We start from the raw sequence: 72089 nt of genomic DNA, 5'->3' as shown, positions 1-72089 counted from the left end.
AACGTATGCCACCAAGATTTTTGATTTTGAATGAAGAAAACTTGTAATAGCAGCAATTTCTTGAATGTTATCACCTGTGAGTAGAATGTCGTCGACATAGACTGCTAATATTGAGATTTGAGCACCATTCTTCTTAAAAAATAAAGAGTAGTCGTTTAAAGAGGCAGAATATCCTTTGTAACTCAAAGCCCCAGCAAGCCGAGCATACCATTGCCGGGAAGCTTGCTTTAAACCATACAATGACCTTCTTAGAAGGCAAACATGGTTAGGTGTGGGTGGAATGAGACCTGATGGAAACTTCATAAAGACCTCTTCTTCTAAGTTCCCATGTAAAAAGGCATTGTTCACATCCAATTGTGAAACATGCCATCCTTTTTTAATAGCAACTGCCAACAAACATCGGATTGTGGTCATTTTCACCACTGGTGAAAACGTTTCGTTGTAATCAACACCATGTTTTTGAATGTCCCCCCTGACCACTAATCGTGCTTTAAGCCTTTCAACAGAACCATCTGAATTTTGCTTCACTTTGTAAACCCATTTGCATGGTAATGCCTTCTTTCCTGATGGCAAATCAACTACATCCCAAGTGTGGTTTAGTTGAAGAGCTTCAATTTTCTTGTCCATGGCTGCTTTCCATCCAGGATGAGCAGCAGCTTCTAAATAATTTTTAGGCTCAGATAATGAAGATAAGGAGTTTAGAAACTGTTGGTTAGAGACAGTTAAGGTGGAGAGTGAGTGACTAGGAAGAAGAGGAGGAAAAGCAAAACAAGAAGTGGTAAGATTAGTGAAAAACACATTGTTGCAAACAAAATCATCCAAATAGCTAGGCCTATGTACAATTCTTCCTGATTTTATGGTAGAACTGGGATTGGGATGGTTAGATGGGTGTAAAATAGATGAACTGGGAATATCAGGAATACTCAAACTTGGTGAATTAGGTGTAGGAAATGGTGAGGGTGAACTAGGAGGTGAGGGTGAATTAGGTGTAGGTAAAGGAGATGATTTGGATGGTGGAAGATTTGAGGAAACAGTGTTGTGTGGAGTGTTGAAATAATCTTCTAAATGTGGAGAAAATGAAGAAAACAGATTAGTGGTGGAAGAATGAGAAGTAGAAGAAGCAAAGGTAAATATATCCACATGAAAATGAACATCCCTAGAAACAAAAACTCTCTTAGTTTTTAAGTCCAAAACCTTGTACCCCTTTTGATTTTGAGGATAGCCCAAAAATACACACTCTATTGCTCTAGGTTCAAACTTTCCTCTTCCTTGAGATAGTGTGGAAGCATAACACAAGCAACCAAAAATTCTTAGAGATTGATAAGAAGGCTTTCTGTTAAACAACATTTCATGTGGGGTTTTTCCTTTCAAAACTCTTGAAGGCAGCATATTGATTAGGTGTGTAGCTGTAAGTATACACTCTCCCCAATAGGATATAAGGACTTTTGATTGAAAAAATAATGCCCTAGCAATTTCCAAAAGGTATCTATGCTTCCTTTCCACAACCCCATTTTGTTGTGGGGTAGCAACACAACTTATTTGGTGTAGGATACCCTGTTCAGTTAGGTATGATGCCTCTTGTGAACCTGATCCCAACTCTAGTGCATTGTCTGATCTAATGCATTTCACTTTCCTGTTGAACTGCCTTTCTATCATGGCAAGATAACTTTTCAAAACTGGAAAAGCATTGCACTTAGTGCTAAGTAAGAATGTCCAAGTGCACCTACTAAAGTAATCTATAATAGTGAGGAAATACTTATATCCATTATAAGTAGCTTGTTTGTAAGGTCCCCAAGTGTCAATGTGAATGAGATCAAATAATCCTTTAGTTTTGATTGTACTAATAGGAAAAGGTGTCCTAGTTTGTCTAGCTTTAGGACATACATCACATACACAATCAGTGAAAGAGGAAGACTTAATAAAACTCAAATATTTCATTGTTGATAGTGGCAAATGCCCAAGTCTGATGTGCCAAAGGCTTACATCTGAAATAACATTAGCAAGAACAGGAAAGGAAACTGAATTGGAAACAAACTGAGAATCACTTCCTTTTGAAACTGAAACTACATTTTCTTTAGAGCAAATATTTAACTTAGAAATTGAAGGATGCAGTAAGTACAATCCTTCTTTGACATCACCAAAGCTTCTATTCTCCTCAGAAAAAGGTCCTGCAAAATACATGCACTAGGAGTGAATAAAAGGTTGCAATTGATTTGTTGACATAATCTATTGACAGAAAGCAGATTATACTTAAAAGAAGGAACATGAAGAACATTTTTTAAAATGAGAATAGGCAAGATTGGAACACTTCCTACATGAGTAACAATCAACTTAAAAGAATTTGGTAGACTAATACTTAGAGGGACAGGTAGAGGAGTTAAACTAGAAAAATAGGTGGAATCAAAGCACATGTGCTCTGATGCACCTGAATCAATGATCCAAGTGTTGGAATTAAAAACTGATAGACAAACTCCTGAATACTTAAGGTGTTATATCCCGCATTTTGTACGTTCGGATAATTCATGATAATGGTGCGAAGTTAAGGGTGAGGCTATATTTCGATCTTGTTAATATGCAAGTTGTTTATGAATATTATTTATAAATATTATTGGCATGGAAATATTGAGAAAGGCAAAGGGTAAAAAGGGAAATTCGCAAGACGACTCATAGAAATACGGAGGAAGGCTAAGGGCAAATTTGGAATTTGGAATTTTTTTTTCATGAATTGCAAGACAAAAAAAAAATGGGCTTGGAAATTAAAGGGGGCCACTTGGGCCGTCCATAATAAATGGGCCAAAGCCCATATGGGGACAAAATAAATAAGTCCAAAAAGATGACTTATTAGTCATCTTATTCATTTCACTCCTAGAAATTTCAAGAAACATGAAGAACAAAAGAGAAGGAGAAAAACACCAAAGGCCATTCGGCCATACTTGGAAAAAGAAGAACCTTGAGAAAAAAATTTCAAAAAATTATTTTCCTACTAATTAGAAGGTCCCTAGCAAAGTGAAGTACTTGTTGGAGCAAGAGAAACATCTATTCTTGCAATTTCACAACCCTAGCTAAGTGAGGAGTTGAAGGAAAAGGTAAGATTTAATCTTCATTTATATGTTATGGATGGTTTTGTATGTTGTAGTGTGTAGAAAGGGATGAAATTCATGAAAATATGTGTGTTGGGGTATGGCCGAATGGGATTGTGTTGAGTAGAAAATACGAATTGATTTTACTTAGTAGTTTGATTGTTGTTGTTGTGAATTCCATAATAAAAATGAAAGTTTGATGGCTTAAAATGAAGTTGTAATCGTTTGTGGATTATGGAAGAAGTTAATGTGATATTAGTATGGTTTCTTGTGATTACAAGAATGAATGATATTGCTAAAGTATAGATTGTTGATGTAGTCTATGAATTTGGAAGAAAGGAAATGTGTTGTAATTGTTCTTGTTGAATTTGGAAGAATTCGGGTAGTGTATGTGTTGGTTGGGCCGTTTGAAATGTTGTGCGGGTTGTTGGAGTGTTCTTGAATATTGTTGAATGGTTTCAGATTAGTATTTGAATATGTGAACAATTATGAATTGAATATAAAGGAAATGTTATTGAATTATGTAAAGGAGCTACTAATGTTGGAATGTATTTTGAATAAATTGTTGAAGTTGGAAGATATGATTGTTGGTATTGTTATTGATAATTTGGCCGAGTTGCATTCTCGGGTTTGTTGTTGTTAAATTGGCCGAGTTAGATTCTCGGGGATGTTGTATTTACAGGGGAAATGCTGCCGAAATTTCGGTAGAATATAAGTGAATTCATTTGGAAGACTAAGGCAAGTGAATGTCAATGAATCTAATGATTATGTAAATTCTTTTGTATGTAGACTAGCAAGTTTGGACAAACAAGCATAGCTAGTTGGTCGTGGGACAGGTATGTAAGGCTTACCCTTTCTTTCCTTTGGCATGTCCTAGAGCTAAGTAAGGTATGACATGACACGCACCTTGGGGTAACTCTACTCTTTGATTCCAAGCTTGGTTATGATGCTTATTTTCTTATGTCATGAGCATGTTTCGTATGGTAGAGTCTATTGTATGATTAATAAATGAATAAGCTACTTCATATGGTTTTGATATGTAGCCATGACTCCGAAGCTCTGTTTGATGTGCTTCCGAGGTTGCTTATGATTCTGATTCACTTCTGATATAAGTATGTCTAATATGATTGAGTTTACTATATGATTGAATGATGAGATGAGTATAAAAAGTTTTGTTTCTGAAAGAGTTCTGTAAGTTTTAATGTCCCTAACTTTCGTAAAAGATATTGGATTTGCTTGAAACGTTCGTAAAAGTTCTGTGGTAAAAATGTCCGTAACTTTCACATACTAACTCCGATTGACTTGAAACATGTTTATGATCCTTCAAAGGTTGGTATGCGTACATATATATCAAGTTTTGATTTATGTGCATATGGTTTCGCACTGCTCTGTTCGTGCAAGTCTCAGTATGTCCTCCACTGCGTCCCGGGCCAGGGTATGTTCTCGTGCGTATTTCTCTGCATTGTTCACCGCGTCCCTCTCACTTGCGGGCCGGGGCATGTTATGTATATGATATGATGACATTATGATGTGATGACGGGGTGGTGGCCAGGATGGCACATGATTTATTCACCGCGTCCCGCAAAAGAGGGCCGGGGCACGTTACATGCATACATGGTACATGATGTGGACATATATGATTCTACTTACCGCGTCCCTCACCGAGGGCTGGGGCACGTTATATGTATACATGATATATGATTCACCGTGTCCCTCACCGAGGGCCGGGGCACGTTATATGTTCATGTGATATATGATCTACCGCGCCCCTCACGGGAGGGCTGGGGCACGTTATATGCATATATGATACATGACATTGACCTACATGATACATGATTCACTGCGTCCTTCACGGGAGGGCCGGGGCACGTTATATGCTTACATGATATATGATTTATCGCGTCCCTCACGGGAGGGCCGGGGCACGTTATATACAGATATGATATATGACTCTGTTATGCATGATTTGTGTTTGGAAAGTATGCATTTTGGCATTCGGTACCTTCTGTACTTCTTCTGGCATAAGATATCGGCATACATGATCTGTGTCTGGCAATCAAACATTCTGATATTCTGGATCTGCACCATTTCTGACATATGACCTCTGCATACACGATTTATGATTGGAAAATAAGCGCTTTGGTAATCTGGATAATGTACTCACTCTTGTACTGCTTGCTTCGGATATGGTTCTGTTTTCTGTGTTTCATGCTTTACATACTCAATACATATTCCGTACTGACCCCCTTTCTTCGGGGGCTGCGTTTCATGCCGCGCAGGTACACCCAGATGAGTTGAAGCTAGTATAGAAGATGATTCAGCGAAGTCGGCAGGCTCCACCTGTTCCTGAAGTGCTGCCTAGTCAGAGTATATGTGCTATGATGTTTGTTCGAAGTTAGAGACTTTGCAGACAGAGTCGTGGGTATAGTATGTCAGTTTTGTAAGCGGCTCCATCAGCCGATATGTCGTTCTGTATTATGTGATAAACTCTATATGATTACAGATTTTGTCTGATTTGAAAACATCGATAAAAAGGAAGATTTTGAAAGCTTTCTATGTATTTCACTTTTACTTGATTTCAGAGTCCGAAGAAATTATGTGTGTAATAAGAGTCTGTGGGTTCGCTCGGCTCCGGATATGGGGTCGGGTGCCCATCACACCCTAGGGATATTAGGGTGTGACATAAGGATTGTACCAGCTATAGCATGAGGATCAGGGGCAGTAGAACTTGATTGCCCTATTTGTGAGTTTGATTGTCCCATTTGCATTTGCATCTGTTGAAACATGTGAGCAATTTTTGATCTCCGTTCCTTGCTTAGATGTTGGAAAGATAGATTTGCATCTGTGGTCTGATGTGTTCCCTTTTGTTCCTGTAAGTCATCACACCCAAGTGCTGCATTTCCCTTAATGGGAGTTTGATAATTTTTTCCTTTGGTGAACTCAAAATCCTCAGGGTACCCATGTAGTTTATGGCAATAATCAATCACATGCCCTATCCTTAAGCAATGAGTACAACTCACATTAGGATTGAATTTGCTCTTCCTCACTTTAGGTCTAGACTGACTGTTTCCAAACCTTTGAGGATAATTTCCAGTATTCCCAAATCTTTGAAAATTATTTCCTCCTTTGTAGGATGAGTTACCTGATCTGTATGTATTTCCAGGTTTGTAATTGTTCTTTCCCTGATTTGTGACCATGAAAGAAGTGGAATCTGAGAACACATGGGTATTAGCATAGATCTCCCTTTGGTTTTCATCCTGGAGTAGTAAGGAATAAGCATGATCCATGCTAGGTAAAGGGTTTATCATTAAAATATTCCCTCTAGCATGTGCATAAACATCATTCAACCCCATTAAAAATTGAATCAGCCTCTGGCCCTCCATAGATTTGGTTAGTTTTCCTTTTCCTTCACATGTGCAGTTACAGGTGCACACTATATTAGAATTTAGAGAGTCTAATTCATCCCACAATCTTTTGAGATTAGTAAAGTAGCTTGAGATGTCTGCATTTCCTTGTACCAAACTGCTTAGTTCCTTTTGTAGATGGTAAAGTTTAGCCCCATTTGATTTACCAAATCTACTTTGTAAACTATCCCACAATTCCTTTGCAGTTTTGGAATAGATCACATTGTCCTTGATTTCTTTTGATAGGGAGTTTAGTAGCCAGGCAGTGACCATGTCATTGCAACATGACCACTGTAAATATTCATTTGATTCCAGATCTGGCTCTTTACATCACCCATTGATGAAACCCAATTTTCTCTTTGCAGATAAAACTATTAGAACTGATCTTCTCCAGCCTGGGAAACCTCTGCCATCAAATACTGCATTGATAAGGTTCATCCCAGGTGAATCTGAAGGATGAAGATGATATGGGTGATTCATGTCAATGGTGACAGCATTTTCTCCTTCTTTGGATGCTGCAGGGGTGATGCCTGTTTCAGCCATCTTAGCTGAGGCCAGAAAATGATGTGAATATGCAAGATTGGATCGAGCTTTCACTGCTCTGATACCATGAAAGAACTTGAAAAGATTGATGAAATTTTCTGTGTATTATTCATTAGGCATTGCTCTTATTTTATACAAAACTGTACATCCAAATAAAATAAAGAAACAGATGGAAAAATGTATGTACTATGTACACTTGTCCTATTTCTATTTATCCAACATATCAAAATGTGTAACCAACTAATATTCCATTTATGCTCATCATTTGTGTAAAGCTGTCCAGAACTGTCCAAAATAAACAGCTGTAGCATTAATCCAATGTTTGATATTTCATCCATCAATATTGAGTTGGAGGGTCAAGATGCTTCCACGTGTCTGTGTTGATTGTTGTCATTTTCAGTCAAAGTAAATTTGTCTGAACTAAACACTTTTACTTTGCCTCTTTCTTGGTCACTTTTACTTTGCCTTTTTCTTGGTCATCTGCTTCTTTATTTTTATTGCCTCTTTCTTCTCTTTCTTCCTTGCTTTAATCGACATAGCCATGGCAGATGTTGTTGATGCAGAATCAACATCCTTTTCTTCAATAGGTTTTTCTTTACTTGTATGGGTTTTGTTCAACATTGTACAGTTTCCCTTGGTAAATAAAATTGTTAATTACCCAAAAAAAAAAAAAACTTCTTGTATATGGCCAATTTGGCCATATTTATGAGTGAGAATATATTAACTTATCAAGTTTTTCTTTTTTCTCTAAGGTGGATAATGCTAAGACGTCCCCAGTTGTGTGGTTCATGGAGTTAACAGTGTCTAGTTCTGCCTTGGCCAGTTTGTCCAACATCTTTGTCTATTGATTAACGTTTATTTAGACTATCCATGGGCTTGAGGAATTTAAGCTGAACCAGAGACAATACTGTTCACGTATGCATGAGCGTTTTACGTTGAAGAATCGGATGTGTTCTTAAAGAAGGAAGTCAGCTTCAACTTCACGCCACAATAAGCATACTAATTAGATGAAGCCATGAAAGGAAAGGGTTGCTTAACGCATATAGTGTTGACGAGAAAAGAACAAAAATGGTCCCTTAACTATGAGAGTAGGTTCGAAGTAGTCCCTTAACTATGAGAGTAGGTTCGAAGTAATCCCTTAACTATGCACTTAACGGTTTTGGTCCTTTAAGTTTGCCACAAGTTAATAAAAATGGTCCCTTAACTATGAGGTTGGTTAAAAATAGTCCGTTAAGTATGCACTTAACAATTTTGGTCCTTAAGTTCGCCAAAAGTTAACACATTTAGTCTCCGACAAAATATTCATCAAACTCTGTTTGTTAGATTTGACTAGAACTATGAGAAAAAAAAAGTTAGTGAGAACTCACATTTAGAGGTACACATTATTAAAGAAAGTGTCAAATACCTCGGGACAAAACCTAGGAAAAACCCACAGACTTGATAAAGTCAAAAAATAGTGTCTCTGAATACAAAGACCGACAGACTCTGTCAATTAAAACCGAGGGAGTCCATCGGCTAAATAAAATACAGTAGACTCGTTTTTACTGAAAACCCGGTATAAAAATAAATCTTTCCATTGTAGTGATCCTTTTTTAAAAATAGTTTCCGCTCACTTTTCCTCGAAAATAAGAGACGGAAGTCGTCGGTTTTCGTAAAAACAATTAAAATTTAAAAAATAGTGTCCCTCGATTTTATCCATTGGTTTTCGTCCATCATTTTTTCGTTTGTTTTTAGTAGTGACAATTTTTGTAGTTTCTGTTGTTTCTAATTTATTTCTAAAGTCTGGTGTATTTTACTTAGCCGATGGACTCCCTGAGTTTTAATCGATAGAGTCCGTCGGTGTTTTTGTTCTGAGACAATATTTTTTGACATTATCAAGTTTGTTGGTTTTTTTTCCTATAACGGACTAACGTTCGTCTGTTTTGTCCGAGTTATTTGGCCTTTTCTTTAATAATTTGTACATCTAAATATGAGTTCTCGCTAACCTTTTTTTTCCATAGTTCTAGTCAAATCTAACAAACCAGGTTCGATGAATATTTTGTCGGAGACTAAAAGTATTAACTTTTGGCGAACTTAAAGGAGACTATCTTTAACCAACCCTCACAGTTAAGGGACTATTTTTGTTAACTTATGACAAATTTAAAGGACCAAAACTATTAAGTGCATATTTAAGGGACTATTTTGAACCTACTCTCCTAGTTAAGGGATCATTTATGTCCTTTTCTATAGTGACAGTAAACAGGCAATATAACTTTTGTCAAGTCTCTCCCTCTAAACACCAACTTTGAATTTATCTCCTTTTGTTTTTGTTGAAGGAAAATTGGTTAGCCAACATGAATATTACTAAATGTAATATTGACAAACAACATGGAAACTTGCTGGGACCACCATTAATAGAAGGGAAAAGGGTCAAATTTACCCTCCAAGTATGTTTATAGTTTAAATTTGTCCTCCGTCAAAGTTTGAGATCAAATTTGCCCTCCAAGTATGGCTTATAGTTTAAATTTGCGTCAAAGTTTGGGATCAACTTCTCAGTCGATTTTTTTTTATGTTGTGGAGTCCAAATCAGACTTCCATCCATATAAGGGCAAATTTGATCCCAAATTTCGACTGAGAGGGCAAATTTGATCCCAAAATTTGACGCAAATTTAAACTATAAGCCATACTTGGAGGGCAAATTTGATCCCAAACTTTGACGGAGGGCAAATTTAAACTATAAGTCATACTTGGAGGGCAAATTTGATCCCAAACTTTGACGGAGAGGGCAAATTTAATCCTAAACTTTAACGGAGGGCAAATTTAAACTATAAACCATAGTTGGAGGGTAAATTTGACCCTTTTCCTTAACAGAATAGACTGAATATGCTAAGGGGTACTTCACAGCAAATTACATCGGTAAAAAAGTTTCCCAGAGAGCCCACCATAAAGGAGTCACACTGACTACATGAACTAGTACATGGAGGAAATTTTACACCTACTTAGATGGATTTAAAAGCAGCGGCCATAAACACTTGAAGAAAATGAGCGAAGCCATCTTAATGAAAAGGCAAGTTCAAATAAAAAGAACATTGCTCTGGATTTTATACAGGTCAAAGACTTCGAACTAATCATCAACAGTTCCTTCAGTAAACTAAGCGTCTGAAAGAATAATTTCATATGCAAATCACAATTGGTCAAAACAAGATACAAGTAAAATCAGTAATGTTTTGCCTTTTACTATATATGAAGTCTGAAAGTAACAGCGCAGGACTAGGATGGTATTTTTCTGACTTCAAAAAATTGTATAACACTTCTTTTAGAACCGAGAAATCCCCCAGGCCAGTACAACATGTACCTTCAGTAAAGGATCACGAGTCATTTATTGCAAAAGCATTCTCCTTAGAGACCTTAGCACCACAATCTACTGCATCACTCACCCTACCGCTTTCCAAATTCACAGCATGTATTCTAGATGACTTTGAGACTTCATGAACCTGCTATAGAGGCACTTAATAAGAAATCACCTCAAAGTGAAAGTTCACAAATAACCAATCTGAAAGTAACACCACAATCCTTTAGTGAAGTTAGTTATTTCTGAACTTTCACTTTGAGATGATTTCTGATTAAGTACCTCTATAGCAGGTTCATGACGTCTCAAAGTCATCTAGAATACATGCTGTGAATTTGGAAAGCGGTAGGGTGAGTGATGCAGTAGATTGTGGTGCTAAGGTCTCTAAGGAGAATGCTTTTGCAACAAATGACTCGTGAATCCTTTACTGAAGGTACATGCTGTACTGGCTTGGTGGATAACTATACAACTGTAGCTGTCCCTTGGTGGGCAATGTTCCCTTCATCACTGGCTCGCTTCACATTCTATTAACTGAAAAATAACAAAAAACAATGTAAGTATAGATTTATAAAATTACCTCCCTCCTATTCCTGATGCAACAATCCTGGTCAGTAGCAAGAACAATATGAACTCAAAACACACATTGATTAGTGACAGCAACGAGAAGGTGAAAATCCTGAAACCCATTCAAGAAGTAACACTGAATTTGTAAGAAAAACAAGAACAAAAAGCCCAAAATCTTCAGAGAAAAAGAAATCATAAAGAAGCTAGCCTTAAAACAAGCAAACTGAAAGTTGCCACAAGAAAAAAGGAATTGACACAAACCATTTCAAGGAAACACAGAAACAAGTAAATTTCAGTTGATAAAAGAAAAATAAAAAGAAACAAAATCAACTCACCAGTGTCAAAGACATGAACTTTGTTGGTATGTCTGTTGTCTATGCCATAACCACCAGAAACATAGAGAAGCCTACCACCTTGTACAGCGTTACAGGTGTGGCCCCACCTTTTTCCAGGCCCACCACTTCCATGTACAGCCACCTTTTCCCATCTCATCATGCTTAACAACAACTCTTCAAACAGCACTAATCTAATCTAATCAAAAACCAAGATTCTTAACTGGGGCAAGAAAATAAAATGTTGCGGGGGTGTTTTCGGGGGTGGGGGGTGGGGGGAGAGGAGAAGTAGAGTGTTTGTTATGCTATGCTAAGATTTTGATTAAGGTTCTTTGGGTTTATGGCGTTTTTATAATGCCTCACGGCTAAGAATTGAGATTATTGTAATTTGTACAGGCAGTGACAGGTAAGAAAGAGAAACGGTTCATTACAAATAAAAATTGTCACTGTATCCGGATGCTGCACACGAAGTGGAAATTGTACTGATTTCACAGACATTTGGGGCTATTGTGTAATAAAGATATCTATGAGAGCCTGGATCAAATAGTACTTGGATGAGAACCATAATGTATTCTTTTATTTTATTTAGGGGTGTTAAAAAGCACTCTAGACCCGCAAGGGTGGCTCAGTTGGTTGAGCAGACGATTACCTAAACGGGGTATCTCAGGTTCGACACTCTCTACAGAAGACAGTTTACCTTGTACGCATTCGAAGAGTGGCGACTGCGGATTCCTTTGTCAACAAAAATAACACTCTAGACGGGATTAAACAAATAATAAATAAACAAAGTAACAATAAATCGTCGTTTATATTTTGCTTAGTTCAAGATTTGATTAAGCAACTGTCATAACGAACTCTTAAGGTCAAGTTTAGGATATGTTGCTTCTCGCGCCATAAATATTGTGTTTATAATCTCTACATTTAAATGTCGTGACGTAAGCTAATCAATATTTTATTTAGTTTAAGATATGGTTAAGCAATGGTCATAACGAACTTTTAAAGTCAAGTTTAGAATAAATTACTTCTCACAAATAATTTTTTGTTCATAATTTCTACATTTAAATGTCGTGACGTAAGGCAACCAATATTTTGTTTAGTTCCAAATATGGTTAAACAATTGTCATAACAAACTTTTATAGTCAGGTTTAGGATAAATTACTTTTCGCGCTAATTTTTTTTTCATAATCTCTACAAATCAATATCTTCTTTAGTTCAAATTAAAGTTAAGCAATGGTAGTAACGAACTTTTATAGGTTTAGGATAAATTACTTCTAACACAATAAATATTTTATTTATAATCTCTACATTTAGATGTCGTGACGTAAGCTAATCAATATTTTCTTAGTTCAAGATATGGTTAAGCAACTGTCATAACGAATCCGTCAAGTCATGTTTACTGTATGGGGTAAACCCCGGATTCAACAATTGGTCGAATCAGAAGACGAAATGTGGAAAATGGAGACGATCAGACGTGATTCAACAAGGGCTGCACCGGTTTTGACACCCGAACGCGTCCGGTGTGGTTGATCTTATCCATTGAGAACCCAGAAGTACGACACCAGCCCCTCTACATAAGACCAGGAACAAGACAATAGTCGGTCAAGATAGGTCTAGTTTGCAGCCACCTCCGCAGAACTGGGGAACTTTGGGATCCACTTCGATGGTTCCCCCAATATGCACGAAGATATAGTAACGTGCAGATAAGGATCACAGGGAGAAGTATACAACTCCGAGAACGTTACCTATGGTTAGGTTATAAAAACATCAATTATACTAGTTCTTTTTAAAATTTTATGCTACATGGGGGAAAGGGGAAAGAGAAAAGGGAAGTATTGAGGGGCCAACTTGTTACGAAGATAAGGGATTATAATTTCAAAATAAAATATGAAATTATTTTATTTTACGATTAGTAATTTTTTATTTTGATATAAGCAATTCTGATAGAATAACAAAAGAACATTAGTTAAAGCTTTTTTCTAAAATCATTTTTAAGATAGAATAACAAAAGAACATTATTTAAAGCTTTTTTCTAAAATCATTTTAAGAAAGTCAAAGATAAAATTTAAAGAAAATATAACAAAAGCTTTTCTCCTAAAGTTTATTCAAATTTATTTAATTTAAATCAGATACATATTTTATGTTATCTTGTTTTTAGTCAAAAAATATTTATCATTAAAAATATATCTACTAAATAATCTTGTCATTGTTTAACCTCTTTATTATAATCTAATCCGGAATAACTTACTTGCAAATAAAAACAACCCCGGAAAGGTTTGAAAGAGGTTGTCAATAAATAAAGCCTTACTTGTCATAATGGGTTGTGTGATGAAGTAAAGACAATTGTTTCTGGTTAAGGAGTAACAAAAGTGAAGGAGGCAAATAGCAATTAATGGAAAGAGCTCTTTTTTCAGAAAGTTAATTAAAAGATGACGCCTCTGTTGTTTGCATACAAGACAGAATTCGATCTGCTCTATTGTGCTAACAAATGACCAACTGACAAAAGTCCTACTGGTCATAATGGGTTGTCCATTAGGACGAACTCATTTGAGATATGTCTAAATTCTGCAACACGGTTAATAGAATCCACCCCCCCCCCCCCCCCCCCGGTATACGAAATAGTGTAAAAGAAGTGCTTCGAACCATTGCTAGTTGACTAGGACATGTTCTAAAAAAGTATGCTATCAAATCATTTATTAAGTAGGCGTTTGGCCATGCGATGTGAAATCATGATTTCATATTTTGATTTCAAATCACTGTTTGTTTATGCAATTTGCACAAAATTTCAACTTCAACTTCAACTTCAACTTCAACTTCAACTTCATATCATGGTTTCAAATCCCAAATTCTCCAAAAAGTTTGGGATTCCAAATCATGATTTTAAACTTTTTAATGTAAAACTTGATTCAAAAGTTTATATTTTGTAAAAAGAGATCCATAAGTTGGTAGATATATTTATCAACCATTTATATAAAATATTAAAGGATTTGCAAGTAGATAGAATATTAAGAGATTGTTCATACCATGTGGGAGGATTACATTAAAGAGTAGTTATACTACAACTCATGTTCAATTTTCTTTTTTATTGAACTAAAGCTCGATCAATTGATGTTGTATTTTTTAGAAAGACGTTCTAGTAGCGTAATAATTTTTTTATGTACTATGATTTGCTCATTTGGTAAGATTGTATAACAATTGGAAAACTTTTGATGGTTTTCACAACTTGTTGGGCAATGAGAAAAAATACAACTTAAGAAATCCAAATTGCATGTTCAAACAAAACTTCAACTTCAAATCATCATGATATCAAATTATTGATTTCATATCATGATTTCAAATCAATTTCTTATCATGATTTCAAATCATGTCCAAACGGTTCCTAAGTAATTAAAAATACATCTATTGATAAATATTAGTAGTACTATTTAGTAATCTGAGAAAGTAGTATGGAATTAACTTGTTATCACATATTATCACTGATAGTGTAAAAGAATCTTTAAATTGTCCGTGCATATAACTTAAATTCTTAAACTACCAATGTATATTTCTAAACTCGCTAAGTGCAATTCCAAGGCATAACGATACAAGGATTCCCATAACTCACTCAAAAACTCTTTAGCATCTATCGATCAGTGTTTTAAAAGGCGTGGATGTAAGGCAAGGCGTTCTCCATATGCCTCGGCGAGCCGTAAGCTCCATCGGTATTTAATTTTTAGTATTTTATAAATTAATAAATAAATATATAAACAAAAAATAGATTAAAATTATAAAAAAAACAAGAAATAAAAAAAATCAGTATTATCTATTATTAACATGTGCACGAACCATTGAAGGAATCTTGAAAAAGTGAATGACATAAAGATGAATTACACCAATAACACGACTATGATAAAACATAATTAGAGTTGTAAAAATAAAACTCTATCCTAATAATTCGAAGATAAAAATAACAATAATATAAAGTTATTGTTTTAAAACCTAAAACTAGATAACAAATTAATACTCATCATAATACAAATATCCATAATAGAGTCTTCAAAAATATTACGTAAACTAGATACCAAAAGAAATTCTAAAACTAAAAACTATCTTAAAGAAGATAAATTGAAGAATGCTAAAAAAATCTTGAAGAAAATAAAGCATACAACAACAACAACAACAACAACCCAGTGAAATCCCACAACGTGGGGTCTGGGGAGGGTAGAGTGTACGCAGACCTTACTCCTACCAAGGTAGGATGGCTGTTTCCGAGAGACCCTCGACTCAATAAAAACATAAAAAAAAGTCAGATACGACTAAGAGATTCAAAGCGATATGGAAATGAAGTAACGCAAGCGACACAGATAACATAGAATTTGAAGAAAAAAAAGCATAAGGAAGGAAAATGCAAGCATAATAAGAATGGGAGGATAAAACTCTTTGCTTTGTAGTTTATACTTTGCATACAAAGGTCTAAAGTATATATGTTACTCCGTAAACAACAAAGAGAAAATATTATGAAATTAGGATAAACCGTTAGAAAAGTCTTATCACTTTTTGAGATTTTCGGTTTGAGAATTTACTATGAGTTAACTTTTGAATATTCAACATTTTTTTTAAAGATTTATTAAGTAAATTTTGACTCAATTTGAAAAAGTTCTCGAGACTTACGCCCAGTGGCAGAGCCAAGTGGTGGCCAGGGTGTTCACTCGAACCCCCTTCGGCGAAAAATTACCATGTATACACAAGATTAAAATTATTTTTTATGTATAAATAGTAGATGTTGAACCCCCTTGGCTTCCTCGTTTCTTACTCTTTTATATTTTTGAACCCCCTGGTGAAAAATCCTGGCTCCGTCACTGCTTACGCCCTAAATAAATGCCTAGGATGTTGGGGCTTAGGCCTGGGCGAATGCCCGGAAGGTTGGGGCTTATGCCTCACGATACTTACGACCCATTGGTATGCCTCGAGGCGTTTTTGGTATGCCTCGAGGCGTTTTGGTACGCCTCTCCCCGGGGCTGGCGCCGAAAACGCCTTTTAAAACACAGGTATCAACCAGTGAAATGGTTGAAATCAGCAGTGTTGCATGCTTGATTTGTGCATACGATATCGAACTATAGTAACAAATCGTCATTTATGGAATGATGCTTGTTCCCTACACTTTCTAAATGTGAATGCAAGATCACTGAACATTGTGCAAGCTACAAAATACTGATAGCAGTTTCAAATCAGCTAATGCTAATGCAGGGATAGGAGGAATACTGAGGAATGATAAGAGTGACCTTGTTCTTGGTTTTTCATCACTTATCCATTTTGCAAGTAATGTTGAAGCTGAGGCTATGGCTGCTAGGAAAGGGATTAAACTTTGTATACAGAAGAACTACTCTAGTTTCATACTAGAAGTAGACTCAATTTCTTTGGTTCAAATGATCAATGACAACAAGAGCCTATACTACAAGCTAAATCTGATCATGGAAGATATAAAACAAATGAAGATACAAGCAAATATCAAAGTGGAGCACTGTTTTACAGAGGCTAACAGAGTAGCAGACTATTTAGCCAAAAATGCTACAAGCAGCCAGAATGAAGCCCTCTATGATTGATCAAATTCTTCATCGATTGCTTTCCTTGAGCTCCAAATCCTGAAAATCACCAACTTAAGTTAGTAGGCGTATGGCCATAGAAATAAAAAAAAATCACTTTTTTTGGAATTTTGGAGTTGGAGTTGGAGTTGTGTTTGACCATAGCATTTGAAATTGTATTTTTTGTTGAAATGTAGTTGTTTTGGTTGTGAAAAAAGTGATTTTTTTTTAAAAACAAGTCTTTCTTGTTTTTGGAATTCCGGAATACAACTTCAAGTTGTATTTGGAATTTTCATGGCCAAACGCTGATTCAGAAAAAAAAATGAAAAAAATTTGTGGAATAAAGTGAATAATTCTTATGGCCAAACGGGCTCTTAGTTTAGGTTACTAAATTGCACTCAAAGAATCTTAAAACTCAAGAAAAAGGTAAAACTCTTGAAGTTTCTGGGCATAAAGAAGAGGAATGTTGAGTGCTTGGCTGACTCATTGGCCTTGATTGTGATGGTTGTTGAGTGGGCTGTTGAAGCCTACTTGTGCACTATCAAAGTTTGAGGTCATACTTGCAAGCTCGAGCCAAGTTAGAGGGCCTACTTATGTATTATGCCCTATTTAAAAGAAAGGCAAACTTTGAAATTTTTTAATTAATAATCCCTTGAACCTTGAAAAATTCACTTATTTTGGATCAAGGAAAAAAAGTCACAAAAATTCATTTATTTTGGAAATGGAGGAAGTATTTTTTACTTGCACGCAACTTATTTTTCACTTTTACTTTTATTTGGTGTGATGATGACATGACTCCAATTTGTTTGGGACTGAGGAGTAGTTGTAATTGCAGGCCAGAAGCAAAATTAAGCATGTGATTGAAGAGGACAAATACATGTGGATTGATGTCTCAAATTACCAAGAAGAGAATACATCAAAGCTTGGTCATAAAAGCCTATATCATTAACCAAACTGGAAATAATCCACATTTGTTGCCAACTCATGAGCTTTGTATATAGAGTTCTTACTATACAGTCTAATGGTCATCACCAATTCCTCATGTAATTTCAAGAGGATGGAGACTGAATTTTTGGATATGTAGAAAGTTCTAAATGAATGTCGTAGCAGGAATAAGTAAAATTCAACGGAAAGTAATGTGGGGTTGTTCGGAGGATTCGATGATAGACCTGACCTGTGTATAAATAATACATGTCTTCCAATGGTTCAAGGTTCTTATCACAACCCCCTACGAATACAAGAGCACCTCCCAGGTGTGGATCTAAACAATCCCCAGCTACTGAGGATCTGGCGGATGGGCCCTCACCAGTGGGCATGACCTTACTCCATGTACCAGCAGCTGCATGGACATTCCGAAGATACAGTCAATTGAATATCATGAATACCTTTAATACACAACAATCATGACAAATAGCACAGAGAGTCGGAGAAACTCTCAGTTTAGAGGTTAACAGCAGCATATGTTTTTACGTAGCTGTTGTGATTACCGATGATGAATGCTAACCAAAATCCACCAAGCGTCATTTGCTAAATATTTCAAAACAATGTAGAAGCGCTGTGTCTTTGAACAATTAATTTTTTTAACAAGTACCCCATTGATATTGAGGGACAATACAAATTTGATGAGCTAAACCAAAATTCGTACAGTTTAATGTATGAAAGATAGCAAACTTAATCAATTTCTCTGGTCGTTTGCTAGACTGGATCTACTTCTCCCAATTGTTTGAGCAATTGTGCACTGAAATTTTGGACACACATTATGTTCCGACCAAAAATAATAAAGCATGACTAATATTCCTATCATTTTCAACCACATCTATTCTCATTAGACAAAAAGAAAGTTGGGCCCGTCCCCCCTCAACCCCCCCGCCCTGCAACACCAGAAAGAAAATCAGAAGCATATACACAAACAAGCATAACCCCTTGCTCCATCTCCGCCATTATCGCTTGCCCATATCCATCTCAAATATTGTAACTTTAGTCCAATACTACATTCAGAAGTCATCACAGGATATTAGTTTCATTCGTTTGGTTTTTCTTTGACAAGAAAAGAGTTAACAAGCTATATGATCCAACAAATTACATACCAACATCAAGCACGTAAACGTCATCACATAGGCTCTGATCATTAGCAAAACCCCCAAAGATAAACAAGTTCTTGCCCAATGAAATGGTTGTATGCCCAGCTCGCGGTGGGAAAATCTGGCCCGTAGTGTTCAACTTGCACCAAGCAAGGGTATCTATGGAAACAGGATGCAAAAATAGTCATAAAATGCACACCTGGTACTAGAAAATAACTATGATACAAGTGTAACCTTTTCTATATTTAACTTCAAGACCGAGTTCCATAAATACCTGTGTCGAGTACATGAACATCAGACAGATAATTGTGGTTTGTGTCTTCACCGCCTATGATTATCATCTTATTGTTCCAAGAGGAACAAGCATGGGTCTCACGCTTACTTGGCGGAGTGCCTGATGGCGCAAGGTGTTTCCAGACCAATGTGTCTGAAAAATGCGAAGAAGTTTTAAAAAAACGTGTTTAAGAAATAGCCACCACCACGGATATGTTCAAGACCATAAACTTTATAGAAAAGAAAAGCAACAGCTGTATGAGATCTTGAAACTGGATTTCTAACTATTGTGCAAGACTTTAGTGTTTAAGGTGGCAGTAGAATAGAAAATACATATGAACACAATAGGATAAGAACAAGTTGAGTTCACCTTAGAAGAAATCATCTTCTCAACCATCGAGTCCTCTTAGAATATAAGCTATTAAGCGGCGGAAGTTTCTTTTACAATTAGTTAAAATAGCTAGTGTTCGATTCGTAAGAGAACTCCTGTTTTTCTTCACTCCCTCTTCCATTGCTATCACAAGTAAGAACTTAGAATTTGTATATTTGTATTCCTACCCTCCCCAATGCCCACATATTTCTATCAGTAGTTCCATGGTTTTTAAAGTTGTTCGCACCATCACATTGTTATGCAGAAGTCATAATAAAAGATCTCCATACTTGCAGATACTATACTAGCTAAGTGCAGTCTGCCATTACCCACCTTAATAACAAACAGAGAGAGAGAGATAGACCTGTATTCAATACGTAAACATCATCATAGTATATTTCAGTGTCATTGAATTTGCCACATCCACCAAATATGAAAAGCCGTTCACCAATAAGTGTGGCACTGTGGCCTTCCCTTGGAGTAGGGCCACCTCTTAGACTGGGTGATATCCATGCATTCAAAGCTAAAAGAATGTAGATTCAGCAAATTGTTAGGTAGTGTGTAAATCATTTGGAACAACTGATCGAATACCAAATGTCTGCTAACTTTTAAAATTCAAACAAAGGGAAGAACAGAACATTTTTCATAACATGGTATCAACTTTCGGAAAAACATTGCACATTTGAAAATAACAAGTTATCTTGAAGCTCTTTCATGGTTTCTGATATGAAAGACCACCCTAAATCTTGTTCATAGCGCCAGATCTATGCAATAAAGAACTATCTCAGAGCTGAACCGGTTAGCCGGAGTATTGATGGTGATTTTTCACTCTCGTAGAACACAATGCAACATAACTTCCTAGATAACCAGAATTACTGCACTTCATGGATTTTCTTTCTAACACAATTGTTTTTGTCCACATTTTTTGTACTACACAGCAACAGAGAAATGCAGATAAAGCAGCAAAACGTGTAATGACTTAAGGGTTTGTCCTCAAACTAGAAGACTATAGATTAATTTTAATGTAGCATTACACAGACAACATAGGGAACTATTAAAGATTAAGCAATAAAAGAAATGGTTTGTAAGATCAAAAGCACTAACAAGTGTCCAAGATATGCAAATCGTTAAGAGGCTCTCTCCCATTTGTGCCCCCAAACACAATCAGATATTTTCCAAGTGTTGTACAACTGTGGCTGTCCCTTGGCGAGGGCAATGTTCCCATCATCACTGGCTCGCTCCATATTCTATTAACTGAAAAATAACAAACAAATAAAAATGTAAGTATAGATTTATAAAACCTCCCTCCTATTCCTGATGCAGCAATCCTGATCAGTAGATGGAACAAAATGAACTCAAAACACACATTGATTAGTGACAGCAACGAGAAGGTGAAAATCCTGAAACCCATTCAAGAAGTAACACTGAATTTGTAAGAAAAACAAGAACCAACTGAAAAATGCCACAAAATCTTCAGAGAAAAAAAATCATAAAGAAGCAAGCCTTAAACAAGCAAACTGAAAGTTGCCACAAGAAAACAAGAATTGACACAAACCATTTCAAGGAAACACAGAAACAAGTAAATTTCACTTGATAAATAAAAGAAAAATAAAAAGAAACAAAATCAACTCACCAGTGTCAAAAACATGAACTTTGTTGGTATGTCTGTTGTCTATGCCATAACCACCAAAAACATAGAGAAGCCTACCACCTTGTACAGCGTTACAGGTGTGGCCCCACCTTTTTCCAGGCCCACCACCTCCATGTCCAGCCACCTTTTCCCATCTCATCATGCTTACGCAACTCCACTGAAAAAACCAAACAAACAAACAGCACTAATCTAATCTAATCAAAACCCAGGATTCTTAACAGGGGCAAGAAAATAAAATGTGGGCAGGAGAAGGAGAGTGTTTGCTATGCTATGCTAAGATTTTGATTAAGGTTCATTGGGTTTATGGCGTTTTTATAATGCCCCATGGCTAAGAATTGAGATTATAGTAATTCACGGTTCATTATTACGAATAACAAGTCTCACTGTATCCGGACGCTGCACATGAAGTGGAAATTGTACTGATTTCGCATACATTGGGGACTATTGTGTAATAAAGATATCTATGAGAGCCTGGATCAAACAGTACTTGGATGAGAACCATAATGTATTCTTTTATTTTATTTAGGGGTGTTAAAAAAAACTCTAGATCCGCAAGAGTGGTTGAGTTGGTTGAGCAGACGATATGGCTGAGTTGGTTGAGCAGACGATCACCTAAACGGGGTATATCAGGTTCAACACTCTCTGCAGAAGACAGTTTACCTTATGCGCATCCGAAGGGTAGCGGTTGCGGATTCCCCTGTCAACAAAAATAAATCACTAGACGGGATTAAACAAAGTAACAATAAATCGTCATTTATATTTTGTTTAGTTCAAGATTTGTTTAAGCAAATGTCATAACGAACTCTTAAAGTCAAGTTTAGGATATGTTGCTTCTCCCACCATAAATATTGTGTTTATAATCTCTACATTTAAATGTCGTGACGTAAGCTAATCAATATTTTATTTAGTTTATGATATGGTTAAGCAACGGTCATAACGAACTTTTAAAGTCAAGTTTAGAATAAATTACTTCTCACAAATAATTTTTTGTTCATAATTTCTACATTTAAATATTGTGACGTAAGGTAACCAATATTTTGTTTAGTTCAAATTATGGTTAAACAACGATCATAACAAACTTTTAAAGTCAAGTTTAGGATAAATTACTTTTCGCAGTAAATTTTTGTTCATAATCTCTACATTTAAATATCGTGACGTACGCTAATCAATATTTTGTTTCGTTCAAAATACGGTTAAGCAACTGTCATAACAAACTTTTGACATCAAGCTCAAGACAAATTACTTCTCACGCAATAAATTTTTTGTTCGTGATCTCTACATTAAATGTCGTGACGTATGCTAATTAATATCTTCTTTAGTTCAAAATACGGTTAAGCAACAATAATAACGAACTTTTATAGGTTTAGGATAAACTACTTCTCACACAATAAATATTTTGTTTATAATCTCTACATTTAGACGTCGTGATGTAAGCTAATCAATATTTTCTTAGTTCAAGATATGGTTAAGCAACTGTCATAACGAATCCATCAAGTCATGTAGCATCCCCTTTGGGAGGATACCACTTACGAAACAGAAGCTAATTTAATACTTACAAAGTTTAGAAGAAATTTATGCCAAAAGATATTCACAAAAAATATTTAATAGCGGAAATAGGGCCATGCGAAAAAGGGTTGAAAGTGCGACATTTTTTTTTTCATTGTACCCTCCGAAAAAATTTCTTAGATGAAATACAATATCAGAGTATCAATTTAAAATGGTAATGCATTTCTCAAATAGTCAACACATTTAAGAAACTTCGTTTTGAAATTTATATTTTCAAATCAACACCACTGCGGGTCCATAGGATACATGAAACTCAAACTTGCGATTATCACAGAAACTAGTATCTTCCTTTGTACATAATTACAAGGCAAAATGTAAACCCAGTACATGGCATGACTTGGGTTGGAAGCACACCCTAAAATAGCAAAGCAAGTCACCAAGGTCAAGTTACAAGCATATGGTCTTGTGTCTAACAAGCCTCCAAAATTTCATACATAAGTGTTATATATGGATCATGTACAAGCCCCCAAAATTTTACAAGACCTAGATGCATATGCAAATGTGATCTTCACTAAGGCTCCCAAAAAGTCTACTCCAAATGGCCATCTTCAAACCTCTTCCCGTATATTACCTACGATAGAAAACAACTATCGCTAAGCATAAAACTTAGTGGTGTATAAACTTTGGGCTTGGAGCCATTAGATTCTCCAATTCCCTTATCCATCGTAGGTAGCTCAATGACATAAAAATAATTCAAGTAAACAAGTATATCAAAGTATCAACTATCAAAACCTTGAAGAGTTTCCAAATGCCGAAATCAATATTCAAAGGTTCAAGTATCAAGAAAGCTTATACTTCAATTCAAGAGAGTTTGTCAATTAACCAATTTTGTCCAATATGTACGTCATGCCATCACACCAAGCACAATCAATATCAAGATGGACCGAAGCCCCAAATCAAGAAGGGTCGTCACCCAATAGTCAAGAGAATCAAGAGCCATGTTGAAAGTGGCTTTCCACTCGTACTCGAAAATGGACGAAAATCCATCATCAAGACGAAATGTAAATCCAAAGTAAAGATGGGCAAGATTCGAATCGAGAGGCATGCCGATATCGATGACAAATTAAAGTCACCGCAACAAGAAGGACAAAGTCCCAACAAGAATGCAAAATGATCAAGCAATTCGTACAAGTGGGCGATTTAGCGAAAGTTTTGCAATACTTGAGATAATAACCATACAGTGATATAAGATGAAGAGTAAGGAAACAACTCATCAAGATACTTCAAAAATTCCAGAAAATAAAGATATTTCAAGTTTAAGTTTATACACAAACCTTGGCGTTTTACCACACAACAAGTTCTACCACAACTTGAGGAGTTCAAATCGCCTACGCCATAGACCAACCAAAGTCCACTTTGTCAAACAATTCCTCTTAGCTTGTACAAGAGCATAAATACCTTAAAGACACAATCAACTATCTACTTAAGTTCAATAGTTTCAGCACGTCGAAACTAAAAATGAAATCAGTGAAAATCATCCTAAACTATCAAAACAGGAATTCTGGACAGTACTACTGTCTTGTACTGTCGCTCAGTTTCAAAGGGGTAAACAGCAAAAATAGACTTTGTGGCCCTAATGAAAGTTGTAGATATATGTCTTGGGGTTTCAGAGAAATATGAATCACTCCCATAGCAATTTTGTACAAAAATACATACTCAAAATACTAACAGCAATACATGTAGGGTTTGCAAAACAGAAATCTGGGCATCACCTGCCCTGTACTTCATCACCCCCTTTCGAGTAAATACAAGCAAAACTGGATTTTGGAGCCTGAATGAAAGTTGTAGGGCTATGAAATAGCTTTCTAGAACATCTTGAATCACTTAAAACTAATCTTTATACAAGGAATTATGCTGAAAACACTAATAGCAGTCCAATCCAAAAATGGGTTTGTAACTTACCTCAATCGTGTGGAGTTGTTTGGGGCTCAACCAAAGTAAGTCTTGATGATTGATTTGGAGGATGAATATTATGAAAGGAGAGGGGTTTTGGTGTCGTGTTTCCTTGGAGAAAACGAAATTGGAGGGGTAAGAGCCAAAAGGGTATATATTTTACTTAGTAAGATAAGGATGAAAAATAATAAAATAAAATAAAAAGGGGCTGCCCATTTTTATAAATATCTAATCCATTTAATAAATTTACTAAGATAATCATAGTAGGAGTAGTTTATATAACTACACCATAACACTTCAAACAAGTTTCAAATATCGTCAAGTTCACATTCTGTCACGCCCCGAACCATGGCCTGGACGTAACACGGCACTCGGTGCCTGACTGCATGTGACCGAGCGAACCACATGACTTGCTGAATCATCATGATACATAACATAAGCGGAATATAACGTGAATGCATGATGAGCCTTTATAAAACATGGTAAGTCATAATACTTAATAAAATACTTGTTTAAACATGAGTGAGCCAAAATGGCTATACGACTCCAAATGTCTGACATGGCATAACTGACTTGTCTAGTCTATGAAACCTCTATCACGAGTCTGACTAGAAACATACTTACTGGGACAAGGCCCCCAGCATACCTTAGATGCATAACTAATCATAAACAAAAGTTAACTAAACCCCGAATGAGATGGGGCTCACCAATAAGCTGATACGAATGCTGTCCTACTGAGCAGATGTGTCGTCCTGTATATCAGTACCTGCATCGTGAAATGCAGGCCTCCGGGCAGTAAAAGGGGACGTCAGCACATTGAATGTACTGGTATGTAAAGTAACCGAAAGAAATAACATAGGACATGGAATAACATGATAAGAACTGAAACTGAAAACCTGGACATGAACATGAGCATGAGTACATATGTATATATATAACATAAGTAAAAACATGATAAGTAGGGAGAGCATTTCATAAACCGACAACATGATATCACCACGTGGATACGTGGAGTCTGGTACCTCGCCGGACCAGCAGAGCCCCTATACTTTGCCAGGGTATAAGGTGGTAACGTGCCTGATGGATCCATTCAGTGTAAAATTAAGGTATCGTCCTAACTGGGCGGAGCGATCCTTGTCCTATGGTGGCTACATAGTTTCAGGCTATCTGAGCCTTCTCGGTAATTCGTGCAACTCCCAAAAACATGAACATGATATAGTTGGCTAAGAAGCCCATGATTTTCGTGAATTAACTTGTACTTGTCTTGTAATCATGACTTCACGAAAATAACTTGTAAACATGGTTTCATGAAATAACTTGTAAACATGGTTTCATGAAATAACTTGAAATATAGTTTCATAAGATAACTTGTCATAGTCTTGCAAACATATTCTTGATTCATGAGTAATCACAATAGTTCGTAATCATATATATAATTGACTTGAAAACATGCTTGTAACTTGCTAGATAGAATCATAAAGTTTCATATAACATAATGAGAACACATGAGGAAGAATTCATGATTCTTGGATTTAGCTGGGATTCCTAATAACCGTAATGGAAGATTAGGAATACAACAACGAATATAGATACAAAATTCCTGTACATAAATACGGGCTACCAATATGTTGGGTTTAATGCCCTAGGATTTGAACTTCATGAATATCAAGAAACGGAGCATGGGGAAGAACGTAGAGATTCCCACATGTGGATGGAAGTTCTACATACCTTAACTTCCTGCTTTTGAGCGTATCTCAATGTCCTTCAATCCCTTCAACTTTAATCTATAGCAATACAGGTCATAGGGACTCTATATTAGCAACAATATCCATGCTTTGTTCATCTAAGCATTTTATCAAACACTTGGTGGGCATGAAGCTCCACAACCTTCATTAATGGTGTTTTCTTCACCCAATCCTCACTCTATTACTTCTAGTTGATTCTACAATCTCAATTAGGTGTAATTAACATCATTCTTCATCACCCACATGAATACAACAATCCCAAGTCAACAATCCAAAACTCTAGCATAGTTCATATAATCCTCTTTATCAAACCCATTTACTATTCTTCCAAGAACTCATCAATTCACAACTATAAACGATTAGAGAGTAGAAACATTACCTTTTTGAAGTCCAATCCTCTTGAATTGGGGTTCTAGGGTTTCCACATCCAACAAATATGTTCCAAACATAACTCTATGGATTTGAAGGGTTTTGGGGACTTGGATTCAACCTAGAATCATGATAAAAACTTACCTTGGAAGGTTCTTGAGGTTGGGTACTTGTTCTCTATGGGTTTAGAGAGATTTTTCGTGAATGGGGAGGCTGGGGAAATAAACCCCAAGTCCTAAATATAGCTTAAAACGCGTAAACCCGACTTTTGACCCGAAACTGACCCTGTTATGCGATGGTCGCGCGACGCACATGCAGCGCACGACCATACTCAGATCATTATTCAGAATAGGGGTTTTTGTGCGATCGGAGTGCGTCGCAGGGCCATTGCACGCGCCTGCACAAGCGACGGGTGTCGGTTTTGAACAGCGTTCGGTAAAATAGGCATAACTTCTTGTACACAGCTCTGTTCAAGACCCATAATATACCGTTGGAAATCTATACAACTTTTATCAAGGAAGTTTTCCCAAATTCCAAATTAATAAAGGGGTTATGGTCGTTGGAAGTAAGACCTTCTATAAACTCACTTGCAAACATACCCCGTAGAGTGGTTTTCAACTTTGCTTTGCCCAAAGACTCTTCTCATGTCTTGATTGGGTTTCAAACACCATTTATACACTACTCAAATTGGGTTCATTATACCCCCATCTTATGAGACAAATCTTAGCCCGAATACACGAGGTGTTACAATATCTCCCCCTTGGGATCATTCGTCCTCGAATGATGGGTCTTGGTTAAGGATATGGCTAGACATGGCTTGACTACATGAACGTGAAGGAAACATGACATGAAACATGGAGACTGAACTAACATGGCATGGTTACATGGAAACGTGAATACTGAGACATGAACATGGGCACTGGATAGCTGACATGAGCGTGGAACATGAGACATAACATGACATGGGGCATGGAAACTAACATGACATAGTTTCATGAAAATATCAGTGCCCAAACATGAGACATGAATAGCGAATACATGAACTTGAACGTGAAACGTGAGGCATGAATACATAAGGGACATTATAACTCTCCTCCAAAATGTCATTAAGCTATCATTAATTCGATACTCGTAATTCTTGCCCGACACACAACATATACCTTGCTTTCCTTAACAACTTTCGTCTCCTACCTCAAATGTCTTTGAAATCTCATTTAGAATCATTAAATATTACTTCTTACTCGTCAACATGTCGTATACATCATACCCTTAGTGGGTCTATTCGCCGTACGCTAACGGGGAAATTTCCAAGGTGTAACACATTCGGGAAGTGCAAAGTAAAATATACCCTTACTATCAAGATATGATAAATCGAAAATTCAAGTAATCGCTAAAAAAACTTTTGGGGTGTTACAAGTCATGTTTACTGATGGGGTAAACCCAGGATTCAACAATTGGTCGAATCAGAAGACGAAATGTGAAAAATGGAGATAGATCAGACGTGACTCAAAAAGGGTTGCACCGGTCCGACACCCGAATGCGTCCGGTGTGGTTGACCTTATCCATTGGGAATCCAGAAGTACGACACCAACCCCTCTACTTAAGACTAGGAACAAGATAGTAGCCGGTCAAGATGGGTCTAGATCGCAACCACCTCCACAAAACTGGGGAACTTTGGGATCCACTTTGATGGTTCCCCCAGTATGCACGAAGATATAGTAACATGCAGATAAGGATCACAGGGAGAAGTATACAACTCCGAGAACGTTGCCTATGGTTAGGTTATAAAAACATCTTTTCCATTCACTTGTATTACATAATAGTTTTTACTTTCACTTCATAATCGTTCTCAAGCTCTTAAGTTCTTGTATTCCGGTGACGTTGCCAGGCAACTGCCTCGGAGACACATCAATAAGAATCTCTTGCTTTGCTATATTTGATTATTCCATCATTCGTTACTCATGATTATTACTTTGATTGCGTTTACATACCAATTTAACATCAAAATATTATTGTTTTGGTAATATTTAATCTGCTTGTTGTTAAACCACATAAACAATTTCAATTGTTATCCTAAATTACAGATTTAGAGATAAACGTTTAGGAGAAAATATTTCTCACACAATCCGTATTTAGAATCTCTACATTTCAATAACGTGAAGTAAGCTACTCAATCTTTGATATTGGTTAAAAAGTATTCGATTAATGATTAAAAAAAAAATTGTAGTTACTAAATAGTCTAATTAATCTACTTAGCTACTTCGATTATAGCAGTTCTTTTTAAAATTTATGCTAGATTGGGAAAATGAAAAAGGGAAAAGTGAGAATCTTGTTGTGAACTAGAAGTTCCCACATCGCTCGCACACGGGATTGTGTGCGTGCTTATAAGCAGGGCCTGAAGCCTTTACTTGTATACGCGTTTTAAAGCCGTGAGGTGCGCCAAAGCGGACAATATGTTTGTGCGCCAAAGCGGACAATATGTACAAGCAGTTTATAACACGTTATCAGCACGAGACTCTGTCATCTCGAGCAAATACTTTACAAGCCTCGAAGGTATTGATTTCTTTGTTTTCCATTACTAATGGCAAATCTTTCTAGACGTGAATTTGTAGCCTTAGATATATCCGGCAATAGCTATATGTCTTGGATTCTTGATGCCGAGATTCACCTTAATGCGATGGGTCTGGAAGACACCATCAAAGATAAAAACGAGGCATCAAATCAAAACCGTGCTAAGGCAATGATATTCCTCCGCCATCATCTTGATGAGAATTTAAAAATGGAATATCTCACGGTTAAAGATCCTCTTACGCTGTGGAATGATCTGAAAGATAGATATGATCACCTGAAGATGGTCATACTTCCACAAGCACGTTTTGATTGGCTCCATTTAAGGTTCCAAGATTTTAAATCTGTTAAGGCATACAATTCTACTATGTTTAAAATTATTTCTCAATTGAAATTATGTGGTGAAAATATTACTGATCTTGATATGTTGGAGAAAACATTCTCCACTTTTCCTGCCTCGAGTATGCTCCTGCAGCAGCAATACCGAGAGATGAAGTTCAAAAAATATTCTGATCTAATCTCACATCTTCTAGTGGCTGAACAACATAATGAATTACTGATGAAAAATCATGAAAGCCGACCCACTGGTACTGCCCCATTCCCTGAAGTGAATGAGGCAAATTTTCGCCATTCTAGGCGTGGAAGAGGTCGTGGCCCCAGTCGTGGTCATGGTCGTGGTCGAGGAAGGAATTTTAATCATGATTCTCGTTTTGCACCATATAATACCCTTCAGCACCAGCAGTGTAAAAGGAAGGATGAAAAGCATGAAGTTGTGCAAAAGAAAAATTCAGAAAATAATTGCTTCCGATGTGGAGGAAGAGGGCACTGGTCACGTACCTGTCGTACGCCAAAGCACCTTGTTGAGCTATATCAAGCCTCCCTCAAAAGGGCAGAAAAGGATGTTGAAGCAAATTTTATTTCTGAAGATAATGTTGAGCCTATGCATCTAGATGTGGCAGATTTCTTTGAACTCCCTGAAGGGAAAATAGATCATCTGATCGGTGATGGATCTGTATTAACTTAGATATTTCATACATGTCATTTGTATTATCTAATGTGGTTATGTTTCCATATATATATAATAAAGTGTGTGAAATACTTTGTCTAATCAAAATATCTACTTCGATGTTTACTTTGCCTATTCTTTCGTTTTGAAGAATATATGGAAAATCCTCAAATATTATTTGGATCAATGACAAATCATGAAGATATTTGTGTGATTGATAGTGGAACAATGCATGCTATATTCAAAGATGAGAAATACTTTTCTCAATTGCGTAGAAAAAGGGGAAATATTAATACAATTTCTGGCAATTCGAAATTAATTGAAGGCTCCGGAAGAGCTACTATATTTCTACCTAAGGGGACGAAACTTGTTATAGAAGATGCACTATTCTCTTCTAGATCCCCAAGAAACTTGTTGAGTTTCAAAGATATCCGCCGTAATGGGTATCACGTTGAGACATTAAATGAAACAAATGATGAATATCTTATCATTACAAAGAATGTCTCCGGCCAGAAATGTGTTTTGGAGAAATTACCAACTTTGTCTTCTGGCCTGTACTATGCAGAAATTAGTACAATGGAAGCACACTCAATCGTAAACCAGAAGTTTAACGATTCAGGAACTTTTGTGCTTTGGCATGACCGAATGGGTCATCCTGGATCAATAATGATGAGACGAATTATTGAAAATTCAAAAGGGCATCCACTTAAGAACCTGAAGATTCTTGAAAGTAGTGAGTTTTCATGTGTCGCTTGTCATCAGGGCAAATTGATAACCAGGTCATCACCAATGAAAGTTGACATTGAATCCCCTGCTTTTCTAGATCGTATACATGGGGATATATGTGGACCTATTCACCCATCTTGTGGGTCATTCAGATATTTTATGGTTCTAATAGATGCGTCTTCGAGATGGTCTCATGTGTGCCTCATATCGTCTCGCAACCTGGCGTTTGCGAAATTATTGGCACAAATAATACGCTTAAGGGCACACTTCCCAGATTATCCTATAAAGGCTATACGTCTTGATAATGCTGGAGAATTTACATCCCAAGCTTTTGATGATTATTGTTTATCAGTTGGGATAAAGGTTGAACATCCTGTAGCACATGTTCATACCCAAAATGGCCTTGCTGAGTCATTTATTAAGCGTGTGCAATTGATAGCAAGACCATTACTTATGAAAACACGGTTGCCTACAACCGTCTGGGGTCATGCTATTTTACATGCAGCATCTCTTGTTCGTCTTAGACCGACTCATTATAATAAATACTCCCCGTCACAATTAGTATTTGGTCATGAACCAAATATTGCTCATCTCCGAATCTTTGGCTGTGCTGTATATGTACCTGTAGCACCACCACAACGCACTAAGATGGGCCCCCAAAGAAGGTTAGGAATATATGTTGGGTTTGAATCACCCTCCATTATTCGCTATCTTGAGCCATTGACGGGAGATTTATTCACTGCCCGATTTGCAGATTGTCGATTTGATGAAACAAATTTTCCACAATTAGGGGGAGAGAGAAAAGAAATCAAAAGAGAAATTGCGTGGAGAGTTCCATCACTATCTCATTTTGATCCACGTACCCCTATGTGTGAGCAGGAGATCCAGAAGATCATCCACTTACAGAAAATAGCAAATCAAATGCCAGACGGATTTACTGATTTGAAAAGAATAACTAAGTCGCATATCCCTGCAGAGAATGTGCCTATTCGAATTGATGTTCCAAAGGGACAATCTACTAGTGTCATAGCCTCTGAATCTCATCCACGCCTGAAGCGTGGTAGGCCATTGGGCTCCAAGGATAAAAATCCAAGAAAAAGAAATACAAACAATGATCAGAATGACACTATGAAAGGATCTCATGAAGAGATTCAAGATCTGATTAATTCTGATATTCCTGAAGAAATCAGCAAACCCGAGACTTCAGTGAGTGAAGAACTATATCGTTCGAAAATTGTGGTGAATAGTGTTTTTGCATATAATGTTGCACTAAATATTATAAAGGGCAGTGAGGATCAGGAACCTCAATCTGTCGGAGAATGTCGACGAAGATATGATTGGCCAAAATGGCAAGAAGCAATTCAATCAGAATTGAATTCACTTGCTAAACGTGAGGTTTTTGGACCTGTAGTCCAAACGCCTAATGGTGTAAAACCAGTTGGTCACAAATGGGTCTTTGTACGGAAAAGAAATGAGAGAAATGAAATTGTGCGATACAAAGCACGCCTTGTTGCACAAGGATTCTCTCAAAGACCCGGCGTCGACTATGAAGAAACATATTCACCAGTTATGGATGCTATAACATTTCGATACCTCATGGGTTTAGCTGTCTATGAAACCCTTGAAATACATCTTATGGATGTGGTTACAGCTTATCTTTATGGTTCACTTGATAATGAAATTTATATGAAAATTCCTGAAGGATATAAAATGCCTGAAGCATTTGGTTTAAAGTCTCGGGAAATGTATTCAATCAGATTACAAAGATCATTATATGGTTTAAAACAATCAGGGCGTATGTGGTATAATCGCCTAAGTGAGTACTTGATAAATGAAGGATATATAAATGATGCCATTTGTCCATGTGTTTTTATTAAGAAAACAAAATCAGGGTTCATTATACTTGCTGTTTATGTTGATGACATAAACCTCATTGGAACTCCAGAAGAGCTCCAAAAGGCGATTGAATATTTGAAGAAAGAATTTGAGATGAAAGATCTCGGAAAGACAAAACTCTGTCTTGGTCTGCAAATTGAACATTTCGCAAAAGGGATCTTTATACATCAATCTGCCTATACTGAGAAAGTTTTAAATCGGTTTTACATAGACAATGCGCATCCTTTAAGTACTCCTATGGTTGTTCGCTCACTTGAAGTGAGCAAAGATCCGTTCCGACCTCAGGAAGAAAACGAAGAGCTACTTGGTCCTGAAGTACCATATCTTAGTGCAATAGGTGCACTTATGTATCTTGCTAATGCTACAAGACCTGACATAGCATTTTCTGTTAATTTGCTAGCAAGATATAGCTCTTCTCCTACACGGAGACATTGGAACGGGATTAAGCATATATTGCGATATCTGAAGGGAACTAGCGATATGGGTCTGTTTTATACTAACAAAGGTAGTACAGATCTTGTTGGTTATGCAGATGCAGGTTATTTATCTGATCCACATAAAGCTCGATCTCAAACGGGCTATCTGTTTACATGCGGAGGTACTGCTATATCATGGCGATCGACCAAGCAGTCCATTGTTGCTACTTCTTCAAATCATGCTGAGATAATCGCTATTCATGAAGCAAGTAGAGAATGTGTGTGGTTGAGATCAGTGATACATTTCATCAGAGAAAGATGTGGCTTGAAGTGTGATACAAAAATACCAACAGTATTATATGAAGATAATGCTGCATGCATAGCTCAATTAAAAGGAGGTTTCATAAAAGGAGATAGAACAAAGCACATTTCACCAAAGTTATTTTTCACACATGATCTCCAGAAGAATGGTGATATTGATGTGCAACAAATCCGTTCAAGTGACAATCCTGCAGATTTGTTCACTAAATCTTTGCCAACTTCAACTCTTGAGAAGATGATATTCAAGATTGGAATGCGAAGACTCCGACATCTGAATCTTGGTCTTCGTCAGGGGGAGTGAAATACGTGTTGTACTCTTTTTCCCTTAACCAAGTTTTGTCCCATTGGGTTTTCTTGGTAAGGTTTTTAATGAGGCAACTCTCAAAGCGTATTATTAGATATGCGCACTCTTTTTCCTTCATTAGGACTTTTTCCCACAGGGTTTTTCCTAATAAGGTTTTAACGAGACACATCATCTATTAATGGATATCCAAGGGGGAGTGTCAAAAATATCCCAAATAGTGGATATCCAAAATATCCCAAAATATCTCAAAATATCTCATGTCCTGTTTCTCTATAAATAGGATGCACAGATTCAATGTTGAAAGAGCAGAAGTAATATAAACTGATATCTCTCTACATATTCTCTCTACATATTTCTTCAGTATATTTACTTTATAGTTATTATTTTATAACACGTTATCAGCACGATGCTCGCGATGGGAGGGTGTGTTGTGAACTAGAAGTTCCCACATCGCTCGCACACGGGATTGTGTGCGTGCTTATAAGCAGGGCCTGAAGCCTTTACTTGGAGACGCGTTTTAAAGCCGTGAGGTGCGCCAAAGCGGACAATATCTACAAGTTGTTTATAACAAATCTAAACTTTTTGCCTTGTGTTTCATCCTTTTTCTTTTGATTTAAATTTAATAAGGAAAATATTTCCTTTGATAAACTTGGAAATATTGAGGGGTCAACTTGTTAAGAAGATAAGGGATTATAATTTCAAAATAAAATATGAAATTATTTTATTTTACGTTTAGTAATTTTTGAATTTTGATATAAGCAATTCTAATAAAATAACAAAGAACATTATTTAAAGTTTTTTTTTCTAAAAACGTTTTTAAGAAAGTCAGAGCTAAAATTTAAAAAAAATAACAAAAGCTTTTCTCTAAAGTTTATTCAAATTTATTTAATTTAAATCAAATACATATTTTTTACGAAAAAGGGTTATATATACCCTTCTACTTTCAAATAAGGTTCATATATACCTTTCGTTATATTATTGGAGCATAAATACCCCTACCGTTATAATTTGGGTTCAAATATGCCCTTATCTGTTAAATGTCTGGGTCCCAACTTTAAAATTGACACATGGAGGGTTGAGATTAATTTAAAAGACCCAGGTCATTTTTGCCCCATCTAACAACCAAAATTATCCATGACCCGACCCAAATGAAGCTTCAAATATCAACAATGGAGCAATGTCGAAGTTCTTTCGTCAATTCAGTTTTGACAGTTTCAAAAACAATAAGTTAATGATTCTCAACGTCCAAGATGACACGACATTTCAGAAATCTCAGCAACTCAGAATTTGATGAGTCAACAGTGAAGAATTGTTGATGAACTTTGATTTTTATTTTTTTTAATCTGAGCTCAAATAATTTTCAATACTCAATTGCTTTACAGCAACTTCCAATACGAACTTTAAAAGTTTATCGACCACAACTTCGAATGTCAAAGACCCAACAGATTCGTTTCCAACTTCTCCACCCAATGTGCATTCTAATTTTAGCTCAAAAATTCAAGCCCAATTGAATTTCAAGCACCACATCAATTGAACTTTCGAAAATTCAGAAGTGAACTCGGACAATAAACTCAACAAGAATACAATGAACTAGTTTTTGAAATTTTGCATCTTTTTTTTTTTTTGTATTTATATTGCGTGAGGCTAATCATTTGTTTTGACCAACAAGTCGTTTTGTTTTCGTTTGGGCAAGAAAGTATTTAAGTGGGGGCAAATGGGTTCAGATGGGATACAAGTATGAAGAAGATCTTAACTGAAATGGCTTGAAAGATGATTGCTTAATGATATTTTAATTAATGCCTAACGTGTTAAGCCTTGATTTTTGTGAAGTTGCTGAGATATTTGAAGTGTCGTGTGTTTTTGGACATTGAAATAAGCAAAAACGAGTTGGGTGAATTAATTTGACTGGTCGGATTCACAGAATAATTTGATCCGGATGAAATTATAAGGGGAAATGGGTTGGGCGTCTAGGATTAGGACACGTAGCAGTCTGGTTAGATTAGGGGTAAATTTGGACCATAGTATAACGGTAAGGGCATAATTGGCCCAATAGTATAACGAAGGGTATGAATAAATCATTTCTCAAAGTTCAGGGGTAATTTTGGCCCTTTTCCGTATTTTTTATTATCTTGTTTTTAGTCAATTGAATCATATATTTATCATTAAAAATATATCTACTATATAATCTTGTCATTGTTTGACCTCTTTATTATAATCTAATAGGAATAACTTACTTGCAAACAAAAATAACCCCGGAAATGTTTGGAAGAGATTGTCAATAAATGAAGTCTTACCGATCATAATGGGTTGTGAGAAGAAGTTAAGACGACTATTTCTGGTTAAGGAGTACCAAAAGTGGAGGTGGCAAATAGCAATTAATGAAAAGAGCTCTTTTTCAATTAAAGGATACACCTCTGTTGTTTGCATATAAAACAAAATTTGTCTCTGCTCTACTGTGCTGACAAATGACCAACTGACAAAAAGTCTTACTGGTCATAATGGATTGTCCATTAGGACGATCTCATTTAAGATGTAAGTCTAATTTCTATACCCAGCTTATAGAATTCCCCCTTAGTATAGGGGCGGATATGATACGGTAATTTCGATTTTTAAAAATACTATATCATTTCTAAGTTTGATTTCGAAATTTTGCAGTATGGTAAATCAATAATCATAGTTTGTTCGACTTCGACTAACACATATAGTCATATCGTAAAGAATTACGACTCCGCTAACCATAGTTTGTTCACCTTCAACTAACATATGATCATATCGTAAAGAATTACGATTTCGCTATTCAAGAAACGTCGCACATGTAAAATTCAAAAGAAAGTACAAGAGATCCTCTTCATAAATTCATTACACAACAAAAACATTTCAATCAAGAAAGAGTAGTCACAGTTTCAACGTCTAAACAATTAGTTTTGTACTGATACTAGTTTATATATTTGTTAGTATTATAACATATACTAATACATATGAATTTTATATGTTTATATACTTCAGTATGGTATTCGGTATTTTCTTTATAAGTACCGAATACCAAAAAAAAAAATGCATACCAAATATCATAATACCGAAACCATGGTATAAAATATTTTGTTATGGGTATGGTAATGGGTATCTACTGTACCATGCTCACCCTGCCCAAGTATACGCAATCAGATCATTATTAGGTAATTAAAAATAAATTTATTGATAAATATTATTAGTACTAATTAGTAATCTGACGAAGTAGTATGGAATTAAATTGTTTTCACATACTTAAATTCACTGATAGCGTAAAGAAAAGAATCTTTACACTATGGGTGCAAATAAATTCAAATTTAAACTATCAATGTATATTTCTAAACTCTCGCTAAGTGCAATTCCAAGGCATAATGACATAGGGATACACATAAATCACTCAAAAACTCTTTAGCATGTATCGACCAGTGAAATGGTTAAAATCAGCAGTGGTGCATGCATGATTTGTGCACACGATATCAAACTATAGTGACAGATTGTCATTTATGGAATGATGTTTGCTCCTTACACTTTCTATATGTGAATGCAAGTTCATTGAACATTTGTGCTTGCTAACTCAGTTTATCACGTGTTTTGAACAAAGATGAAAACTAGCTATCAGATTTGTGTCCCTGCAACTGCCTCCTCACCAGATTTGTGTAGATCCCATTCTTGTTTAGAAGGTCATCATGTGTGCCACTTTCGACTATTTGACCATCGGAAACAACAGCTACAGTGTTTGCGCTCTTGACTGTCGAAAGCCTATGAGCTATCACAAGAACGGTTCTACCTTTCATCAGGGAATCCATGGCATCCTGCATAGCATATAAACAGATTAAGACAAGAGATTCAGGTCATTTAGTTGACAGTCAAAGGAGATTAAGGCAGGCAGATATCAAAATAAAAGCAGACCTGAACGAGATATTCACTTTCAGCATCCAGGGCACTCGTGGCCTCATCCAACAATAAAATCGTTGGGTTCATCAGCAGCGCTCTAGCTATTGCAATTCTCTGTTTCTGACCACCAGAAAGTCTCAATCCTCGTTCTCCGACATGGGTTTGATATTGCTCGGGAAATTTCGATATAAATTCATGAGCATTAGCCATTTTCTGTTCAAAACAGGGATGTGATAATTAGTTAGAATATTTGCAGAAGACTGCAATCAGTCATTGATGAGATTGAAACTTACAGCTGCTTTTTCTATATCCTCAGTGCTTGCTTTGCCACCCAATCCATAAGCAATATTTTCTTCGATGGAACAGTTAAAAAGAACAGGTTCCTGGCTCACTATACTAACCTGAAATTTTTCGGAAGAAATATGTACTTAGGAATCTATAACTTGTAAAAGCTGGAAAAAAAAACTCACTTTTATCTTGTGTGTGTTGTGGGGGGGGGGGGGGGGGTGTTAGGGTATGGACATACTGAAGAATGGTATGGTGAAATATCTACTGCTTTTCTTGCAATGGGAATATTAGCTTCAAGAACTTTGTATTGTATTACCTTATGGTGTAGGTGCTTATGAGAAATTTCAACCAGAGGAACCCCATTGAGCAAGATCTTCCCTTTAACGGGATCATAGAATCTTTCTATCAAATTTGCTATTGTAGTCTGCAACAAAGAATTCATGAGTTCTCCACTCTTTTTGAGGAACAATAGAAACTTCAATAGAACTTTAATGACACAGGGTCTTACCTTTCCACCACCACTTGGACCAACCAGTGCAACCTTTGAACCAGACTGTAGTTTCAATGTTACACCCTGAATCCACAGAAGGTTTTCCCTATTTCTGTCAACAACCATTTTTGTTCATGTAGGTACAATACAAGAGGATATGCTCCTCACCTTGAGGACCATGTGGCTAGGACGGGACGGGTAGGCGAACCAGACATCATCCAATTCTACCTCTGCAGCTTGATCACTGTAACAAAAGCAACCGACATTTCATTTAATCTTGTGGGCCACAACTGGCTATAGGAGCACATGTTGAATACAATAGTCACAATTTTGCCTCTGATCATGAGAATCAGAGGGGTTAAGTGCTTCATGCTGAAAGTTCTGATATGATGGAACAAAATATATTGTAATGAGGAAGTGCATCGATGCATGTCAGAATTGAGGATACCAGAACAGCTTGATGGAGCAGGACAGGCCAGCTTTATCGAAATTTTGGCAAACATCAAAGGAAATGAATTTGCTATTACAATGCGAGAACCAACAAATAGAACACCATCAAAATGCATGTTTTTATTTCCAAGACAGCTGGATATTCTATTATAAACAGAACTTTTAACACCCAGAAAAGTTAGAAGGCATTTTCACATTGGTCACCGGTTGCATATTACCAGATGAGTTATCAAGCATCTGTTCATCGATTGTCTTCCCATGAAAATAATTACTGTTTATGCCACAATTACTCACGTAGCTGGAATCTTTTAGCAGTGAAGAGGGGTATTGAATAACGAACTATTGGATTAGGAGAATAAAGGAACATACCCCAATGGAGACTGGTTTCCTGATTTTGGCATGGACGATGTGCGATCCAAGAGCTGAAAAACCCGTCTGCTGGCTCCAGCAGCTTTCATTGCTACAGTATATAATCCAGAAAGTCCAGATACGGATGATCCAACTGTAAGAATGTACAGTTGTTTACGTCAACAAAGGATCTAAGATGGATATTGATAAATGCTAAAATATTACATAAGTTATGGGGCATCAGGGGTACATCTCACTTCGGAAAAATGAAGGGAATTACCTGTTAAGCTATAGAGTATGAAAGATGTAAGAGCTCCAGGTGTCATAGCGCCTTGGATAGTCAGAGTGGCTCCATATATTACTACTACAATAACTGATAGAGTAGATGCGGCATTTAAGCTTCCAGAGAAAAGGCCAACCACTTTCTGCAGAAGAAAACACGAGATATCAGGTTTTCCTTCTCATCCTCTCAACATCTCTCTCACTCTCTATCTCTCCCTTCTTTTCTTGTCAGAGGTGGAAGAATTAAGCAACTCACAGCTTGTCCAAGCCCAAGCTTTAAGGTCTCTTCAACTTTCTCTGAATAGCGTGAAATCTCATAATCTTCCTGCGCAAATGATCTCACTGTGCGTACGGCACCAAAAGTTTCCTAAACACAAAATTCGCCCTGATTACATGAAAATGAATTCTCGCCATTGATAAAACTCTAGGATACTATGTTGCTTAGAATATTGAGAAACATAAGAAAAAACTGACTTGTTAAAGGATAATATTTTTTGAAAAAAATAAAATAAAGGATACATAGTAAGTAGTAACTACCAGAAAACATGTAGTTCCCAGCAACGAGAATATTCATAAAACACTGGAAAGACAGCAAAGACCCCAGCAGCTACTTGAACTCAACAGAATTAAGTAACAAGACTTTGTAGTATCATTTCTTTGTTGATAGTTATCACACTGTTTGAAGGGAGTATAAATAACACGACCTCTCTTGGATGGCAATCAAGTGATGGCGTATTTATGAACTACAATGAAAAACTCCATGCAAACATTCATTTTCAGAGGATGTAAGATTTAGTTTCCACAAGCTTCCTTTGAAGTAAAATGGTTTCATTGCTTGGGGTCCAAACAACACTCACTCTGTCAATGCAAATTTGGGAAGCCTACTTTCCAAGAACTTCAATTAAAATGCAACTGTATAAAACTTGCAGGACGGAATATTACCAGAACCAGTCAAAGTTATCATACGCTGTGTATAAACGACTAACTATATGAGCAGAGTGACAAACCTCAGCAATGGACGAGGCTACTGCTGCAGCAGCTTGAGTTTTGTGGGAAAGTTCACGCATGTAGCGACCAAATTTGCGTACTGCAACTGATATGACTGGTACAACAGCTAGCGACAACACTAGATTTATCTTTGAAAAATCAGTAAGAATATAAGATAATAAAAGAAGCTAAAACGTAATAGGAATCTTCTCTTAAAAAGTTTTTATCCACTTACATGTTAATTTCCATGATGTTTGAAACATAAATGCAAGTCCAATAAATGCAGTAGCAAGATTCCTCAAAGCCTCTGAAAGATTAGTAGTTGCGGCATTCTTTATGATCTGGGTATCTTCAGATAGCCTACTGAGGAGCTCCCCTGTTCGAGTAACATCGAAGAAAGCTATCTCCTGAAAAATGCATTTGTCTTTCAAGGATCGAATAATAAAACAAGACCAACTCTAACAAAGTGAGAAAGATAAAAACTAATTAGAGGAAATTAGCCAGGAGTATGTCTTTACCTGGTGAATAAGGTGACTTAGCAGGTTCTTTCTCAACCGGGCTACAACCCTTTCACTAGCAGAAGAGAATAGCCATGCTCGAAGCGCGGTGCAAACAGAACTGAAAGAGACAATTGTTGCAAAGTTAGATATAACAAAATGCAATTGAAGGGAAGAACCATACTGGAGGGCCAAGTGTCTCGTTATGCTCCCTTCCCCCTGAAAGCCTAAACTAGTAGAATACAACCTCCAAGCATTGATTCAAGTTACCGATAATTTAAATTGAAGATTTTTCTTTAGCAGCATGAAAAGAGAGAAAAAGAAAGCTGGCCAAAAGTTGCAGGAAATACCCAACGATGACAATCAGAAAGATTTCAAGTATTGTGTTCTTGACTGCATCTAAAGCTTCTGATTTCTGTTCAGGTGTTCGGATATCACCTGAGACAATATCAATTATTTTTCCTCCAAATTTCGGCTGCAAATTGAGCATTGTAAAGTCAGAGATAAGAAAATCTTGCTTCAGTATAAAAGCAGTGAATTGAAAGAGGTACCTACAATCAAAATGCTTGATGTTGCTGCAATCATCAAAGCAATTGTCGCAAATACCAAACTTCCTGCTTCAGGCTTCGCCTGCAAAATAGGATCATGTTAAAAGTTCGATACAACTCCAGTGTGCACACAGTTTGCCAACTACAAACACAAACAACATCCACTTACAAGTGAAAGCACTCTGCCAAATCCCACATTTGGTGCCTGAAGATGAAGTTAGCTACTTGTACACTACAATGGTTAGTAAAATGTGGGGAAAAAAAAGTACTGTACTTAAAATTACCAGAACAGAGTCACCATGCTCAAGGTCTCCGAGCTGACCATCTTCAGCACCATTTCTCTTTCTCCCTATCTATAAAGACGATGTAAACAGTAAAAACCAAAAAAATAATCTGCTAAAAGACAAAAGATCTCCTTGCCCAATCAAATCCTAAAACTACTAATGTGGTGCTCCTCAACATTAGCAAAGTATTGTTTACAATAGTAACTCAACATTAGATGCTCTATGATTACAACAACAACATACCCAGTGTGTCTGGTGAGGGTAGGATGTACGTAGACCTTACCCCTACCTTACATGCTCTATGATTAGGAATCTCAAACAACATTTTTAAGCAATAAACTTCTCCTTAAGCCTAACCGTAGAGAAATGGATTAAGTCAAGTTTCAATTGCCATGTCAATATTCTAACCAAGCTAAACACCCAAACATACGCCTATACTTTCCATTAAAACAGTTCAATCTACTCTAAGATAGCCTTGAACCATAAAACCCCATGCAAACACAACAAAACTTGGGTTAATTAATTTGGTCACAATATAAGAACATCATGACCTAACACAGCCTAAATTAGCAGAAAATTCCAAATCATGCTATCTGACACCGTAAAATAAATGCTACGTATGATTCAAATACATAAAAATGATGGATAGGAATCCAAATTTGCATTAATCCAACAAGAAAAAAGGGGATTTAATTTATAGATGAAAACAGAAATTGAAAGACAATTAACTTACAGGAGGTCTGTCTAATAAAGGAGTTCTGGTATTACCCAAGCCATTGCCATGACCATGCATTCCTGAATACATGGAGTAGTCAAGTGTGGTGGCCACAGGTACAGCTACAAAATTTAAACTGAAAATTCAAAATCACACAAAGTGTTTGGGCAACTGAATGATGAAATGGGTGGGTTTATTTGTTGTACATATATAATAGCAAAAGAAATCGTCGTCTAGTATTTGATAGGGTATACTCCCTCTGTCCAATTTACGTGACGCATCTCAATTTTAAATTTTGACCGTGAATTCATAGAAGCTTAGTATTAAATGTATATCAAAAATGTATTATAAATCACAATAATCAATAAATTTAAATATTTAAAAGGCATATAAAAAAATTTCAATCAGATAAAAATTTAATCAACTTTTAAAGTTTTAACTGTGTCATATAAATTGGTACGAATGGAGTATTAGTTTAGAATTTCTTGGAGACCGAGACGCAAGACTCCATGTTCGTATTGCAGTGAACAAAGACAGATTTTGTTTAGGTAATTGCTTATGTCACTAGGAAGGCTACGGAGATATACTAATAATTTTTTCACTGTGTATGTGTTCTGAAAATTTCCATTACGAGAGCCATAGATATACAAATTGTATTTTTTTTTTATATAGATGTCATCATAGGCATACACAAATTGTATTTTACGTACCTTTGACCTTTTTTTTGTTCTTACTACTTTCTTGATTGTAAGCCACAGAAAAATTAGCCACTATAAATGGCTGAAAATAATTAACAAGAAATGAAGTTGCTTCGTGGAATTTCTTTGAAAGACGATATAAGTCGTCAAAATTGGGTGATACCATGTGGGCCCGACCAGGCCCGCATTTGTTAGTTGATCTTTGACTTTTCAGCATCTTTTCCCTCTACAAAATAAACGGTTAAATACTTACCAAACAATCAATTCATAAAGGTTAAGCAATTTAATATAATGAAAATGTAAATTATTAATTGTAATTAAATGTTAAAATTCTACACAAATACATAACATGCATCTATTTTTTTTTTTTGTTTTTTTGTTTGTTATATTTCAAGTATCACTTGAAATATCGAAAATAACTACCTTCACAAGGTAGGGATAAGGCTGCGTATACACCACCTTCCCCAGACCTCACTTACAATGGCTAGGGGATTCAAAAAGGTAAAGAGAATGCAATTTTTCAAATTTTCCGCCCTTGCCCACTTGTGAAATTACATTAGGTATGTTATTGTTGTTGTATCACTTGAAAGAATATGGTAGCCCATTGGATAACAAAGGCTACTATTAAGCTTATGATATATCGGTTTAATTACAACCAGAGGCGGACCCAGGATTTTAAGATGACGGAGGCACCATCGAAGGAAGATGCACGTTAGTCGAAGCATCAACTTCAAATCCTGAGTCCGTCTCTAATCACAATTTTCTGCAACATCTCATCATTTGAAAATTTTGTTAAACACCCATAGAACCGATGTAAATAATATATAAATGAAATGACATAATTGTTTAGAACTCGCTTGCTGCCCTGGTGGTTTGGTGTCAAGTTATACACGTTAGGTTCCTTGTTCAAAACCTGCCAGCAACACGTTTTGTTCCTATTATTTTGTAACTCTCATCTTAAAAAAAAAAATAGGGATTTTCTTAAAATATATGATAGTTTTTCAAGATGTATACATATATAGAGAGAGAGAGAGTTTTTCTCGAAGTTAAGGGGACACGTGCTCCCAACCGACCAAGTAGGTCCGCCCCTGAAATTTACAACTTATTGACTACTAAACTGTTCTATTGAGACTATGAGATATGCTTAATCATTATACATATAAAAATTTGCGGGAAAAACGGAAAGACATGGAAATGGCCCATAATTTTGAATGAGTGGTTGCTTGGAAATTCAATATGCAGTACCCAGTAAGTCCATGCGCTGGCTCTCAAGTCTTGTTCTAAAGGATATTCGCACAAGTTCTTAAAGTAAGTAAATATACTCATACAAAATAGATTTTCCACAGGTAGCACACGTGGCTTCCCACTTTTTACCTAAAAACAATATTATTAGCAAATAGAATAGCATCTCCCTCTGTCCGACAATAAATAAGTTTCGCCTTAATAAAAAATACGCATATTAAAAATCAATGATAAAGTGTGAAGTTTACCAAATTATTCTTATTAAAAAAAAAAAAATCCTCTTGATGGTTAGAGCATGCACAAGTAGTCCATCTTTTGACATTGGGAATACAACTATCATTATTTAGAGTACTACTACTTCTTTTGTCCAAGGGCAAATTTGGAAAAAACTAGACAATAAATGCATTGGTTTCCTAAGTGACACGTATTATGGGATAAAAAAAATTGGCTAAGGTGACGCTTATTATGGGACGAAGAGAGTATTTTAGTAGTCCAGAGTCCACATGTAGATTACACTGGTTATGTGGTTGTTTGTTGTAAACTATTTTAGAGGCGGAGTCAGAATTTAAAATTTATGGATTTGTTTAACTTGTTACTTAATTCATAATTTGTCTTAGTTATTGAGTTCACAAATAAATATTTATACATCTCTAATGAATTTTCTCATACAAGTACAAAGTCTAATAAAAGAATTATTGAATTCGACCGAACCCACATATGATACTCTACCTCCACCCCTCCTAAGATCCAATGCGAACAAATCAGTCAAAGGAGCGGAGCTTAGAGGCGGAGCTAAAACAAGCCACCGCCGAGAGAAATAAATGAATTCCAAGATCTTACTTAAACAATTAGATGAAAATCTGAGTAGGATGGTATCTTCATGAGATGAAAATCTGCTTTCCCTAGTATTTGGAATTGGGCCTCATCCTAAACAGAATTACATACATTGGTATGTTTACATTGCGAGTATTGGACCGTATGCCCAAAGGACCCAATTTTTTGCGCTCATTGTCCTCAGAAGCACTGGTCTTTAATTTTTGTCCCTCAAATTGCTGGTCTTTAATTTTTGTCCTTCATTTAAAAAGGTGACCAAAAATACCTAAGGTTATGGGTTCGAACCCCCACCCCCCAATTAAAAAAAAAAATCGCAAGGCAAGGCTTTGCAAAAAGTCTGTCTTATGATGCAGAGTTTGCCTTAAGGCATAACTAAAGTCTGCCTTATGCGGCAAAAGTTGCCTTAGGGCATAACTAAAAGTCTGCCGGAGGCAAACTCTGCCGCATAAGGCAGACTTTTTGCAAAGTCTTGCCTTGTGATTTTTTTTTTTTGTTTTTATGACTAATCCGGGAGTCGAATTCAGAACCTCGGAGTATTTTAGGCGAAAGATAAAAATTAAAGACCACCCCCAAAGAAGGACTATCATGCAAATTGCCCCAAAGGACCTCCGGTTTTCCGCCCCCGCTTGCTGGTCCCTGCGACGAGCCCATAGTGAGCATCCAATACTTATGGGTATGTCAGAATTAAATTGGGCTGAAATTGCAAGTGTGCTGAAATTGCAAGCCCATAGTGAGCATCCAATAATCATTGCAAGTTTCATCATGATTTGAGGTCAAAATCTTAAATGATTATCATAATTTGTAAGTTAAGACAAGTTTTTTGATTGAAATCTTGGCGATTCGTCAGCATTTGTGGGAATAATCATAACGACCAATATAGGTTATTGTTAAGGCAAGTTTTGCGCAATATCAAATAAGAAATCCTAACAATCCCCAAACACTTTCCTCATAATTCCAACTAAAAGACGAAAAGGTTATTTTGCACCATATTTCTTAACGAGGTCAAATTTTAGATGATGACACTGCAAGAACCTATTTGTGCAAATCACCCTTTTAAGTAATGTGGTTTTAAATCAGTTTGCTTCCTTGAGGTATGAAATTTAGTCACCTTCGTGTAATGGAGATTAGTTAAAGCGAGATAAATTCTTAAATTGATATGCCACTTTATTTTTCAAATTCCGAATATACAACTTCTGTTATAAAATATTTATGAGGAAATTTCACTATAGAGACAAAAGTACAATTAATGTTGTAGGCTACAATCTATATATATAATAAAGCTAAGCAAAAGAAGAGTGATGTGGCACCTCTCTTTGGTCAAGGATCCTATTTATCCTTTTTCTCATTTTTTTGACAATTTCTCCTACTTTTCTATTTCTTATTATATAATAAATAATAAATATACTACTCATCCATTCATTGATATTCTTTAATGTAAAAACTTAGTGGTCTTTATTTCTATTACTCCCACAACTTTTTATTTGTTCTGAAATATATAGTATGGATGTCTAATACACAAATATAATGCCTCTTCCATTATCGTCCACCATCTTAATGGTTCTTCCATTATATTCCACCATCTTAATGGTTCTTCCATTATCTTCCACCATCTTAATGGTTCTTCCATTATCTCATATATTGAATGCATATGTAGCACTATAAATAGAGGCATAAGTTTTCATATGAAATGGACTTGTAACACATTTTGGAAGAATATTAAAATCTCTCCTCTTTTGTTACTCTATTTCTATGGTTTTCATCCTTTAATATTATTACTCTTTTAGCTTCATTTTATAACACGTTATCAGCACGAGACTCTGTCGTTCCGAGCAAATACTTTAAACGCCTCGAAGGTATTGACTTTCTATTTGCCTTTACTAATGACAAATCTTACTAAACGTGAATTTGTAGCTTTAGATATATCCGGCAATAGCTATATGTCTTGGATTCTTGATGCTGAAATTCACCTTAATGCGATGGGTCTGGCGGACACCATCAAAGATAAAAATGAGGCATCAAACCAAGACCGTGTCAAGGCAATGATATTCCTCCGCCATCACCTTGATGAGGACTTGAAAATGGAATATCTCACTGTTAAAGATCCTCTTACTCTGTGGAATAATTTAAAAGATAGATATGACCACATGAAGATGGTCATACTTCCACAAGCACGTTTTGATTGGCTCCATTTAAGGCTACAAGATTTTAAATCTATTAAGGCATATAATTCTGCCATGTTTAAAATTATTGCTCAGTTGAAATTATGTGGTGAAAATATCACTGATCATGATATGCTGGAGAAAACATTCTCCACTTTTCCTGCCTCGAGTATGCTCCTGCAGCAGCAATACCGAGAGATGAAGTTCAAGAAATATTCTGATCTAATATCACATCTTCTAGTGGCTGAACAACATAATGAATTATTAATGAAAAATCATGAAAGACAACCCACTGGTACTGCCCCATTCCCTGAAGTGAATGAGGTAAATTTTCGCCATTCTAGGCGTGGAAGAGGTCGTGGCCCCAGTCGTGGTCATGGTCGTGGTCGAGGAAGGAATTTTAATCATGATTCTCGTCTTGCACCAAATAATACCCTTCACCGCCAGCAGTGTAAAAGGAAGGATGAAAAGCATAAAGCTGTGCAAAAGCAAAATTCAGAAAATAAATGCTTCCGATGTGGAGGAAAGGGGCACTGGTCACGTACCTGTCGTACGCCAAAGCACCTAGTTGAGCTGTATCAGGCCTCCCTCAAAAAGGCAGAAAAGGATGCCGAAGCAAATTTTATTTCTGAAGATAATGTTGAGCCCATGCATCTAGATGTGGCAGATTTCTTTGAACTCCCTGAAGGGAAAATAGATCATTTGATCGGTGATGGATCTGTAAAAACTTAGATACTTCATACGTGTCGTTTGTATGTGGTTATGTTTCCATATTTATGTAAATGAAGTGTGTGTAATGCTTTGTTTAATAGTAATATATGTAATGAAGTGTGAGAAATGCTTTGTTTAATAGTAATATATGTAATAAAATGTGTGTAATGCTTTGTCTAATCATAATATCTACTTCGATGTTCACTTTATCTATTATTTCATTTTGAAGAATCTATGGAAATTCCTCAAATTTTATTTGGATCAATGACCAATCATGAAGATATTTGTGTGATTGATAGTGGAACAACGCATGCCATATTCAAAGATGAGAAATACTTTTCTCACTTGCGTAGAAAAAGGGAAAATATTAATACAATTTCTGGCAATTCGAAATTGATTGAAGGCTCCGGAAGAGCTACTATATTTCTGACTAAGGGGACGAAACTTGTTACAAAAGATGCATTATTCTCTTCTAAATCCCCAAGAAACTTGTTAAGTTTCAAAGATAGCCGCAATGGATATCACGCTGAGACATTAAACGAAATAAATGATGAATATCTTGTCATTACAAAGAATGTCTCCGGCCAGAAATATGTTTTGGAGAAATTGCCAACTTTGTCTTCTGGTCTGTATTATGCAAAAATTAGTACAATTGAAGCACACTCGATCGTAAACCAGAAGTTTAATGATTCAAGTACTTTTCTGCTTCGGCATGACCGAATAGGTCACCCTGGATCAATAATGATGAGACGAATTATTGAAAATTCAAATGGGCATCCACTTAAGAACCTGAAGATTCTTGAAAGTGGTGAATTTTCATGTGCTGCTTGTTATCAGGGTAAATTGATAGCTAAGCCATCACCAATGAAAGTTGACATTGAATCCCCTGCTTTTCTAGAACGTATACATGGGGATATATGTGGACCTATTCATCCACCTTGTGGGTCATTCAGATATTTTATGGTCCTAATAGACGCATCTTCAAGATGGTCTCATGTGTGCCTCCTATCGTCTCGCAACCTGGCGTTTGCGAAATTATTGGCACAAATAATACGCTTAATGGCACAGTGTCCGGATTATCCCATTAAGGCTATACGCCTCGATAATGTCGGAGAATTTACGTCTCAATCTTTTGATGATTATTGTTTATCAGTTGGGATAAAAGTTGAACATCCTGTAGCACATGTTCATACCCAAAATGGCCTTGCTGAGTCATTTATTAAACGACTACAATTGATAGCAAGACCACTACTTATGAAAACATGGTTGCCCACTACCGTCTGGGGACATGCTATCTTACATGCAGCATCTCTTATTCGTCTCAGACCGACTCATTATAATAAATACTCCCCGTCACAATTAGTATTTGGTCATGAACCAAATATTGCTCATCTCCGAATCTTTGGCTGTGCTGTATATGTGCCTGTAGCACCACCACAGCGTACTAAGATGGGCCCCCAAAGAAGGTTAGGTATATATGTTGGGTTTGAATCACCCTTTATTATTCGCTATCTTGAGCCATTGACGGGAGATTTATTCACTGCCCGATTTGCAGATTGTCGATTTGATGAAACAAATTTTCCACAATTAGGGGGGGAGAGAAAAGAAATCAAAAGAGAAATTGCGTGGAAAGTTCCATCACTATCTCATTTTGATCCACGTGCCCCCATATGTGAACAGGAGATCCAGAAGATCATTCACTTGCAAAAAATAGCAAATCAAATGCCAGACGCATTTACTGATTTGAAAAGGATAACTAAGTCACATATCCCTGTAGAGAATGTGCCTATCCGAATTGATGTCCCAAAGGGACAATCTACTAGTGTCATAGCCTCTGAATCTCATACACGCCTGAAGCGTGGTAGGCCATTGGGTTCTAAGGATAAAAATCCTAGAAAAAAAAAACACGAAAAATGATCAAAATGACACTATGAAAAAATATCATGAAGATATTCAAGATCTGACTAATCCTGATACTCCTGAAGATATTAGGGAACCCGAGACTCAAGTAAATAAAGAACTATCATTGAGTTCTTCTGGTGATGGGATAAATTTGAATCGATCGAAGATTATGGTGGATAATGTTTTTGCATATAATGTTGCACTAAATATTATGAAAGACATTGACGATCAGGAACCCCAATCTGTCGAAGAATGTCGACGAAGATATGATTGGCCAAAATGGCAAGAGGAAGGTTCAATCAGAATTGAATTCACTTGCCAAACGTGAGGTTTTTGGACCTGTAGTCCAAACGCCTAATGGTATAAAACCAATTGGCCATAAATGGATTTTTGTACGAAAAAGGAATGAGAGAAATGAAATTGTGAGATACAAGGCACGCCTTGTTTCACAAGGATTCTCTCAACGACCCGGTATCGACTATGAAGAAACATATTCACCCGTTATGGATGGCATAACATTTCGATATCTCATCAGTTTAGCTGTACATGAAAACCTTGAAATACATCTGATGGATGTGGTTACAGCTTACCTTTATGGCTCACTTGATAATGAAGTCTATATGAAAATTCCTGAAGGATTTAAAATGCCTGAAGCAATTAACTCAAAGTCTCGGGAGATGTATTCAATCAGATTACAATTTCGTTGTATGGTCTAAAACAATCAGGGCGCATGTGGTACAATCGCCTCAGTGAGTACTTGGTAAATGAAGGTTATATAAATGATGCCATTTGTCCATGTGTTTCTATTAAGAAATCAAAATCAGAGTTCGTTATAATCGTTGTTTATGTTGATGACATAAACCTAATTGGAACTCCAGAAGAGCTCCAAAAGGCCTTGAATATTTAAAGAAAGAATTTGAGATGAAAGATCTGGGAAAAACAAAACTTTGTCTTGGTTTGTAGATTGAACATTTAACAGATGGGATCTTTATCCATTAATCTGCTTATACCGAAAAGGTTTTAAAACGATTTTACATGGACAATGCGCATCCTTTAAGTACTACAATGGTTGTTCGCTCACTTGAAGTGAGTAAATATCTGTTCCGACCTCAAGAAGAAAATGAAAAGCTTCTTGGTCCTGAAGTACCATATCTTAGTGCAATTGGTGTACTTATGTATCTTGCTAACGCTACAAGACCTAACATAGCGTTCTCTGTTAATTTGCTAGCAAGATATAGCTCTTCTCCTACACGAAGACATTGGAACGGAGTTAAGCATATATTGCGATATCTGAAGGGAACTAGCGATATGGGTCTGTTTTATACTAACAAAGGTAGTACAGATCTTGTTGGTTATGCAAATGCAGGTTATTTATCTGATCCACATAAAGCTCGATCTCAAACAGGCTATCTGTTTACATGCGGAGGTACTGCTATATCATGGCGATCCACAAAGCAGTCCATTGTTGCTACTTCTTCGAATCATGCTGAGATAATAGCTATTCATGAAACAAGTAGAGAATGTGTGTGGTTGAGATCAGTGATACATTTCATCAGAGAAAGATGTGGCTTGAAGTGTGATACAAAATTACCCACAGTATTATATGAAGATAATGCTGCATGCATAGCTCAATTAAAAGGAGGATTTATAAAAGGAGATAGAACGAAGCACATTTCACCAAAGTTATTTTTCACACATGATCTCCAGAAGAATGGTGATATTGATGTGCAACAAATTCGTTCAAGTGACAATCCTGCAGATTTGTTCACCAAATCTTTGCCAACTTCAACTCTTGAGAAGATGATATTCAAGATTGGAATGCGAAGACTCCGACATCCGAATATTGGTCTTCGTCAGGGGGAGTGAAATACGCGTTGTACTCTTTTTTCCTTAACCAAGTTTTGTCCCATTGGGTTTTCTTGGTAAGGTTTTTAATGAGGCAGCTCTCAAAGCGTATTACTAGATATGTGTACTCTTTTTCCTTCATTGAGGCTTTTTCCCACAAGGTTTTTCCTAATAAGGTTTTTAACGATACACATCATCTATGGACATCCAAGGGGGAGTGTTATGAAATATATAGTATGGATGTCCAATACACAAATATAATGCCTCTTCCATTATCTTCCACCATCTTAATGGTTCTTCTATTATATTCCACCATCTTAATGATTCTTCCATTATCTTCCACCATCTTAATGGTTCTTCCATTATCTCATATATTGAATGCATATGTAGCACTATAAATAGAGGCATAAGTTTTCATATGGAATGGACTTGTAACACATTTTGGAAGAATAATAAAATCTCTCCTCTTTTGTTACTCTATTTCTATAGTTTTTATCCTTTAATATTATTACTCTTTTAGCTTCATTTTATAACATTATTATCATAACCCCTAAATAATTAATAGTCATGTTCGTGGTCATGGTCATGGCATAATTTGGTATTCGATACTGTAGTCCTAATAGATGCATTATAAGATTTTGTTGCAAATATAATAATAAAAAAATGATCACATCACATTAGTCTAGAGAACGTTACCTTCATATTGTAGTAGCCCAAGCAAACCGATCATCGTCTGTCTTTTGTGCATTTAATCTTTTATGTGTTTTGTATTCCATCATTCCATGCGTAGAATTCTAAATAAATTTGTTCATAATTTGAACAATGCAAGTATTTCCTTATACACTTTCGACAAGGAATTCCCTGCAAATCATGGTTGTCTATGGTTGGAGAGGCATTTCGTGGCGAGAATGTTTCACACCGGTACATTTTTTAGAATAATGTTGAAGAGGAAGTTGAAAGACAAGGTAAAGATCCATATATTTCAAGTTGAGTAGTGATTTTCTTCTATATGCAGTTAAGATTTTGGTATTATTTTTTTTGTGATTATTGATTTATGCTTATTATTTGCTGTAACATTGAGTTATGTTTTATGCTTCAGTTATAAATTTATTATTCATATAAAAACTTTTTGATATAAATTCAAATTTTATTTTGGTTTTAAGAGAAAAAGAAGAAGAAAAAGAAAGCAAAGGCAATTAAAGAGGAGAAAAGAAGCACTTAAAACGAGGAAACCATTTTATGAAAAAGATCAAAATTTTAAAATATTTTATAAAATTTATTATATGGGTAAAATGATTGTGAGGCAGTAAGAGCTTTAGAGAAGAGTTACTATATAAATATACAAAATGTTATAGTGGGTACCCAGTAATAATTAAGATTTTCACTTGCTAGCAGATTATTGAAAACTTATATCGATTATTACAGAGTTCAAATCTATTTAGGATATTCGATAAATAAATGTCTGATGACTTAGCTTGAGGGAACAAGGAAAAAAAATTGTAAATTAGATGGTAATTACCTTTTTAATTGTTAGGTTTTAATCAAATTACTTTTGGTTCCTTCTCTTCCTTAAAGTCTATTATGAGAACTCGTGATTTTTTTTATTTTTTTTTCTGAATGTTCTGTTATTAGAATGGTATTGGTTCATATTCTTATCTTTATGTCTAATATTAACTATTTTTTTGTAAAGTGAATACATGGTAATTTTTATTCTTTTAATGGTGTATCTCAAATTTAATGTTGCTGTTACTTCCGCATTGTATATGTATATTTGATGTGCATTAATTGTTTGATTAGATAAAACTTAAAAAAGTTCAATTGGTAATATATAATACTATACGTTACATATAAGTATTTGGTATAAATAAACCAAATTTATGAATTAACCAACGTGTAAGGCATTCGCCTATTTATAAGTCTTTTATTTGTCACAGTAAAGAGGGAATAACATCTAAATTTATTGTTGGCTTGCTAATCTTTTTGTAATTTATTACATTTTTCAGACAGTGCGAAGTGCTGATAAATTCACTAGCGAAAATGAAATCTTTGTATCAAACGGTAAAATAGGATAAGTATTGGCCAAAGTGGCCAATTTCCCCTTCTCCAAGTTACCACTTTATAAACGTAACCACAACCAACTTTAGTATACTTCAACTATAGATATTGCATGAGATCTCAACATGCCGCATTTGCCTAAACATTATCACAAATTGTACCAGACAATTATTTTTTTCCACTCTCGTGATTTGGATATTGGAATTCCGAATAACACAGATGGTATCAGTCAAAATATTTGTAAACTTGTTTTGGTTTTATATAGGGGCGGAGCTAACATTCCAATTTAGTAGAATCTAATAGTAGTGGCGGAATCAGAATTTTCACTAAAATGATTCAGAATATGAAGAAGTAACACACAAAAAAAATAAAGGGATTCAATATATACCAGATATATATTAAAAAAAAAAAAAACCTTGAATATATAGTATAATGTAGTGTCGAAGGGTGACCCCCTTTGGTCCTACCTGGCGCTGCCCCTACCCATTAGCTTCAACGCATGTATTTATGTTAAGACTTTCACTTATATATAAATAATTTATCAAAAACTCAATAATTTTCTTTTTTCTAGAATCTAGAACCCATAAACTTAAAATTCTAGTTCCGCCTCTGGTTCTATATGTTAGATATAAGTAATAATAGAGGGAAAATAATTTTATTTGATAATTAAATAAAATATAAAAAAGAAATAATTAAATTAAAATTTCGTAATAGTTGAGTAGGTTGAATTATGACCCGTTGTTTAACTCTTGACCGAAGGTACTCATCGTAGCACAAGCAGCCCTTGGCGGATTATTAACCCACCAATTGACCCCCTCCCCCTCTAAATTTAGTCAAATCTACTCATTTGACACCCTAAACAAATTTAGGGGCTGCAAAGGTTATCTGCACTATGCAAGGTTAAAATTATTTTTGATGTATATATAGTATATGCTAATTAATCTAGGGTCGGGCGTTCGGTCGGTTCGGTTCGGTTTTTCGGTTCTCGGTTTGTAAAAAATGGGAACCGAAACTGAACTGAAATAACTTCGGTTCAATTCGGTTTTTGAAATTTCGGTTCGGTTTCTTCGGTTTAGATATGGATGACATAGTTAAGTAACAAGCCGATACTTTATCATTCCAGAAAATCCTAATAGAGCTCGGTGTGAGAGAGTAGAAAAGTGTATTGTCGACAGCATAATAATCACTTCATCAACCAAAATACGAATTAATGCAGTAGCAGAACTTTTCCCCACATTTCACTTAAGTCCTCTATTACTAGTATTTCTTGTTTATCAGCCGACATCTTCTCTACAAACCAAGAGATATGACACAGGGAATGGAGATTATAAGTAGTTCCTACTTGTCAAACTTTGTTGTATCACATCTTTCTACCACTAACCAAGAAGAGTTTTTTATTCACAATTTGCAATGTTAATATTACTAAGATAACACTCATTGTCACAAAAAAAAGATGCTAATGGGTGTTCTTAAATATACATTGTTGAGGAAATTTATTAAAAATCTACAAGGAATTGTAGAAATTAGGTACAGTGTGTATATATATATATATATATATATATATATATATATATATATATATATATATATATATATATATATATATATACACACATATATAATATGTTTCAAGAAAAAAATGGCATGTTAAAATTCGATTTTTCGGTTTAATCGAATTAAATTTTGCATAAACCGAAAACCGAACCGAAATGTTGAAATCTTATAAATTTAAACCGAACCGGACCGAATAAACCGAAAAACCGAAACTGAAATTAACTTTGGTTCAGTTCGGTCAGTTTTTTCGGTTTGAACCATATTATGCCCAACCCTAAATTAATCCATTTCACTAGGTATGTTGTTGTTGCTAGTTAATCCCTTTGACTTTTTAGAATTTTATTTCTTTATATTTGAATCCATCAATGAAAATTCTAATTTTTTGACTGCACACACTTGTGTATGTTAAATCTTAAATAATGTTTATGTATACGAAGTCTGTAACAGTTTAAAATGTTAGATTTGCCACTAATTAAGTTTTCTTGAACTATAATTATATATCCAATGTAGCAGCTTCTAGTTTATTATTCGACATCGTTTGCTTCGATTCTTTACCTTCCTAGTTCCTAGTTTGGCCTATGTCATTAGCCTATTCGATCAAATTTTTGAGAATTTAATATTGCTCGTTTTTAAAGAACTTATGTTATTAGAGATTAAGGTGCTTTGTCAAACTTCTGATACAAAAATAAGTAATTTTGGCTAGTAATAGAAACAAATTTGTAGGCTCTCATTGGAAGCAGAAGGAGGAGGAGACAACTAAATTTTTCAGGACAAAAAAACATGTACCGAATTTTAAAGTTTGATCAGCGATTCCAAATTTTTCATAATATATTTGTACAATTTTCAGATAATATTCTTTACTTTTAAAAATATAAAGAATATCTTTGTAAAAAAATTCAAATTATATGAACTATGAATATACAATTCATTGTTTTTCCTTTCCCACTCACATGCAGGAACTCTCCCACAAATCATAAGAAGCCGACAAGATCACTTCCACTAGGTTAAAAGTTATTATAATTGGAAGCAAATCCATATCTAAAATTGGAAGAACAAAATTAAATCTTCTTTGGCATGTTATCTTGGTAACATTAGGCCAAACGTAAATTAACATTTTTCACTTAAGCACGAGTATCAAACATGTTAAATTATAAATTTGTCTCCATCAAAGTCGGAATCTAATCATTTAGTGTTTATAAAAGTGGAGGAATTTAAGTCAGAAACAAAGGTGATGGATACTCTAATAGTGCTTAGCAGCTGTATTATAAGGCTGCTAATTACACTTGTTGCTGCATAAATTCGTCGACAGAGAATGACAAAAGAATTATTTTTCTTATAATATAGTAAAATTTTGCTTGGATGCATATCTTATATTTTCGTCAAAAAAGCGTTGGAAGTTGGTGTGTGTGGCTGCCACAATAAAGCACAAGCCCTTTAATTCTTTGTTTTAGGAACAATTTTTGGCATTTCATGCATGTTTCCATACTGCTGGTTGGATCAAGAAATTGATTTGATCTGTGCGAAGAAATTATACCCACAAAATTAAAGTTAGATTTGGATTCTCAATATCATGCTGATACGCGGCCTATAAAGAGGGACTAGCAAAAGAAAAAGTAAATATCTGGATTTTACTTTATACTTATTGCATCATGAGTCATGACTAGAATATTGACAGCATAAAACTTAATATCAATTTGAACTCCCTGTGTCTTACCTTAATCACTTAGGCATTTAGAAGGACTGTTACATATGCTTTACATGAGGCTACACACGAGGAATATAGTAGGAGTTAATATAGTAAGAGTAATATAGAGAAAATTCAACATGTCGTAAGTCTTAAAAAAGAAAAAGACATTATCAAACACTATATATAGTGATATTTGAAGTTAAATTACAAAAGAATATTTTTAAACCTATTTTTCCAAATCTAAATTTTATATTTCAAAGTTGACGTTGAAATAATTACTCCTTTTTTCTTTATTTTTACCCCTTCCTAGGAGCTCCACCTTTTTTGCTCCATTGACTCGAACCCACAATCTTAAGGTTGAAGGTGGTCCGTGCTTATACCATCTGAGCAAACACCTTTTGTAGAAATAATTTCTCCGCCAACACTTTTAGGCTTAATGAACATTACTAAATTTGGGTTTCAACTTTCAAGTTTGAGAGGGACACTATTCTTTTCCAAGAATGGACCAGACAGGAGTCAACCTTCACCAAAATTTGTCGTAACTAGGAACATTGCAACTTGTGCCTTTTGATGAAGATATTATTATGAACAACTTGCACCTTTGCAACGAGTAATATTTTTTTTATTTGCTTGATCATCAAATTTTATTGACGAGACCAAGCGATCGAGCACATTTTTTTGGATTACAAGTGGTTGGAACTTGTTGATCAGATATAGGATTCTATTCCCCTTCGGTTATAGTATGATGATTTTCTATTGATGGAATAATAGTTGAGGCAGGTTTAGAGCTTGAAATTTATGAATATCTATAGCCAACCTCAAATTAATATAATAATAATAATAATAATAATAATAATAATAATAATAATAATAAGTGAATTCACAGTGTCAAAAACTAGGAATTCATCGTGAACCCAATCCCATAAATTACTTGCTAGATCCCTGAACTATAGGATTTCATCAATTTGGACCGTATTGTATTAAAATTCCTCATGACCTTGCAAGAAGGGAAAGTTCTTGCATTAAACAAAATGTCCAGTTTGAGATGAGAAAATAGTCACCATCAGATTGACCTCCATTAATTCAAAATGGACAAGCATTAACATGATCGAGGTGGCTATAATATACACATTTGGTCCTTTAAGAGCTCTAAAGAATGATGCACAAGTGAACACAAAGTTAGCAAGATAGTAAATAGGTTGAGTTTTTTTCTTAGAAAGTAATTAGAACTTACGAGGATAACCTTTAGGGAAAATTTCATAAAGAGCGAACATTTGGGGTTAAAACACCCAGCGTAGCTACAATTTACATAATTACACGGCGTAGCAAACATTCTAGCTTCCCCATCAAAATTTCCTGTATTCATGAATGTAGTGAGTAAAAATGTATTTAAAATTTCTTTTTGTTGTATTCAAGTTAGATTTCACTGTATTCAAGTCGGATGTATTCAACTAAGTTGTATTCAAGTCAAATGTATTTAACTCAACTGTATTCATTGTAGCTACTTTTACATTGTATTCACTTTATTATATTTAAAATCGATTGTATTAAAAAAAATCCTTCAAAATACACCCCCAAACACTGGAATTTGCACTTAAAAAATTAACAATACACTCAACAACTGAATACAATAAATAAAATTCATTGTATTCAAAATCAGTGTATTCATTTGTATACAAAAAGATCTTCTTCGAAATACGCAAAAAACATTGTATACACTGTATGTATACACAGATCTGGAAAAAACACTCCCAGTCAGATCTGAAAAGTCCGATCAGATCTGTGTATAAATCAATCTGATATGTGTATTTTCCGGTAATTCGAATGTTAAAGAAAACGACAGATCACAATATGTCTTGCACTGTTGCACTTTCAAAATCACCGGTATTCTCACCGTCTAGGGTTCCGTCACCGTCTTCTTCTCCTTCACCTTCTTCTCCATCATCATCACCGTTAAGGATACTGTCATATACAGAAACCTCTGTTAAGTAACCTTATTAGAGGTTCTAATACTATTACTACTACTAGTAGTGATTGTTGTACTGTTTTGAAACGGAAGAGACCGACCGGTGTGGTGGTGAAGGGGCATGGCTGCTCCGGTGAATCGGAGCTAGAGCTCCTCGCCGTAGCAATGGGGGGAGGAGGGGGGAGAGAGAGATGGGAGGGTTTGGTTGGCAGTGAATAACGTGATGATGGTATTCTACTTTAAATATATATATGTAGCTATTAATTGTATTTAACATATTACTTTTAATTATAAAATGTAATTAATACAAACTATAGCTACTGAATTTAAATATGTACTAGAGTTAGTTATGCCATGTAATTCTTCCTAACCTTTAAGAACAAATGAAATAGAAAGAAGGAACAAGGCCACGTTCTTAAAAAAGACTAGGACGACGTTAACAATAGCCATATTGTTGCTTAGGATTCTTTTCGTTTTAATGTTTGTCCTTTTATAAACTTTATCTTCGATTTTGATGTTTAAGGGGCTGCTTGGCTGTTGGTCATAACTCATAAATGTAGTTATGTTGTTATTAGTAATGTAGGGTTGGATTATTCAAGTATTATATTTATTTCATCTTCTATCCTGCATAAATAATACATAGATCCTTCATAACTTATACATGTACTAGTTATGTGGGATTGTAAATAAGTAATCAAATACTGTACTTGGTGTGCCAAATTTTATACATAATAAATAAAATGCTACCAAACGTGATACTAGTTATGCTAGTTTTAGTACATGAATAAATCATTTCTTAAATAGCAACCAAACGATCCCAATCGCAAAGAATTAGTAGGAGTATTTGTTAGGAACAGGAGTCCGGGATAGTGCGGAATTAGACAAAACAGTCAATTATAGACAATTACATGAATAATAGGAGACAATTATTTAACGTGGTTCGGTCAACTTGACCTACATCCACAACCAAAAGAGGAACAAATTTACTAATACCAACGGTTACAAAAGAGAGTACAAAATTAGAGTAATTAAATACTCTAATACTCCAAAATCCCCAAGAGAATAACCTCATAAGATCATTCCAATAAAGGGTTCACCCAAGTGTTTCCAACACACAACTCTCTTACAATAATACTCTAAAAGAAGAGAAGAAGACAACGAGAAATAGAAGCTCTTCTATTTATAGCAAGAAGTACTTGGTCTCCAAGTTTGTGATGCCATGGGTAATGTCATTAACAAATGTATCCACCACACATATTAAAACTTGGTGCCCAAGTTCATTGCTAATAGGCTTATGCCTATATCAAAATGAAGGTCTTATTACAAATCTCCACCTTGGCCTAATTTTGAGTGATATAGTAATTTTGCTCCACTTTCTTCAAAACACCCCAAGGGGCAAATTTCACAATTTCATGATGTCAGAATTAGACGGATCTCCGTCTGATGTCGAAACAGTAGCAATATATGTAATAGCATATCCCAACAACATATACACCGTTCGAGACTTACGTGCCTTCATAACCACAAGAGCACCTCGGGAGACTTCAAGAACTCTACCTTCACCTGTGTATTTGCACCCAAGAGATTCTAGAATGCCCAAAAAGATGAGATTTTTCTTCAACTCAGGAACATATCTAACATTGGTGAGAGTGCTCATCACACCATTGTGCATTTTGATTCGAACTGTACCTTTTCCAACAATTTTGCAGGTAGCATTATTGCCCATCAAAACAACTCCACTTTCAATAGAATCGTATGTAGAAACAAGTCCTTGTTGGGACACATATGATGCGAACAACCCGAATCTAAAATCCACTCAGCGTTAGAACTAAAATTATTTTCAGCAACTAAGAATATAGCTCCTTCAATCTCATCAGCTGCAACACTTGCTTCAGCAATGTCAAAATCCTCGTGCTCATTTTCCTTTACTTTTTCTTTTTTCAACTTAGGATACTCAAACTTAATGTGGCCATTTTTATGACAATAATAACACACTAACTTGTTGTATCTGGACTTTGCATCAGATTTACTCCTAACAAATAAATCAGCCGCATGATTTCCACTACCTTCCCCAGTAATGTCTCTATCTATTTGATCTTTAGATTTCAGCATAGATTTGATTTTTCTATAAGAGATAATTTCCTTCCCATAAAGTATAGTATCTCTAAAATGCTTAAAGGATTGGTGTAGGGAACATATTAACAAAACGTCTTGATCCTCTTCCTCAATCTTAACATCTATATTACTCAAATCCATAAGAATGGAATCAAAAGCGTCAAGATGTGAGAGTATGGAAGTACTTTCATCCATGTGAAATGTGAAAAGCTTTTGCTTTAAGTAGAGTTTGTTCTCTACTATCCTTTTCTTATATAGGCCTTTCAACTTTTCCCACATGCCTTTAGCAGTGGTTTCCAAAGCTACTTCACGCAATACATCATCAGAGAGATTTAGTATAATACTAGATCTCGCCCTTTTATCAAGGCTAGCAAACTCCTCGTCCGTCATTTTTTCTGATTTGTTCTCCTTTCCTTGCAGCACCATATTTGAACCATCCTGAACCAGGATAGCTTCCATTTTTAGCTGCCACATACCGAAGTCTGCACTTCGGTCAAATTTCTCAACATAAATCTTCATTATCGTCATAATGACTACTAGAACAAAACCCGGATTAACTAGGCTCTGATACCAATTTGTTAGGATCAGGAGTCCGGGATAATGCGGATTTAGACAAAGCAGTCAATTGAAGACAATAACAAGGATAATAGGAAATAAAGATTTAACGTGGTTCGACCCAACTTGACCGACATCCACAACCAAAAGAGAAGTAAATTTACTAATACCACGGTTACAAAAGAGAGTACAAAACAACAAAAGAGAGTACAAAATTAGAGTAATTAAATACTCTAGTATCCCAAAACCCCCAAGAGAATAACCTCACAAGATCACTCAAATAAAGGGTTCACACAAGTGTTTTTCAACGCACAACTCTCTTACAATAATACTCTAAAAGAAGAGAAGAAGACAGAGAAAGAGAAGCTCTTCTATTATTTTTTGTTGTGTCTTCAACTATGAGAAGCTCTTCTATTTATAGCAAGAAGTACTTGTTCTGCAAATTTGTGATGCATGGATAATGTCATGAACAAATGTATCCACCATACATATTAAAACTTGGTGCCCAAATTTATTGTTAATAGGCTTATGCCTATATCAAAATGAAGGTCATATTACAGTTTACAATCAATTAACATAGCAATAATCCTGGTACTGCCCATAGATAATGTCAAGCTGCTACAAACAAGAAGATATATACTTATAAAAACACGTGCAAAAAAAGATGTACTAGGATATATAGTACTACATTGTGTATGGTTGAGTTTGTCCTAATTTTGTCCGTAAGTTGCTTCCCCTATTTTTAAATTATTTTGACTTGGCTATGTGAACTTCATACTAGATAAACTTTGTCTAGTGCCACTATTTAAAATGTGTTCTATGTGATATGAATATGGACAATAATAAAGTCGGTGCAAGTGTTTTTTAAGAAACAAATCATATACCTGGTGAGAAAAGAGAATAGAAAAGATGATTCAACTCTCAAATACTCCCTCCGTCCCTATTTTTTGGCACCATTTGACTTGACACAAAATTTAAAAAAAAAAAAAAAAATTAAAATATGTGATCTAAAACACACCATAGACAATTGTGTTGATATAAATTATTTCATTAAGGGTAAAAGAAATTTTTTAAATTAAATTATTTCTAATTATAAAAAGGTGACATTCTTTTTAAAATAGACTAAAAAGAAAATGATGTCACATAAATTGAGACAGAGGGAGCTAGTAGCAGTTAACCAAAAACAACAACAACAAAAAAATCTCAAATAGCATGGGTCTTCTTTTTAAGGATGGAGTTATAGTATTTTTGGTGGGATTTCTGAATATCTAAGTTTATTTTGTTAGTTATTAAAAAATAAATTAATCTACTATAGAATTTAATCAGAGTAGCTATTAACAAAAGACAATGATAATTGGCAAAAAAAAAAAAATACTTAAAAGAGGAATTATGCTCCTAGATTGTGATTGAGAGTTTAAAGCCATTTCCTTCGTCCACTAACCTCATGCGCTGTGCATCTGTGATCAAGAAAAGAAGTGAATAATGATCTTTTTATAGTTGAACATTACGCCACATACTTTGTTTCTTTTCTCTATTCATATTCATAGTACGATTTGATACTGAGAAAAGAGACACAGAAGATACACGGCATATTTACAACTAAAATATCGTATCGCTATTTTCTTATCATGTGATGGTTTTTGGCAAGACAAAAAAAAATTCACATATCAAAAGATGACATTATTATAACGATAGAAGAATGTAATTAAAAAAAAGTGAAGATTTTAAATAAATTATTTTCAAATATAAAAATATGTTCCTCTTTTAGAAATAAAATAATAAAATTATGTGTTTTATATTAAAAACAGAGAGAGAAAGGAGTATTTAAGAAAAACAAAATAGCTTAGTGAAGCGCTCGAACTATAACATACTTACATGGAGCACCTTATGTAGATAAATTAATCACTTGAAATATATCCCTTCTCTAATACGCTATGACTTCATTTAAATGCCAATCGATCCTTACGTGTATAATTAATAAAATGAAACTGAGATTTATGTGATTAATTTATCTACGTACTTGACGCTTGTGAGCTCGCACAATTTTTTTTACAAAAATATGTGTTTAAATTATATAATAGAAAAAATTTATCATTTGTTTGTATGCTTTATTGGAACAAGTCATAGTTGGAGAGTAGGATTGAACTCATTTATTCCACTAGCTCCCTAACTCTAAAGGGTCGTTTGGTGCATGGTATAGGCTGAGATATTCCAACACTAATTTTTTGTACCGTATTTGGTACGAGGTATAAATTTATCGTGGGATAAATTTATACCTCCTACCAAACACGGTACAAAATGAAGCATAATCTCAAGGGTGGGATATCTCACCTTATCCCACTAAGGTTGGATTATTTTATCCCATCTAGAAAATGAGATAAAATAATCTCAAAAGATGAGATAAATTAGTCCCGAAATTCATGAGATAATTTTAGCTACCTACCAAACGACCCCGAGAGCAACTCATCCTTTTAGAAATGTTGAGGAAAATGATATTTACCAACAAACTTAAAGGTCGTCAATAAGGTCAACCAAAATTCTAATTACTCCCTCCATTTCATTTTATGTTATACATTTTAATTAGACATGGATCTGAGAAATAAAGGAAGTTTTTTAAATCTTTTGATTTAAAACATGTCAAATATATTTATGTGATTATAAATCATCCCATTAAACGTAAAAAATAAAATTTAAAGTTAAATTATCACAAAATAAGTAAATATGTCATTTTTTTAAAATAGACTAAAAAAATGTTATATAAATTGAGACAGGAAAGAATAATGCAACTACTCCTCAATAGTGTATCTAATTTTTAATTATTTAAATTTTATTTTAAAAAGATAAAACAACGGATGACGAATTGGTTAATTAGAGGAGAGTGTACTTGGTGGGGACCATAGTCCTTCCATCGAGAAAAGCATGTAGGAGGCATATGAAGGGGAGGGTCAAACTAAATGAGTATAAATGAGTTGACTATTGGACTATGTGGAGTATGCAGAGAGAGGTTATAGGAGAGCTCTGTAGTGTTTGTCTCCCCCTATAATGGGTGATTATACCGAGGCCAACACTGCTAAACCAAATCTTCATAGGCCCGGTTAAAGGATCCTTGTAGGTACCAGTTAATACGTACCTTCTCATTACTCAGCAACCAAACCCTAGCACTATTACATTCGTTTTAAAACATACTCATTCCATTTCAACTAAAGACTAGACACGAAAAACCTAAAGAACTCTCTTTACAAAAAAATATTTAGGGCTTGATGTAATTATTAGGGTAGTAATTACACAATAATGTAATTATAATTACTTATTTATTTGTCATAATGTAATTACAGTTTAATTATAAGTATGTTGTTTGATTACACAAGTGTAATTACACAGTTAGTTTAATTTTAAAATAAAATTTAATTATAAAAAATTTAAAATTAATATTTAAAAAATATTTTGCCATTAAAAATGATAATAAATTAGTTATTTAATACTTAATGATACATTGTTTCTTGAAAATATATTAATTAATAATCATATATTTGTAACTAATATTGTAAAAGATACTTGATATATATTTTTCAAATTAATAATATTTAATCTTAATTAATTATAAAACTTAAAAAGAAGACTTTTTTTTGTGTGAACGTCATGGATTGGATGTTTGACAAAAAAATAATATTTATAAATATAATGCCATAACATTATTCAAATGTTTGACACAAAAAATCCATCAAATATAAGTGAAAAATAAACAACATGCAATGTGAAAGCAAATAACCTAAAATTGAAAATATAACCTAAATTCAAAATCCAAAGGAAAAAAGTTTAACATAATATTCTTATGTCAAATTCCAACATTTTACATAAATAAATTCTAACGTAACTTAAGTAAATAATTCAAAAGAAAGGGAAATATAAGTCTATAGCCTCATTCATAATGAAATTCTACTTCAATAATATTACTTGTTATATGCCAAGTTTATTAATGACTCATTCTTTCTAATATTAAGAGGTCTAGTTTCAAAAATTAGAATAATAACACGGTTATGCTAAATGAATAAAATAAAAAAATAAAAAAAATACGAGCAATTACATGGAACCACAAGAAGTAAAGGTTGGGAATGAGAAGAAAGGAAATGAAAAATAAATAATATAAAAATAAAAATAATTAAAAAGTAAAAATAAAAAAAATAAAAAGAAATAAAAATAATAGAAATAAAAAATAAATTAATACAAACAAAAAAGAAATAAACTAAAAAGTAACCATTTAATTACAGGGTGTAATTACACCCAATTCTCAACCCCCCCCCCCCCCCCCCCCCGAGAATTAGAGAGTGTAAATATACTCTCTTAATTACACTCAATTCTCACCTAACTGTGTAATTACTTGGTCAAACAAACAGACCAAACTGTGTAATTACATCAAATTCCAATTACCTGGGTGGCTTTCCAAACAGGCCCTTACTTCACTTGTTGTACAAGTCATTGTTCCTTCAGTATTTATTTTATGTATATTAAATTTAATGGACACCAAATTCTAGAAAACAAAAGTTTGAATAATGTGATTTTAAACCAAATATGTGTATATCAAAATATCTGGTGGGACTAAACATGTCATGTGAAATGTTACAAAACAATTAAGACATATAAATGAAAATGCATGAAGTATAATGTTTTTTTTTTCAAAAGAAACAAGAGAGAAAGAATTATAGTATAAGGTTAAAATAAGTACTTAAAAACTATATTGAGATAGAAGGGGATAAAACGTCAACTATTTAAAGTTAGAAAAAGAAATTGATTTTAAAGCAGAGTTTTAAAGGGAAAATGATTTTCACCATTTAAATAGACAAAGAATGATAATATAAGGATAAAATAAGAATTTAAGTACTATATTGAAATAGAAGAGGATAAAATGTCTATTATTTTAAGTTAGAAAAAGAAATTGAATTTAAAGCAGAGTTTTAAAGGGAAAATGATTTTCACCCTTTAAATAAACATAAATTAAAATGTATAATAAGATGTGACTTAACTTAAATTTACGCTCAACAAGAAACAATAAAATGTCATATATAATTGAAAATTACATAGAGGTGAAATTGAATTCAAGGGCAAAAATAGACATTTTAATTTTTAGGATGATAGGCAAAAACACGGTGATGGATATCGGAGATCTCATTGAACACTCCAATATAGTGATCCAACACTGTTATTGGGAGGCAAATCAAGTCGCGGATGCTATGGCAAAATACAGTCTAGATAACAGGGAGCTTTTTATTTTTGAGCCCAAAGATCTGCCGAGAAAAGCCAAAGGCCCCTACATTCTTGATGAGGCTCAGATGGCTTCATTTCGACACAAAGCACAAAAAATAATTTTTTGAGAGCTGATTTTTTTACTATATATAATCTGTCCATTGGGCTGTGTATTACCCTGTAATCTGCTTGTTGTGGGACTCCGTTTTTGTAGAAGGTGTTTTTGGCTTTTGCCCACTTCTACCCTTTTATGCATTTCTTCTTTGACTAATAGAAGTAAGCGCAAAGCGCAAATTATATATACATATAAAAAAATAAAAAGAGGGAGAGAATAAAGCCTGTAACTGACTAGTAATACTCGTAGCATTAATACTGCTGTTGTCATTGTTTTACCCAAAAAAAATATACGCTTTATTTTTTAATCTGTTTTAAAAGAATGATATATTTTTATATTAAAAATAATTAAATGAGACCTTTTTTTATTTTTAATGAAATGATTTATAGATATATAAAAATTTATAATTTATTTTAAATCATAATTTTAAAAATATTCATTTTTTTCTTAAATTTCCTATCTAATCAAATTAAATTACACGAATTGAGGCGAAGGAAGTAGTATTGTTGTTGATGAGGTAAGAGGCTAAGGGGGCTAGACGTAAAAGGCTAGCAATTGGTGACTTGATTAAAAAGGTGATCATGCAAACGGCGTCTCAGAGATTTACTGTCCTCTCAAATCGAACTGCAGCAGATGTCTTTTGGACCAATTCTCTAAGTCAGATTTCCTTTTAACTAAAGATTTCCTTTTAACTTTTTGGTACAAAAGACAATTGCAATACAACTATCTTGCACTGCCATTTGCCAAGCTGGGAGGCGACTCTCTGATCATACCTTGAACCAAGAGTTTGATCAATCAGCCTCTAAGGGGCCATGGTAGTGGTCGTTGCGAAAAATAAAATAATTACTCTGTCAACTGTCTTAGGTGCCGTTAGATCATAAAAGTTATTCATTTTTTTTGAATTTTTTTCCACTTTTTTTCGAAATTAGTGTTTGACCATAAAAATTTCGAATACAATTTGAAGTTATATTTCAAAATATCAAAAACTCAAAAAAATTATTTTTCAAAAAAAAATATTTTTATAACTACATTTCACCAAAAATTACAATTTCAAAAACTATGGCCAAACAAAACTCCAACTCTAAAATTCTAAAAAAAAGTGAAATATTTTTTTTATATTTATGGCTGTCCAACCAAAGAGTTAGACTTTGACAGGCTTTACCATGCAAAAGAGTTCGCCCCAAGCTCTATACTTGAGCTTCAGACCAGCATTCAGAAAGAGCAATCGGCGACCCTTTTCTCTTTTACTTCACATAGCTTACCCAGCTTTTAAGGCGGGTTTGAGAACTTCGAATTCAATATCAATAGCTGAAAACGGCACCTTAATGTTGTGTTTAACTAGGCATAAAATTAAATAAAAAATATAATGATCCTTGATATTTGTAATCCAAAATAAGTATCTTTATTCTATTTCAATAAGGTCTTTTGGCCACACTATTTTGGCCATAATGATCTAAATGGGATAAATTCATATGATTATTTAGATCAAATTAAATAATTTATGCTTACTTAATTTCATTTCTATCTTTTCTTCTCAAAATTCATGTTAATTTAAAATTGTACAATAGAGGTTGTGGTGATTTTTATATAAATGTGGCCAAATTTGAGTCAAACTGGTGTGGCCATTTAACAACTCTCATTGTATTTGAATAATTATAAATTATCTTATTAAGAGTCAAATGAATGTTTTAAAATTAAAGTGTTACTCCTACTAAATTCAAAAATTATCTTAAAAAAAACTGATTACAAATAAAATCACATAGGTTAGAATGAATTTTTCCAAAAATGAGATGGTTTATATTTCAATCTATGACTTATTTTGGATTAGAAATTTTAAAAATCTTTCTTCTTTTCTTAAATTTTGTAACCAGACACTTTTACATAAATTAGGACGGAAAAGTAATAGTTATCAATAAAAATATATCAATTAAATAATCCCGACATTTTTTATCTAGTATTGTAATCTCATCATTATTAATCCCCAAACGACTGTCACCGTTCAAACAACTCAATCACCGATCAAACAACTCATTGGTAAACAAGTTTTAAATATCTTGAGTCCACAAAAGAAGATGTAAAATCTCCGTACATCCTACCCTCCCCAGATCTCACTTGTGAATTTCACTGGATATGTTATTGTTGTTGTATTAAAAGAATAAAATGAATTTTATGTCTAAACTTCATGTCTAATTAACCATATTGATGGAAATGGAGGGATATTAGAACTTACGCCAATTTTTATTCTGTATAAAATATATATATATATATATATATATATATCAAAAATATAAATTTGAGCCTATTATTTTTAATAACATTATACGCTTATACTATCAAGCATGGACTAATAGCTTGTTTGGCCAGGCTTATTTTCCCCCCAAAAGTACTTATTTTTTCAATAAGTGCTTATTTAAAAAAAAGTGAAGTGTTTGGCCAAGCTTTTGGGAGAAAATAAGTGCTTCTGGGGAGTAGCAGAAGAAGTTTTTCAGAAGCTAAAAAAAATAGTTTTTGCTCAAAAGTACTTTTTTTGAAAAATACTTTTTAAAATAAGCTGATTTTAGAAGTTTGGTCAAACAGGCTATACAACTCAAGTATTTATGAGTAATTAACAAATGCATTGATATCGAAGGCACGGAAATCGGAATATCCCCATCAGTTTTGGAAGGCGGCGGGCCTTTACTGGGAGGAAGAACAGCAAAGGCATGCGCGCAGCGCGCATAAGTAACGTTCCCAACTTTCTAACTGTACCCCTCCCCGTGCCGGCGTATTTTTAACGTTTAATTGTTTTTATCTATTCCCTTATTAATTACACTAGTATACGTACTCGCGCGATGCGCAGATCGTTTCAAAGAAAAAAAACGGAGAGAGATAATAGAAACAAATTTTTTTAGGATCAATCTTATTGTAGACTAATATTTTCTACGGTACATATAGCTTCTAGTGCTTCATTACTAATCGTTTCTTCAAACAAAACACAATCTTTTATACTCCAAGGGTCAATATCATAATAGTTGATCAAGTAAATCGACCAACTTACTTGAATTATCATTATTACAGCTTTCAAATACCTCAATTATCAGGGGTGACGAAAGTGACGAAGCTGCCGCAAAGCTAGCTGAAGAACAAAAAAATTTGTGTCTCCTCACCTCAATTCCAGGAAAGACGGCAGCAAATTTAACATTACATATTATTTAAATTGAAAGTAGAAGAAATTCGAATACTGACTTTACGATATAAGAGAAAAAAATATGGGGCTAAAGATCATATGTTACATATTTAGGAAATGACATTAGGCACCTTTCATCAATTGATTTAACATAAATCAAGGTCGAAGTATCATTCTAAGATAAAATTACATAAACTTAAGTACAAAATTATATAATATTAACCCACACTTTTTCTAATACGTGATCAAATTTTGATGGTTAATATGTAAGGAGATTTCAAACTTTATGTTCATCTCCGGATGACCATTTAAATTAAACAGTGTATGATCTTCACTTTAGCACCTATTGGGAATTTATTTAATACAAAAGAAGTAATTTACTCAAAATAGTAACAAAAAATAATATTATCCTGACATTTATGAATTTAGTTTAGCTTATCCCGATAAAACATTAATTTTACTTGATAGATACATGCCAGAAAAAAGAAAAATTTAGGAGAAGTAGCCCCCCCCCCCCCCCCCCCCCCTTTTTTTTTTTTTGGGTTACAGTAATGATTCCAGCAAACTATCACAGATTTTTATCATTAATAATTAATCCAAAAGTGCAATTATTTACGAATTCCTTCATGTCTCTTGTAACGAATTTCCTAAAAGGCCATTTAGGTATTGATCTATTTGTAAAAGCAAAAAATGGAGATACTTGGAGATTCCCTCCTTTTCCGTTGACTATGTCATTTGTTATAAAATACACTAACCATTTTTCCAGTTACTCATTATCATCCGGGAGGAGTAATTCTTGCCCGTTGTTATATCTTATCTAAGGTTCTATAACATGACTCCTCCAATAGGTATCTAGAATTTCACTCTTCAAAATTTGAAGTTCACAGAAAAAACAATCTTTAAAGCATCTATCTTGAAGTGCATTTCATACCTATGAGAGTAACCTGGACTATCTCTTTCTTTTTGTGAACCTCTCCTTTAGGAAGTGGAACATACTCTTCTTCCTCGAGATCAAATTCTGTAGCAAAAAATATCACTTCTACCCACTCTCTTTGAACAGTAATGTTATTAGTTGCACAACTTGTGAATTAAAAAAAAAAAAAAAAAAAACCCCACTCTCTTTTAAGTACTGCACTATTTGTTTCACTGTATATCACATCGCCAACAATTATCTGCTCATATATCACAGAGAAAGGAGATGAGAACATAAAGGTTATGAATTAAAGCAGTATAATAGATGGTGCCGAATTAATTATGGATAATGTGCAATTCCCTCTCAAACACCTTCTACGACATTCAACAAAAAAATTACATTAAATAAAATAAAATGACACCATCAAAGAAATGGTCCAACCTTAGATCTAACATTTTGATTCTAAGGAGGAAAAGAAAATATTATTCCTTAATCATCCATTATTTCCACAACCGTTAAAACAACAAAGCAACATGCACAGTTCT

At 34.8% G+C, this 72089-nt stretch overlaps 2 protein-coding genes and 1 long non-coding RNA gene across 6 annotated transcripts; all 3 read right to left on the bottom strand.

Annotated features, from left to right (window-relative positions):
• Positions 1 to 10078: 10078 nt before the first annotated feature.
• On the bottom strand, positions 10079 to 11700 carry LOC132634271 (uncharacterized). The gene is made up of 2 exons (XR_009580099.1): positions 11255 to 11700; positions 10079 to 10886 (listed from the first exon to the last, which is right to left on the bottom strand). It is a non-coding gene; the product is annotated as an uncharacterized LOC132634271 (long non-coding RNA).
• Positions 11701 to 16459: 4759 nt separating this feature from the next.
• On the bottom strand, positions 16460 to 21660 carry LOC132634270 (protein GLUTELIN PRECURSOR ACCUMULATION 3-like). Of its 4 annotated transcripts, XM_060350545.1 has the most exons (7): positions 21167 to 21658; positions 20638 to 20787; positions 19898 to 20056; positions 19165 to 19317; positions 18897 to 19049; positions 17984 to 18148; positions 16460 to 16869 (listed from the first exon to the last, which is right to left on the bottom strand). In XM_060350545.1, exons 1-7 carry the CDS (start codon positions 21324 to 21326, stop codon positions 16796 to 16798), a joined length of 1014 nt encoding a protein of 337 aa, XP_060206528.1. In that variant the 5' UTR covers positions 21327 to 21658; the 3' UTR covers positions 16460 to 16795. The 4 variants fall into 4 exon arrangements, with proteins under 4 accessions (XP_060206528.1, XP_060206529.1, XP_060206530.1 ...); XM_060350544.1 differs by lacking the exon at positions 16460 to 16869 and having other exon boundaries at positions 17686 to 18148; positions 21167 to 21659; XM_060350546.1 differs by lacking the exons at positions 16460 to 16869; positions 18897 to 19049 and having other exon boundaries at positions 17682 to 18148; positions 21167 to 21660.
• A 15653-nt stretch (positions 21661 to 37313) lies between these two features.
• On the bottom strand, positions 37314 to 43369 carry LOC132632845 (ABC transporter B family member 25-like). Its single transcript, XM_060348947.1, has 17 exons — positions 42805 to 43369; positions 42072 to 42140; positions 41957 to 41992; positions 41795 to 41869; positions 41590 to 41714; positions 41261 to 41360; positions 40978 to 41149; positions 40763 to 40881; positions 40012 to 40122; positions 39754 to 39898; positions 39495 to 39627; positions 38844 to 38919; positions 38694 to 38759; positions 38502 to 38609; positions 38191 to 38298; positions 37913 to 38110; positions 37314 to 37815 (listed from the first exon to the last, which is right to left on the bottom strand). Exons 1-17 carry the CDS (start codon positions 42874 to 42876, stop codon positions 37612 to 37614), a joined length of 1917 nt encoding a protein of 638 aa, XP_060204930.1. The 5' UTR covers positions 42877 to 43369; the 3' UTR covers positions 37314 to 37611.
• Positions 43370 to 72089: the final 28720 nt, after the last annotated feature.

Source organism: Lycium barbarum, chromosome 3, assembly GCF_019175385.1.
Source record: "Lycium barbarum isolate Lr01 chromosome 3, ASM1917538v2, whole genome shotgun sequence".
NCBI classification, from domain to species: domain Eukaryota; kingdom Viridiplantae; phylum Streptophyta; class Magnoliopsida; order Solanales; family Solanaceae; genus Lycium; species Lycium barbarum.
Note: the sequence above shows the minus strand (reverse complement) of the source record. Positions and strands in the feature narration are given on the sequence as shown.

What these genes read in the sequence shown, in the direction of transcription:
- LOC132634270 (XM_060350544.1), bottom strand. Translation starts at nt 21,326, where the DNA reads ATGATGAGATGGGAAAAGGTGGCTGGACATGGAGGTGGTGGGCCTGGA. An exon ending in TGTTTACGTATTGAATACAG is followed by an intron (nt 19,318 to 19,897) that starts GTCTATCTCTCT and finishes CGCATTTTTCAG; the next exon opens with ACACATTGGTCTGGAAACAC. An exon ending in CGTTTACGTGCTTGATGTTG is followed by an intron (nt 18,149 to 18,896) that starts GTATGTAATTTG and finishes ATGTCCATGCAG; the next exon opens with CTGCTGGTACATGGAGTAAG.
- LOC132632845 (XM_060348947.1), bottom strand. Translation starts at nt 42,876, where the DNA reads ATGTATTCAGGAATGCATGGTCATGGCAATGGCTTGGGTAATACCAGA. An exon ending in CTTTATTAGACAGACCTCCT is followed by an intron (nt 42,141 to 42,804) that starts GTAAGTTAATTG and finishes TCGTCTTTATAG; the next exon opens with ATAGGGAGAAAGAGAAATGG. An exon ending in AGCTTGGGCTTGGACAAGCT is followed by an intron (nt 39,899 to 40,011) that starts GTGAGTTGCTTA and finishes TTTCTTCTGCAG; the next exon opens with AAAGTGGTTGGCCTTTTCTC.